The sequence below is a fragment of the Gorilla gorilla genome, chromosome 8, assembly GCF_029281585.2.
Source record: "Gorilla gorilla gorilla isolate KB3781 chromosome 8, NHGRI_mGorGor1-v2.1_pri, whole genome shotgun sequence".
In the NCBI taxonomy this organism is placed as follows: Eukaryota; Metazoa; Chordata; class Mammalia; order Primates; family Hominidae; genus Gorilla; species Gorilla gorilla.
The window spans coordinates 54,290,316-54,362,404 of record NC_073232.2 but is presented as its reverse complement, the minus strand read 5'-3'; the positions used below and the strand labels follow the sequence as shown (position 1 = coordinate 54,362,404).

Below are 72,089 nucleotides of genomic sequence, written 5' to 3'. Positions count from 1 at the left end.
GGTCCAGACTTTTACTCTTTGTTGACCCATGTCTTCTCTCAAACTCATCTCTAAACCATCAGCAAACCTTACAGCTTCTGCCTTAACATTACAGGAGAACCTGGCATTTCTATATCTTTCTTTAGCCATGATTCTTATCCAAGTCATGACCATCTCTCAGCTAAACCATCACAGGGGCTTCCTAACTGCCTTCCTTGCTTTGCCTTTCCCCTGTACTGTATTTTTTTTTCTTGAGACAAAGTCTCACTCTGTTACCCCGGCTGGAGTGCAGTTGCACCATCATGGTTCACTGTAATTTCAGACTCCTGGGCTCAAGTGATCCTGCTACTTCAGCCTCCCAAGTAACTGGGACTACAAGCATGTACACCTGGCTAATTTTTAAAATTTTTTGTAGAGACAGGGACTTGCTGTGTTGGCCATGTTGGTCTCAAACTCCTGGACTCAAACAATCCTTCCACCTCGACCTCCCAAAGTGCTAGAATTACAGGCATGAGCCACTGCACCCATTCCCCTCTAATGTATTCTTAATACAGCACCCCAATAGTATTTCTAAAATGGAAGTCAAATCATGTCACATCTCTGCTCAAAAGCCTCCAACAGCTTCCCATCTCATACAGAGTAAAAGTCTTTATGCCAGCCCCTTCTATAATTTATCTTCTAGTATGTCACTCTGGTCTTTCTGTTCCTCAAATATGCCGTGTCCACTCCTTCCTCAAGACTTTTGTACTTCCTTTCCCTGTTCATTGTTCTCCAAAGGGTCCCATCTCACTCCCTAATTTCCCTCAGGTCTCACATGCCATTGCGCTACTGAGACTTTCTCTACCCAATCTACCTAAAATAACAACCCCTCTCTTCCATCACTCCTTGTCGCCTTTATACTATTTTTTGCTTCCTTTTGCTACCTGTCATATGATATATTTACTTGTTTTTAAAATTTTTACTTTCTATTTCCCTCTCCCAGAACATGAATTCCATTTGGCAATGACTTTGTTTTGTTTAGTGCTCTATTCACACATCTAAGACAATGTCAGACAGATAGTTGATGCCCAGTAAACATTTGTTGACCACATGCATGAGCTTGTGAGTTATTAACAATAGCACATCATTGTCCATCAACTCCGTTTCCCCTCACTAGACACCATGACCAAAGAGTGGCTCAGAAATTGTTAGTCCATTGAAAACCAAGACTTCAAAGAGTGTCTTAGAACTCTTGTGATTGCAGGTAATAAAAACTCACAAAATTTAGAAAAGCAATAGAAAGAACTCCAGCAATACAACATTGACTATCCTATCTCCCAGAATCAGAGAGTAGGTGGATAGCCAAGTCGCAGGTAGGACTTAAATGGAGTGGTGAGGTAAGAAAGCTGCCAAGTTGATTCTCCCTCCTACCTCACGATAGCTTAGGAATGCATGGACTCATTTTCCCTTTCTCATATTTGCTCTTCTCTTCCTTTCTACCTCATTGTTTTCTCCCTGCAAATTAACTCTTTCTGTTCCTTTATGCATGTGGAAGAATACAGCTTTTCATAGCTTACTTTTTTTTTTTTTTTTTTTTTTTTTTTTGAGACGGAGTTTCGCTCTTCTTGCCCAGGCTGGAGTGCAATGGCGCAATCTTGGCTCATTGGCTCACCACAACCTCTGCCTCCTGAGTACAAGTGATTCCCCTGCCTCAGCCTCCCGAGTAGCTGGAATTACAGATGCCTGCCACCATGCCTGGCCAAATTTTTTGTATTTTTAGTAGAGATGGGGTTTCACCAGGTTGGCCAGGCCAGTCTCGAACTCCTGACCTCAGGTAATCCACCTGCCTGTGCCTCCCAAAGTGCTGGGATTACAAATGTGAGCCACCATGCCCGGCCCACAGCTTACCTTTTATTAACCTTGCCTGGGAGAGAAAATCTGATTGGTAAAGTCAAGTTTGCTATGGGTAAGTAGCAAATAAGACAGCTAGCTTCCCATAGAAGTGAAAATCATTTTGAGCTGGTTAGATGCCTACAAACTCTCTAAAACAAAAAAGGAAAGAAATTTGCCCTAAGAAGTTGAAGAAGTAGTATTTGAACTGGGGTCTTCTGTTATAAATCTTGGGCATTTTAAACTTCCCCATACATATTCTTTAGTGAGTTATCCATAAGTTTTTTCTGTCACTTTGATCACCATAAGCAAGAGTAGTTAGGTAAAAAAATATGAAATAGGACAAGAACTAGGCACAGTGTCTCATGCCTATAATCCCAGCCACTCTGGAGGCTGATCACTTGAGACCAAGAGTTCAAAACCAGCCTGAGCAATGTAGCAAGACACCATATTTAATCTTTTTTTTTTTTTTTTGGTAGCAGCCAGGCATGGTGGTGCACACTATGGTGCTTAGCACTATGGAAGGCTGAGGAGGGAGGATCGCTTGAATCCAGGAATTCAAGATTGCAGTGAGCTATGAGTCATGCACTCCAGCATGAGTGACAGAGTAAGACCCTGTCTCTGAGAAAAAGGATAAAATGAAATAGACTTTAGGGGAAGAAAAAAAAAAAGCAGAAAAAGCAGATTATGAGAATGAGGAAATCCGTATTCTGAGAATCTAACCCCAACCACCATGCTACCAGAAAGATGACTACAGTGTCCACTTAGCTCAGACAGCATATTCACGGGCCTGGTGCTGGAAAGCCTGGGGCATAGAAATGTTCGTGCTCCTTTTGTGGTTCCAGTGTGCCCAGTGGAGCATCAAGGGTATTGGTCTGGCATAATTCCACCACTGGTGGGCATAGGCCTGCACTGTAAAATATTTATTTTATCAATTTTATTTCAACTGTATTCCTTTCCAAAAAAGAAATGATGGTATCTCTATGCTATTGATTTATAACAAAATGTAATTTACTTTACTTTCTGCTCACAGTTAATTTAGCCCCATTGTGTCCTTGCCCCCAAGTTCATGGAAATGTGACTTCATGAGGGAAGAATCCATGTAGAGATTGTACATTATACTTTAATGTTGGAAAGGTGGATGAGTTAACATCATATAATGGAGAGTGTATCACCCTTTTACTAAGAGATGTAATAGCAGAAACAGTCTTGACTGTGGCAACTGCCACAATAACTGCTATGCTTATTTTTTATTGATGATGGATAAAAATTCTCATAATACTGTAGCACAGTAACTTGCTGGAATATAGCTTTGGGCTGCCCCTAAGGCAGACTTTATTTATGCATCCCTACTTTCACTGTTTGTAATGATAATGATGATAATAATAATAATAACAATAAATATCAGTACTTTCTAAATTACAACAGGAACTAGAAGTTTCAGTGGGACTGACTGCCGAATTTTCTTTTAAAAGGGTAATACAAAAAACAGCCATTATAATCCTCACCATTGTCCTGGTTGCTAATAGACCTGTGCTAGCAATTTGGAACAGGAAGTGAAATCTGCCCACTGCGGGTTTTGCTGGTTTTGCAACTATTATCACAGGCTTTTTAAAAGTTATTAATTTATAAACTGCCCTGAGCCTTACAGAATATAAGCAATCGAGTAAGCTGGGGAAATAAAGTTACATAAATCACTATTAAGTTAGTAGCAGAAACCACCGTGACCCTACGATGGTTCAACACTGTCATTTCAGGAAACCAAGCACAATCAGGAGTTTTTTAAAGCCTGAAAAAGAAAGTATAGTCAAAAATGAGTAAACTTGTCGTGAGATTTATAGAGTGTCAAATGGAGTTTAATGGAGATTCCAGAGAATCAGAAAAAAAAGATGTCAGGATATTGTGTAAAGTTCTTGTTAATTTGACATTTTGATGACTTTAGAAGTATTCGTGACAGAAGTAAATCAGCCCAAAAAAGGGCACCTCACCATTAATAAACATGCTTTCCACAAGTGACCCTACAACTTCCCATCATCTCATGAAACTCATCACTGCATTTATTGTATGAATGGTGTTAAGAGTGCTGTTCAATAAATGTCGCCAGGCCCAGTGAGAGGGATCCTGTCTGTCTTAGTACCAAGAACACTAGTACCTCTTCTGAGTAATGGGTTTTTAACATATATACACGCATATATATTATATATACACATATACTATATATTCATATGTAATATATACATACATAGCATATATATGTAGTGTATATATATACACTACATATATATATATATATATATACTACATAGTATAGTAGTTTTTTCTAATTCTGTGAAGAAAGTCAATGGTAGCTTGATGGGGATAGCACTGAATCTATAAATTACTTTGGGCAGTATGGCCATTTTCACAATATTGATTATATATAATATATTATATATAATATATATACATTATATATATATGATGGACCCTGGGAATTGTGTAATTGACCAGGTTTCCCTTTTCATGCTGGCAGTGAGAGAAAAGAATTCTAATATGCAGCCTTCTCCTAGCAGTGTATAGGTCTTTTTATTATTATTATTATTATTATTATTATTATACTTTAAGTTCTGGGATACATGTGCAGAACGTGCATGTTTGTTTCATAGATTTACACTTGCCATGGTGGTTTGCTGCACCCATCAACCCGTCATCTGCATTAGGTATTTCTCCTAATGCTGTCCCTCCCCTAGCCCCCCACCCCCTGACAGGCCCTGGAGTGTGATGTTCCTCTCCCTGTGTCCATGTGTTCTCATTGTTCAACTTCCACTTAGGAGTGAGAACATGTGGTGTTTGGTTTTCTGTTCCTGTGTTAGTTTGCTGAGAATGATAGTTTCCACCTTCATCGATGTCCCTGTAAAGGACATGAACTCATCCTTTTTTATGGCTACATAGTATTCCATGGTGTATATGTACCACATTTTCTTTATCCAGTCTTTCATCGATGGGCATTTGGGTTGATTCCAAGTCTTTGCTATTGCGAATAGTGCTGCAATAAACATACATGTGCATGTGTCTTTATAGTAGAATGATTTATAATCCTTTGGGTATATACCCAGTAATGGGATTGCTGGGTCAAATAGTATTTCTGGTTTTAGATTCTTGAGGAATCTCCACACTGTCTTCCACAATGGTTGAACTAATTTACACACCCATCAACAGTGTAGAAGCTTTCCTATTTCTCCACATCGTCTCCAGCATCTGTTGTTTCCCGACATTTTAATGATCACCATTCTGACTGGTGTGAGATGGTATCTCATTGTGGTTTTGATTTGCATTTCTCTAATGATCAGCCATGATGAGCTTTTTTTCATATGTTTGTTGGCCGCATAATTGTCTTCTTTTGAGAAGTGTCTGTTCATATCCTTCACCCACTTTTTGATGGGGTTGTTTGTTTTTTTCTTGTTAATTTGTTTAAGTTCCTTATAGATTCTGGATATTAGCCCTTTGTCAGATGGATAGATTGCAAAAATTTTCTCCCATTCTGTAGGTTGCCTGTTCACTCTGATGATAGTTTCTTTTGCTGTGCAGAAGCTCTTTAGTTTAATTAGATCCCATTTGTCAATTTTGGCTTTTGTTGCCAGTGCTTTTGGTGTTTTAGTCATGAAGTCTTTGCCCATGCCTATGTCCTGAATGGTATTGCCTAGGTTTTCCTCTGGGATTTTTATGGTTTTAGGTCTTATGTTTAAGTCTTTAATTCATCTTGAGTTGATTTTTGTATAAGGTGTAAGGAAGGGGTACAGTTTCAGTTTTCTGCATATGGCTAATCAGTTTTCCCAACAGCATTTATTAAATAGGAAATTCTTTCCCCATTGCTTGTTTTTGTGAGGTTTGTCAAAGATCAGATGGTTGTAGATGTGTGGCGTTATTTCTGAGGCCTCTGTTTTGTTCCATTGGTCTATATATCTGTTTTGGTACCAGTGCCATGCTGTTTTGGTTATTGTAGTATAGTCTGAAGTCGGGTAGCATGATGCCTCCAGCTTTGTTCTTTTTGCTTAGGATTGTATTGGCTATATGGGCTCTTTTTTGGTTTCATATGAAATTTAAAGTAGTTTTTTTTCTAATTCTGTGAAGAAAGTCAATGGTAGCTTGATGGGGAGAGCATTGAATCTATAAATTACTTTGGGCTGTATGGCCATTTTCACAATATTGATTCTTCCTATTCATGAGTATGGGATGTTCTTCCGTTTGTTTGTGTTGTCTCTTATTTCCTTGAGCAGTGGTCTGTAGTTCTCAGAGGTCCTTCACTTCCCTTGTAAATTGTATTCCTAGGTTTTTTTTTTTTTCTCTTTGTAGCAGTTGTGAATGGGAGTTCACTCATGATTTGACTTTCTGGTTGTCTATTATTGGTGTATAGAAATGCTTGTGATTTTTACACATTGATTTTGTATCTTGAGATGTTGCTGAAGTTCCTTATCAGCTTAAGGAGATTTTGTGCTTAGACGATGGGGTTTTCTAAATATACAATCATGTCATCTGCAAACAGAGACAATTTGACTTTCTCTCTTCCTAATTAAATACTCTTTATTTCTTTCTCTTGCCTGATTGCCCTGGCCAGAACTTCCAATAAATACTATGTTGAATAGGAGTGGTGAGAGAGGGCATCCCTGTCTTGTGCCAGTTTTCAAAGGGAATACTTCCAGCTTTTGCCTATTCTGTATGATATTGGCTGTGGGTTTATATGTGTATAAATAGCTCTTTTTATTTTGAGACATGTTCCATCAATACCTAGTTTTTTGAGAGTTTTTAGCATGAAGCGGTGTTGAATTTTATCGAAGCTCTTTTCTGCATCTACTGACATAATCAAGTGGTTTTTGTCGTTGGTTCTGTTTATGTGATTTGCGTATGTTGAATCAGCCTTGCATCCCAGGGATGAAGCCAACTTGATCATAGTGGATAAGCTTTTTGATGTGCTGCTGGATTCGGTTTGCCAGTATTTTTATAGATCCTTATAGTCAGAGTTTTTCCTTATCATTTCTGAGTCCACTTTATGTTCCTACACCATGTTTTACTATATTTTGTTAGCTTTACACATCTGTTTAGCTGCCTTATTTAAATACTTACTTGAAAGATTGTGGGGGTTGGGGAGGAGAAAGAGTAAGAAAGTTGAAATTTGTAAACTTGGACATAAGCATAATGTTCTATGACAAATTATAAGATCTTGTTCTTCTATACTTACAAAAAGGTAATTAAATTCCTCTTAAGGGATCCGTATCTCCAAGGCAAAATAACATTGATAAGTGGGTACCAGTTTTAATTTGTATCATTTTCATGAATGTATCCATATTAATGCACATTGAATACAGACTCACAGTTTAACACTGTGGGATATTTGTTAGGTTTCTTAATCTCTCTTTCAGTTTATTCATCTATGAAATGATGGTAATAGCATACACCTTAAAGACTTGCCATGAAAATTAAAGAGAATTTCTATGAAGAGCAAGCCTTAACCTTCTTGTAGCTCGATTTTCTCATCTATAAAGTGGATATAAAATAATACCTATGTCATAAGTAAGTTGTGAAGATTAAAGAGGTAGACATATGTATCATACTAAGAAAAATTCCCATGTAGACTAAATGCAATTATTATTATTTTTATATTTTTATTTTATAAAGGTTTTATAACTATCCTAAATTAATTCCCTCACCTTAAAGATTGGAAATATAGATTTCCTCAAACCAAGTACTATAGTAGCATTCTTTAATAGCCTTAAAATGACCATTTTTAAAAATTGCAAGATCTCTCATTGCCTTCATGGGATTCTCTATTTATTTTGGCCCCAAATACCACAAGATTAGCTACTGTAGAGCAACAGTTCTTATCCATGGGTGATTTTGTGCCCCCCTCTCCTTCTGCCTCAAAGGTATTTGGCAGTGCCTGGAGTCATTGTTAAATGTCAAAACTGAGGAGAGATGTAAAACTAGTATTTAATGAGTGGAGGTCAGAGAGGCTGTAAAACATTTTAGAGTGCACAGAGCAGCCCCCAAAACAAAGAATAATCTGGCCCAAAATGTTAATAGTGTCAAGGTTGAGAAGCCCTGGAAGGTTGGGAAGTCTTAGTGTAGAGTTTCACTTCCAGAAGGGGACTAACAGAAGAAACTGCCATAAAGCTGGTGGAAATAGATGTTTCTTACTCAGGTACTGCTGTTTCTGGATTTTGTTTTTTCTGATTTTTGTTTCTAGTTTTGCCAGAGGCTTAACAAATAGTGTAAGAAAATAAGAAAATGTGAATAGAATAGTTTAGAGTCCTGGAGATTACTATTACCCATCTGCCTCTAAATTCATAAATGATTCTATTTCTAAAACTGCTTGGACCCAAATTAAGAATCTTAAAGAGATTCATCCGAGTCCGCATCCAGCATACACCCTAAAGAAACCCTTGTGCATGTGAGTGTGCAGGGCGACACAGAGCAATAGCATTGGTAATGGTAAAAACTTAGATGCAATCTAAATATCTCTTAAGAAGAAATGAATAGAATAAGTGAATTTTAAATGAACTAGATACATATCAAGGTAGATAAAGGTCAAACATAATATTGAGTGGAAAAAGTAAGTTGCAGAACAACTTGTTAAGGCAACCTCATTTTTACACAAATCATTACAGCAAGATAATACAATACCAGTTAGGATTGTATTTGGCTACATTTAAAGGAATTTAACAACAGTGGCTCAACCAAACAGGCTGTTGTAATTTTCTCCTGTAAGATTTCAGCTAAAGATGATCCAGCTGAAGTTGACTCCCAGCTGCCATCAATCGTGTCCCCACAAAGCGAGGGAGGGAATAAAATTTACCCGGTCTGGTGGTCCAAAAGATGAACAAAGGATGATAATGTGTAAGTATGTTTAATTAGTCCACTTTTGCTAAAGGACTCAAAAATTTATTTTTGTATAGGCTCAAACCTGCCACCAGGGTCCCTTTTGTAAGGATCATGGCTTATTTTATCTTCTTCTATGCTTTCATCCTCAGGATCACAAGATGATAATTCTTGTGACAGATATTGCATCCATGCTCAGATCCAAAGAGGGAGAGGAGACACAAGATGTAACTGAATCTAAATCTGCCCCATCTTACCAAGAAAATTATGGTTTTACTAGAAGTCTTACCTTTTAAATTACTTATAGTTCCTTGACCAAAACTTGGCCATGTCCTTCTCTACCCACCATTTGGCTTTTTAGCTAATGACAGAAGAGCCTGGGAGAGGGGATGACTAGAACTCACTAGGCCACAGAGCAAAGTTTTGATAGGACAGAAGAGAAGAGGGGATTAGTGACAACTAGTGGCTCATTAGAATTTATTGTCTCAAATATTACATATTGTTTAAATATAAATAATAAACATATAAAAATGTAGACTGGGAGAATACATACCAAATTTGTGAAAATGTGCATCTCCAGGCAGGGAGAAAGAGGAATACAACTGAATAGAAGTACAAAGAGGATTTTCAGTTGATCTCCATTATCTTTAAGTATTCATATTTTAAAACATCTGAAGCAAATGTGACAAAATACTAGAGTTCTTAAACCTGGATGTTAGATACATGAATCTTATACTGTGTAATTTACTGTAATCGTTCAAAATTAAGAAAAAAATCTTCGAAGGTATTTTGTTAACCTTCAAAATGCTGGGGCTAGTGGTAAGTGTTCTTTTACCTTGAGAGAGAAAGAGACATGAAAGTATCTGCCCAAATAATGAAAGAAAGGAGGACTAAGATAAAAAGTCCAGGGAGCTGCATTCCCACTAGCCCCTAACCTAGACAATTATTGGAAGTTCTAACACCCAAATCCATATTACATACAGAGTCTCCCAAGTGCATACTCTGAAACAATTGAACTAGGATTTAAGCATAACCATGGGGAAAAAAAAATTAAATATTCATGATTCATCTTGTTCTCGCTGAAAGTCAGCATAAAAGCTTACACGTACAATGTTTCCAAATAGCTGACTGTCCTAACATTTTCTTTCATAAGAGATAGGTCACGCAGGATACTCATACAAGAGATGCTTTTATGTAAGACATTTTTATCCCCCCTCTTCACCATAAAAAATGTGTAATGAATTATTTTCTAAAGTTGATGGTTTTGGAGCATTCATTTTCATGAAAGTCAAAGTCACCCCCACGCAGTCATGAATTCTTTGGATGCAATTCAGACTTTCCAAGGTTACCATTTCAGGTTTTACAGAAAGAATTATACCACTCTGACAAGAGGTATCTAGGAGAAGTTGAGGAACAGAAAGTTAAGGAAGCAAAAGACAGGATGAGGCGACATCACCAGCACTGGGCATTTAATGAGTACTTAAGAACTTATTTTCATGAAATATAGACAAAGCCAGTTTAGAATAGGTTTTAATTTATTCAGATGAAGAAGTCAGAGAAAGAAAAGAAAGGAAGACGCCATTTTAGTTTCACTTTTACTTGCTGCAGATTAATATCCCATGACCTAAAGTGCTCGCATGCAAAGAGGAAGAGCTAGGGAGAGAAAGGAAGGGAGAAACCTGTATCATGGAAACTTGAAGGGTCTTCTGTCATAGAAACCCGGAGATTCCCTGCCATGGTGCCTTTCTTGTATTCTTTTAATTGCTTTTGAAAAGTAGTAAGGGTTTCAGTGTAGGAAGGAGGAAAAATTAGTTTTCTTTTTTCCAGCTCTACTAAATATGAAAGAGAAGACAATCAAAAGAAAACACTCTGACATGAATAATTGTAGTACCACAGAAAGAAGGTCAATCGTTTTTCTTTGAATGAATGTGCACAATGTAAACTTCTGTTTGGGAAGAAGTAGTCAAATGACTTTTCTCATTTTTGATGAGTGTTAGAATATTTCTGGAAATGGACACTGCTGGCAACAAACTAGCTCAGGGCCCAAAGAGTGGTAATTCAATCCCATTCTGATTATGCTGAGAAATGGAGTTGTCATTTTATGGAAGTGGGTTTGCACCCACTTCCAGGGACAGCGAGACTATTTTACTGGTCAAAGCTAAGTGTAGAAAATTTCAGACCAATGGGAAAAGAAAATCTACTTAGATTTTTAAGTTGATTTGTTATCACTACTGCCCCGTGTTGGAATAAAGTCATTTCATAATGCATTCCTACCTTGGGAGCTGAATCTTTGGACTTGAGTCCCTTGGACCCAAAGACTTGACCTTTTGTAAGTCTGTTGACCTCTCTGAGTGCTCATTTCCTCATTTGTTTTTTTAAAACTTGCCTCCAGATTGACTATCAAGACTGAGATAAAGATGTGAAAATGTATAAACTTTAAAACGGTGGGCAAGTAAATTTGTTTCAAGGATATTATAAATATTATGTGCTATTAGCAGAAAACTAAAGATGCTTAGTTTTTTGTTTTGTTGTAGATTTTGTTTGTATTTTGCTTTTATGTACAGGTAATTCTGATCTTGAGTATGCCATCCCTAGAATACAACTAAGCTGACCCTTTTCTCAGCTTTCATTTCTTTGCTTTCAAGGAGATAAGGAGATCCCAAAGGCTCCAGGAGTATGTGACTCAAAGTACAAATAAAGAGCAGAGTCTATGAGTAAAATCCTTGTAAAGGCAACCTCTGAAAGGAAGTCCACAGCATGACACTAAGTGAAACAGCATTTTTGAGGGACTTGAAGCTGAAGAAATAGAAGTTATGATAGTCAATGTTTGCTTTAGCTTATCCAAGAAGTTGGAGAAACAAGGTCTATTTTTTTTTTGGAATATTCTAATTGAAAATAGGATTTTTATTAAGTTTTAGAAAAGCCGTAAGACGAAGGTGAATTATCTGATAGCTGCTCAAGTATTTCCTGAGCGTTATCCTTTCGAGGGACTGGAGCTTTGATGAATGTGTCTGTCACCCCAGAGATGCCATGGTATAATAAATGGATCAGTGCCTGGATGTTTAGTCTTCTATGGAAGAACATAGAATGCAGAAATTCAAGGGTGAGCTTATTTTGGTCGGTGCTGATTTTACATCTGTGCAGGTAGGTGTGCAATTTTAAAACACAAATTTTCAAGATGCTATATAGATCACCAGCACTCAGGCTATGAAGCAGCATGTGTGTGCAGCAGAACCAGAGATGTCTGCAAGTTCAATCAAGTCTGATTCAACAGTCTCTAAAGTAGAAGCAACAGCAGATCCAGAAATATCAGCCATTGCCTCTCATGATGTTGACTCCCAAGCCAAAATAAACCAGACTGAATGAACTTTTTTGTCATGTCTGATTCAGCAGCACACAGCTTAATGGGTTGCTTCCCAAAAGAGAGAAGTGGTGGTGGACATCTGTTCTTAAAAATGACTGACATGTTCCCCAAACTAGCATTTTCTCTAAGGCTTTTATGCCATTTATCACTATCACTAAATACAATTTTAAACCTTTCAAAAAGGATTTGAAAGAGTTAAGAGATTATAATCCTCAAGTATGGGCCAAGTATATCTTCTTTCTAACATTGTGTTGCTGTAATTAAAGTTGCTAGAGAGTAATGGCCCCAAGTATTCTTCCTGTTAGCCAGTGATTCTGTAAAAATAAACCTCAGTGCTTTTTGACATATGACAAATGAGCATCTTCTGCCCTGGATATCTACCAGGGATATACTTTAAATTATTCTGAAGGCCTGTAAAGTGCTTTTAAGTCTTCCGTGGGGCTTTCACATGAATGGTACTTTACCACTTTGAGCATAGAAATGTGGCTGAGTTCAGACAGAAGCCTCTCCAGAAGAGCTGCATCCTTTGAAAAGAAGACAGCAGATCATAGCCAAAACCGCTGTTAAGTCTAACATGAGTTCTTGCCATGTTTCGGGGATCCTATGGTGCCCATCCCACAGTGATCAAGGGCCATCAAGCTGCAAAGGTGTGTTTTCAGAAAACAAACAATTCTCATTTCTTTTAAATCAGCCCCTAAGATCTACTTTCTTTTTTGCATTTCTTCTTATATTTCAAAGTGCTTGTTGGAGCAAGGCTAGGGACTGCAGCTTCCACACAAAACTCAAAGAGAACCAAAATGAGCCCTTCACAGGCATGAAGACAGGTGGCAGGGAGTGAAGTTTATGGAGGCTATAGCAACATTTTTTAAAGGCCACTGTTACAAAAATTTTCTCTAAAGCAAGTAAAATGTCTTATTCATTTGTGTATCCCTCACATAGCTAGCAGTAGTTTGTATATGATAGATATTAAAAGATATTTGTTGACATCATTGATCATTCATAGAGCAAAAATATTATTCCTCATGTACCCTGAGAGTCTCCATGGATTACAGAAAAAATAATAAAATGAGGTTTCAATTCCAGAGTTTACCACAGGGGCACCATTTGGTCTAGGCTTCAAATTCACAAAAGGCCTGAAAAATCTCTCATTTCTCCAAGTGACGTTATATATGCCTTCACAGAGGTGATGCTGACAAGATTGAGAGCTGAAGTTGTTCAAAATACATATGTAAATTAAGCCAAAGTTTTGGGAACTCTTTCCATTTTTTTTGATTTTTAAAGAATGAACCAGTGTATTATTCCATTTTTATCTATCTATCTATCTATCTATCTATCTATCTATCTATCTATCTATGTTAAAGGGTTCACAAAAGAATAACTTTTAAAGTGTTAATAATGAATTGTAATAAGGTGGGAGTTCGTGTGATTTTTACCCTCTGTATGTTTTACCCTCTGTATGTATTTTATCCTTTTGTATGTTTGAAATTACTACATTGATCACATATGATTTATATAACCAGAGAAAGCAATAAAACTGTATTCATTACATGAAACAGAGTATAGGATGCAGCAAATGACTTTGAGAGTCAGTCAAAGATAACTCCTTAGTCTGAGCCCAAATGACTGGATGGGTGATGGTTCCATTAAGAGAAATTGAGCGATCAAGAAGAGAAACAGATGTGGGGGAGGAGAAGTTTTGAATCCAAATGTGAGCATGTTAAGTTGGAAGTGCCAGAAGTGCTTCTGCATGGAAATGTTAAAGAGAAGCTTAGAACAAGGCTGGAAATGCAGATTTAATAGGGCATTGATGAAAGTGGAGTCACAGAGAGACAGATGAGCCCAAATGAACAAGACAGGGCTTGTAAATTTAGAGAGTAAAGGAGTAAACAGACCCATGAGCATAAAAGGAGCCAATAATGAGGAACCAGGAGATGATGGTTCTCATATAACCATAGGAGTGGAGGCGACCACTATGTGTGTCAGCCCCTAGGACTTCGCATTCCATCTGGAATCAAAATGAGAAGGATCTTCTCTAGGGTGGGGTTGGGGTGGGATAGGGACATCTCAGGAAGCAGCACCCGCAAATACAAAGTCCCACAGACAGAAAGAAGGTTGGTGAATTCTGGGAATAGACAAAATTTCAATGCATCTGGAGTTCTGTGGTTATTATAGCAGAGTATAAAATATGACTTGCGCCCTCAGACAGCTCATAGTCTGATGGGAGAGACGGATATAGCAACGAATACTTCCAATACATTATGGTAAGCACAGGGATAGAGACGAGACAAGTATGAGTGCTATAAATGCACAGTAATAGAGGGGAGACATTCAGTTCTGGAAGCAGAAGCGTGTAATATTTTTCATAAACCCTCTGAACCTTTTATGAGGGATTTTGCCAAAAAGATGGTAAGTAGTGAGTGGGAGATATTGCTAGAAAGGAGAATCTCTGGAAGGGGAAGGGATAAGACAATATATTTATAATATACTTATAAGCTGTTGGATTAGTAAACACAGATTAAATTGCATAGTTCAGCCATATTCAATAATAGGATAAAACTTCTGGAGACCGTTGGCCAGTTGCTTCTCTTGCTGACTCTCGTCAAGGTCCATGGTAAGTGATGAATCCCATAACTCTATATCCACATTGCCTTACCTGGCATCCTCAGGATTGCTGCTTCAAAGGAAACCTACAAATTAGAGACCCAGGACTGAAGGATGTCTCTGCTCTCAGGACAAGGGATGTCTACACTCACTCACCTGGAGTTCCCAGAGGGCGCAGAACAATTTTTCTTTCTGGGATTGTTCTTTCTTCCCTAGCTATCAACTCTGGATGGAGAAATTAGGCCATCAGTAATGGAGAGGTGGCATCATTGAAAAAAGAATTTTGCTTGGAAACACAGCAATGTAAAGGATAATGGCATGTTTAGGGGAACACATGTAGTTTAGTATGGTCTTATGGTGGCAGTTATGTGTGTTGGGGGGCAGACCGCAGTAATGGGAAACAAAGTTGAAGAATTAGGTTAGGGGCAAATTGTGAAAGTTCTTGAATGATTTTTGAGGGACTTTAGGTTTAATCTTGTGGGCAGTGAGGCATCATGAAAGTGCTTTGAATAGAAGAGATGTGATCAAATGTGCGTTTTAGAACAGCCAGCACTGAATGCAGTTTGGAATGCACTATGGAGGATTAAACCAGGAGGTTGGAAGACCAGTTGGGAAATAATTGCAATCACTGAGGAAAGAAATGACGTGACACCAAATTAAGATAGTAGCACTTGGAATAGAGAATGTAGGATAAAGATTGAGAGGAAGTATAAGCAGCATAACTGACAGAATTTAGGGATTACTTAGGAAGAAGGTATAAGAAAAAAGAAACAAGGACCTAGGAAACATCTGGTTTTGGCATGGGTGCCTAAGTGGCTGGAGATGCTACTAGTTATTGTTTGGAACACAGGAAAGGAGTAGATTGGGGGTTGAGTGTGGTAAGACATATACAATTATATATATATATACACACACATATATAACTATATATAATTATACATTATATATAATTATATATCATATATAAAAACATATAATTATATATAAATATAATTATAGATGTCTTACCACACTCAACCCCAATCTACTCCAATCTAATTACACATATAATTATATATATATGTGTGTGTGTGTGTATATATATATATATACACACACACACACATATATATATATATATAAAATTGAGTCTGTAATACTTGCAGAATATCCAGAGGAGATGCAAATCCAGGCATAGAGTCCAGGAAGTAAAAGAGTTTGGGGTTAGAGATACCAATAAAAATCACTAGTTAAGGAATTAGTTGAAACCAAAAGATCCAATGAAATAATTATAGCATTTGACCCAGCTGTTCGCTGCCACGTAGGTCATATGGGGACTCTTGCATAATAGAGAGAAATATTCTTTGCCAGAAGGTAGAAGCAACCCCCAAGATCCCAGAGCCACAACCATCTGAATTCTTCAGCTATGCATTTGGCAGAAGCTGAACACCAGCATCCATAGAGAAAACATATTTTGTCTTGTAGATCCAATTTTCCTTGCCCAAAATTCTTAGTTTGGATACAAAGACTATATGATATTTGACATATGGCTGGTTTAGAAATGTTTGTTTTCCTCAATAAGTCGATCAGATTTGCATATGATCCATTTGATCACTTACCACAATCAGTTATAAATTTAGTAAATACTTGGCAAAATCATAAAAGCTTACATACACAAATTAGATGGGCTGTGAATACAGACATGGAAACAGATGCCTAGATTCTTTCTGAAGTTTTCTCTGTCAGGGTTCCTTCAGTTCTCAATCTCTTCTGGGGAAATCAGCATGACTGTGTCATTCAAAGTGAAATTTCTTGATGGTTTGTTTTGGTGACTCCATAAATGTCAGGAGTGTGGAAGTGTTTGACTGGCAGCTTCAAAGTAGTCTCCATGGTACTCATCAAGAAAGACCCAGTGAATCTTTTTGGTCAGCTGGATTTTTCTGTGCTCTTCTGTATCTATTCATTATTTCATTTCCCTAGTATTAGACACTTTATAAGGCAAGCAGAATTTGACATGGTTTAAGGCCTTGATTTATCTAAAACTTCTGAAGATCATCCTTAGTTATAATGAGAAGGTCTTTATTTTCTTGGGTGGAAATAAATGATGTGCTTTTATTTTATTTGCAAAGTGATATCAAAGCATCTGTACATGACAGTAGGCTGAAGTAAAACTCATAAATTGGTGAGGTTTCCTTTGTCATAATTACTTTTAACATTACAAAAATGACGCGTTTAATTTTAAAAATTCAAGCTATCAAATAGATAAAAGTAGTTTTACAAAGGAGGGAATATCCATGATCATTAGAAACTTGAGCACCATTTCATGTTTATTAGCCACTTGTGAAGGTATGGATAACACTTACAAAAAGAGTAACATACTAACTTGTTTTGTATCCTTATTTTTACTTAACAGAATATTTAAGCTATTGTTTCCTATCAACAGTATGGCTCTACTTCATTCTTTTAAAAAATGACATGGTATTATGTAGTATAGAGGTTACATTATTTAACCATGACTCTATTGATGGACATTATGCTGCAACTATGGAAAATACTGAACAGTCTTATATGCACATTTTTGCACACACATATCTGCAGGGTACATTCTTAGAAGTGGAGTTGCTAGGTCAGATGATAAATGCGTTTTGTTCTGACTGATGTTGCCAAATTGTCTTACAAAGGAGTTGTACCAATTTACACCCTCACTAACTATGAATAAGAATGCCTACTTCCCTTGTTTCCTTCTAATACAGCATTCTAAAGAACTTTTTGGGTCTTTGCCAACCGAGTAACTGAAAAATAGTTACCCTGTAGTTGAGTCTGCATTTGAAAAATGGTATTTCATTGTGGTTTGATGTGCATTTCTTCAACTATTCCTTTTGCAGTGAATCATATACTTACGTCATTTGCTCATTTTTTCAGTGATTTTTTTTCTTATTTGTAAGAACTGTTTGTTCATTAAGAAAACTAATGTTTTGTTATATTTGTTGCAAACAAATTAACTCAGTTCATTGTTCAACTTTTGAATTTGCTTATGGTATTTTTACAATGCTAAAATTTTTAATTTTATGAGCTAAAATTTATGAATCTTCTATGGTGTCTCATATCTTGCTCAAAAAGCATTCTCACCATCACAATTATAAAAACAAAGTTTTCTGTGTTTATTTTATTTTAAACGTTTAATTATTTGCTCTACTGGAAATGTTTTGGACATAAGGATTTAGGTAAGGATCCAATTTAATATTTTCCAAAACCTAAACCATTTATAATATTTTACCCCACCCCATGATTTATCACATATCAGAATCCCTTGTGTAACTCGGTCTATTTATTAAATTTATTCTGTTCAGCTTTTCGGCCTGCTTATTCATATTCCACAACCAAATCCTTTTGGTTATTATAGTTGTATAATATATTTAAATATATTAAAATATCTCTCTCATTTTTCAACTTTCTGTTGGTATTTTCTAACTATTCTTTCATGCTTATTTTATCATGAAATCTTTAGAATCAACTTGTACAGTCACAAAAAAATTAATATCTTGTTGGTAGCATGATGAAGATTGTGCTACTTGATCTATTTATAGATCAGTTTAGGGAAAATTGAAACTTTTAAAAAAATATCAAGGCTTCTTACCAATCCCCATAAAATAATGTCTTTCTTTTTGTTAAATTATTCATGTATGGCCCTCACAATCATTTTTAAGTTCTCTTCACATAGATCTTAAACATTTCCCAAGTTTATTCCTATGTATTTTATAGATTTAGTTTATATTGTAAAGGAAATCTCTTCTTCAAGTATATATTCTATGTGATTTTGTATGTAGAAAAGCTATCGATTTTTGTGTGTGATTTCAGATTATTTTTAAAAGTTTCTTAGGTTTAATATGTTTTCCTTGGATGTTCAAGACTCAGTCTTCTATGAATAAATGATAAATTTGGCTCCTTCTTTCCAATTTCTATACCTCTCATTTCTCTTGTCTGATTTCTCTGACTCCTTTCTCCAGAAAAGAAAATAAGAGTGATGTATTTATGATAGCTTTCGCCATTGAGAAACGTTAAGCTTCTATGTAGGAAAAATCTGTCAATTCTTCCGTAGCTTCTGGGTTTCATGTCTTGTTTCAGAAGATCTTTCCCATCCCCCACAGGCTAAAGACAGACTGCATATTTTCTTCTAATATTTATAGTTTTCATTTTACATTTACGTCTTTAATCCATCTGGAATTTATTTCTATATATTGCAGGAGATAAAAATCTAACTTTATTTTTTCCAGATGGATTGCAAAATTTCCCAACATCATTTGTAAAATTGGTCAGCTTTTCCTCACTGGTTTGAAATGCCACTTTAATCATATTCTAAATAGATCAGTTTTATTTTTTAAACCAAAGCTTAAAAACCATAAAGGAAATGAATTGCAGTAGAGAACAAAGACATGAAAAGCCAGCAAAAATCCACATTAAGATAAAGTTGTGCACACACTATTTAATGAATATAATAAAATACAAAGGCCACTCATAGCAAAATAGTATAAATATAAATACTGCAGAGAAAATATTCTTACATGGTATTCTAGTAAGAAAGAGTCAGAGGATGAAATAGATACACATAAAATATAAGACTTAGCAGTTAATTATTCAAACATTGTTTAAAGTTACTCCCTGCATATGGAAACTTATTTGAAGCCTCAAAGCTGTAAACATCCTCCAGCTGCCTAGTTTAACCCCAAATCAGATGTTTCTGAGAGCAAATCAGAATGTCCACTAAGTAAAAAGCCAAGTCTGAAATTAGAAAAAAAAAAAAAACCAAAAACAAAACAATCCCTTTTTTTCTTGTAATTCAAGACTGTTTGGTATTTCATTTGCGTCTCTGTAGTATACGTCACCATCCCTCTTTCCTAGCATTGGAGGGGGGCTAAAGTGGACAGATGCCTGGCATTTGCAATTCTTTCTCTCTTGTAACAGGAAAAGTTGGTTAAGAATTATCAAGAATTAAATGCCAAACATTATTACATTCAACTCTGAAAGATGGATAGAAATCTTAAAGCATGTGCACCTACAAATGCATGCCTTTCCAGAGCTTTGAAAATGTTCAATTAAATAATGAGTTAACAATTAGTATTATAATAGTGAATCCTGCTATTCCTTGGCCATATCTATATGGTTCTATAAGGTCTGAAGTGGTATTTGTTAGTGGAACTACAACAGTGCCAAGAGTAAATTTGTATCAGACTCTTCACTGGAAGATTATAAAGCATGTTATTGGCCAATTCAAAATTTTATTTCATTATGCTATTGAAACAGCTCAAATAAAAATTAAAAGAATAATCAAAGATAAAGACAGTTTACTAATGTTACTATGTCAAGTCATGTCCTCTGAGAGTCATCCAGTAAGGGCAAAAGAAACCCACAAGATGATCATGAGGTGTGTTTCTGCACAGTATCATTGAAACATGCACATTGTGTTTTCTTTCACAAGTGGAATGACATGTTTTTAGGAAGGATATTTGACTGAGTTTAATCAAGCAATTAAATAACAACTATGGCAATAATACCAACAGCACCAACAACCTCAAATAAGCCACTTTCTTCAGGGGTTGGGGATTGACCTGCTGTGTGTTGCGGGGAGGGGTTATGATAGAGAGGATGACTTGCATCACATTATACAGGTGTTGTGAGTCAGTTATCTTATTACAGATAAAATGTAAACAAGTCCCAGGATGTCCACACATGGGAGGTAATTGATGTTCTAGCCACTTTATAACAAACACTTCGATGTTTTGAAACATTACAGTATTTAGCAGTCTACACTAAAAACAACTATGAACTGAACAAATTTGTAATATTTAATCAGGAGTCTCAGGAATGGCTAATATATAACCTAGGTTTAGAGCTTTTTTTCAAATAAACTAAGCAAATGCATATATTTTTTTTCCTATTATAAAAGCAGCCAGTATAAGCCAGTGGGAGTACTGGCAGCTAGGTTAACAAATGCTGCCCCAAGCAGATTTTCCTGGAAAACCTTGCAGAAGCTGGGTCTATTTTTGCCGTTATTAATTGCCAAGATGGTCCTGGGTGCTCTTTGACTTCCTGACCTTCTAAATAAAGCTGGACTTTGGACAGGCTTTTTATTTCTCAAGCCCACGAGGAGTCTAATTACAAAATACTTTAATTTAAACACTAGAAACTCATTCACGAAGCCAAGCCAAGTCTCAGATTTGAAAGCATTTAAAAATATCCTTGCAACAGCCGTACTACTTTATACTTTATCTATTTTTAGGGCCTCAGTGTTTGTTTTGCTGGAAGAAAAAAATTAAAACATGAAAAGTATGCCATGAGCAAATCTGCAATAATAAGCAGCACATACATGTTGTGGAAGAAAATATTCAACATAAAGCAGTCAACATAAAAACAGATTCTGCTGAGGCATTTTTATAAATAGCAGTTATTATTTTGCTTTCAACTGCTGAGCACTTTAAATAACATGCCCTTAAAAGTTGTCAAGTGATTTACTTCATATAAATATAGTTTCTTGATCTTAACTTTCATAAAATTATTATGGAAAATCATAAATGTATTCCATTAGTTCCATGTGTCATTTTATAGTCATTATATTGTTAAAATTAGAAGCACAAGGAAGAAAGAAATAAAAACATATAACAATGGCGCTGAAGAAGCCATTTATGAGAAAATATGCATGACTGTATAAAAACACAATTTGTCTATAAAAGTTTGTATAAAATGTTTCGAATAGGTATCATGTCACCCAGAGAGTTACAGATAAAATTGTCCCAACTGGTTGTCAATAAGTCATACCAAATTAAGGGCATACCCCACCTTAAATGTCCCTTTGAATTCTCGAGTATACTAATCTGGGGGAATTAGGTTTTGAACCTAAAAGAACAGTTTTGGAACTGTTTGCCTCGTGTAATTACTGCTACACACCCGAGCAAATTTTCACGCTGTATCTTTAAAGGCAAAAATCACTTTAAAAGGTTCTGAATCACCTCCATCTGGAAAGTATAGAGGTATGTAAGGGAAAAGTATGGCTATTTCAATACTGGGAAAATGAAGTCTTAATGCAAGAAAATAAAGCGAATTGCCTGATTCCCACAACGGGGTAGCACATTCCGACTCCCGTCACTCAACAAGGGCTGTTGGCCATGGGTGGAGCTGATGCAACCCTCCATCACCATGTTCCCTGAGAGCAAAGGCCACCTCCAGTAGTGGCGGTTCAAAGAAGCTGCAGCTTTGTTCACTACTGCTGGCAGACACCAGAAACCACGGAAACACTTACAGGGCCCGAAACACCTTTATTCACTGCTTCAGAGCTTCCCTGCATCAGCCCACATGATTCAACTTGGCAATACAGAAAATGGTAAAGTAGGGTTCAGAAAAATACTGATGAACACTGCAAATCATGTTCAGAGTAGAAATTGTGACTTTGCTAGCATTTCACCAATATTTCCTGCCTTGCAACCAGTAGATACGTAACCAAAATGGTTTGCTGTGAATTTTGTAGCACCCAAGCCAAAAGCAATAAAATTTCTGTAAGAACATATGCGCCATGGCAGAATACAACATCAGCCCAGAAAAATGATTTTCCTGGGAAGGCCTGGGCAGCGATGAATAGGGCTCTCTATGATACGGAAGCTGGGCAGAGATTTTCGCTTCTTCCAGCCCACAGTGAGGTAATTTTAAAGGCACTTTTCCCTTCATTTGTTCTGCATTCACTGAATGTACATTTTTTGATGTCAGAGGAACATTGCAGAAAAGATCAGACGAAATAGTCTGACAATGGAGGCAAAGTTCAAAGCTTCTCTATTTCCAGGTAACAGCCGCGACAGTTGGTCTGCACCAGATCTTTCGAGGGCATGTCACTGTAACCTCTTCCATAGCTTTTCAAACAGTTCAAGACAAACAAATCACTTAGTCGTTGAACAACTATAACATCTGATACCATCACACAGAAGTTGTAGCAATAGTCACTAATCAAAGTTCCTTCTATTCAGTTGAAAAAAGAAAATTCCTCAGCTTTGGTTTAAGATCACCTTTTTATGTTGTTCTTTTGAAAATTATTATACGCCAAGGTTGGGGGAGAAAAAGGATCCTCCCTGTAAGAAGAACCAGGGAGTCAGGTTCTAGCCGCAGACCACTGTCAATCAATAACTAAGGGGTGTGGTGGGAGTCGTCGGAGGTGACTGGGGAGCCCCGCAAAGGAATAGCCAGGCCCTCCTTAGACTCGTTCTGCCAGTTCCGCTGAGAGGGCCCACTCTCAGAGTTCTGTGCCCGGCAACCATGTTCTCCTTTCAGGCCTTCTGACTGACTTCTCAACGAAGCACGGACTGCCAATGCCAGCACCACCAAGCGGTAGAGTTGCAACACCACCACGAGGAAGTTCTTCGCGGCAAAGAACACCAGCATCTGATTGATCACTTTGAAATAGGTCATCAGTATGAGACGCACGACAAGGAAGGGGCCATCTTGTATGAAGACGCTGATTCCGATGTTCCACAGATCGGCACTGTACTGGCAAAAGAACAGGCTGGGGAATCCCCTCTCTGTCACAGACACAGGGCACACAACGTTCTGTACTGAAAACACAAGACAGACTAGTTACTATCTCTCTTGGAAGTGTAGACATATAAGACAATGCCATGGGGACGAGTCATTAACAATGGGGACTGTGCTAGTAATAATTCTGTGATTTAATTACAGGATAGAAATCAAATGGAATGATCCAGTAATTTAATTCTGGGTGGAACAAGTGAAAGCACCCTGCCCTGTGACTCGCATCCACATAGAAAATGTTAAGATCATCTAGTTCTCACCCTGGGCAAAGCACAATTAAATAGATTCTAGGAGCCAGTCATGGTCACAAGTGCTTATAGACCAAGCTCCTTGTGAGGCTGAGGCTGCACCATGGGGGGAATAAAAAATAAAGGAAGCCACCATTGTGATTCTGGGGTCCACAGTGTAAGGAAGCCTCACAGTTGCATGCTCAAGGCCTCAAGTCAGGAAGCATGACTGCCGCATTTTCCAGCAGTGAGTTGCTGGCGGGGTCACTAAGCCTTCCTGGGCCACAGTTTCTTCCTTTGAAAACTGGGATAACAATCATATCAGTGAGGAGAGGGGTCCCTATTCATTGGCTCATTTTGTTTCCATTAGAATAACAGCCCTGCCTTCTGTCCACTTTTTCCCTCAATCTTCACCTTAGGATCACGAATGATTTGCTTGATTGATAAGCTTAAGAAACGGAGTGGGAGCGAAGTGTACGTGGCTCTGATCACTCTATATACTCTTTTTAGGATCTGTCTGTTTGTTGGTTTACACACTCAAGCATGTGCGCAAATTGTGCTGTGAAAATTCAAGTGCTTATATTCAAATTCAAACTTAATTCATATTAAACACATTTTTTCAAATGATGGAGGGAAAAAGCCTGAATAAATGCCATTGTTATTTTATTTTGTCCTAATTCCTTGTGCTTTGTTTCACAGTTTACAATAATGACTGGATATAATTACTGATTTTCCAGTTAAACAAAAGGAGGTCCAATCAACAGAAGAACGTTTTGTCTTAATTTCTCAAATGTAAATTTAATTCAGGGTCAAGGGCAGAAAATAATCCTTTTATAATAATGAAGCCTTCCATTTGGAGTTTTCAAACAAAGAATGCCTTCGTCTACTGGAGCCTGCAAATATTATGAAGCTGCTTTGATATGGATAAACATAATGTACTATTTGTTGGAAAATACAATAATGATTTAGTCAGAAGTAACATTTGGTCTTTGTTTTTCAAACAGCTGCATAACATTATCACCCCTGAAAGTTTACAAAATGTCTTTCTTAAATACAAATTTTCTTAGCAAGGCAATAAACCACAAGATATGGGAGGGTGAGAATCGGCAGAGTGAAAGACAAAAGAGAAACCAAGGTTATATCAATGGTAGCCTTTCCTAAGAAATGAGGGCCAGGAAATGGCTCCCAAAGGACCTTCTAAAGGTGTTAATTCAGTATCTAATGTGATGGTACCTAATATTCCGTAAGTGGACACCAGCTTGACCAATGAGTATAGCATACCTTCCAGGGCACATTATGACAAAATCTCTGTGTGTGTGTGTGTGTGTGTGTGTTAGCATACATTTGTTTGTAATTACTAATCAGTGATTCCGTTTTTGGTATTTCTTAAAAGCCACAGCAAGTTTTTCCATCTATTCCAAATTGTTAATAATTCCAAAAAGTGGATGATATGTTTAAAATGGCCTCAGACCTCTGAGCCTACAAAAGTGAACCAAAAAAGATGGAGAAAAAGTTAAATATCTCTGTCCTAAGGATTAATTCTAATCCTGAGGCCGGCAATTAAGGTGTAATAAATAAACAAGCCAGGCTAAGGAAAGCATAATTATTAATTTCTAGAATTTCTTTGGAGTAAAATGACATCCAGGAGAATTCTCAAATCAAAATTCTAGGGTTCCAAGAAGTTTTCAGATGACTCCAGATGAACACTGCTCAATTGAACTTTCTGTGATGGTAAAAGTGTTCCACATTACTGCTGTCCAATATGGTAGCCATTTGTGGCAACTGAGCACTTGAAAGGTGGCTAGTATGACTGAGGAATTGGACTTTTAATGTTTTAAATTTTTAATTAATTTCAATTTAAAGAGCGATGTGTGGTTGGTGGGTCCCCTGTTGAACAATGCAGCCCTAGATTATTGCTAGTATAAAATGCCTGGGAAACACATTACTTCTTGCAAAATCTTAGGGGTTTATGTTTTTATTAAAGTAAGACCAATAGGATTCCAAGGACCTCCAATGAGGACAATTTTAACTGCTCCTATGCCTTCTGAAGTTCTAATACATGGGTCTGAAAAAAGAATGAAAATTACTTCTTACAAATAATAAGAGATAAAACTTTTATGGCAGCAACTTGCTAAGCAAAGTGTATATTACTGAGTCATGACAAGAATCTTCAACCCTAGTGACTATAATTATCATCCCTATTTCATGGATGAAAGAAAGCTGAGACACAGATGTATTACCTGGTTTACAGGAGGTCTTATAAATCATAACTGATGGAACTGCTATTTGAAGTAAATATAACGCTATGCAATTATCTGCTCTACTATCTTAAGCTCACCATGTACCACAGTGGATCCACTCTTCTTGGCTTACTAAGTTTCAGTCTACTTTCCTTCTAAGCTGAACTAGAACTAACATTGGGATACAGACATGATAATCCTTTCACTTGCCTTCTTAGTTTTAGCATAGTTTATAATCAAGAGGTGTAATTTTCTGTTTCTTTGCACAAACATCAGGATACTTACCTGCCAGGTCAAGTGGAAACTGCAGCATGCTCCAAGTCCATATAACAAGGATGGCATAGACTAGTGCAGGACTATTCCTAGAATACAGACAAAATGTTAAATTTGTAATAAAAAGTATGATCACATGCAGAAGAGAAAAGTCTTCTCAGTTCATTTTTTTAGTATATTCCTAATAAACCTCTTGTGGCCAAAATATCTTGGTGATTTAATAAATCAATGAAAAAAATCCTTACATGATAATAATGGAATAATGAAGAAGTGAAAAATAAATAATCTGAGACTTAAAGCCCGACATATGCATGAATTATGACAAAGCCTCTTGGTCCCATATTGCTGTCTTTAGTTTTATAAAATTATGGAAACATTATGGGAGAAAAATGATAGGGGAGAAAATATAGATATTAACATGGATATTCAAATGGCTGATTTCAAGGAATGTCAGTGGGAGGATTAATAATTATTCTAAGAAACCAGGGATCTAATTGAAAAGACATTTCAAAAGAGCTAAATGATGATCAAAGATTAAAAACTCAACACTGAAATAAAATTGTCATTAGATAGGAAAAAGGTAAGGAGATAAATCCAATAAACAAAGATTTATACCAGATAGTAGGACGTAAGGCAAGGAATAAGCCTATTTCATTCACCACTGTATCCTTAGTGCCTAGAACAGTGCTTGATGGATACAACATATATTTATGGAAGGAATGGTTAAAAGCACAAAAGAAGGGTCCATACTCAGACAAATATACAAATGTCCTAGACCTAGGAAAATGGTCATGAAGGCTAAAATCAGAAAGAACAGAGGTTACAGAAATGCAAAGGATATCAAACAGGGTCACATTTATTTTTAGCAAAGATAGAAAGGAAGTCATCAATTTGAGCTTGGTGGCATAATAATAGATTTTCTTTCCATCTTCCATCAAAAGAGATTTTCAGATTGAAGAGGTCTGAAAAGCATCAAGGAGGAGTAATTGAAACCAAAAGAAATGAGGTGATTGTAAGGGATATCTTTAAATGCTTCAAGTGTAGAGGCATTAAATACAAAATTAAATCTCAAAACTCTGAGAGAATTTGTAAATGAGATTTCTAAGCCATCATTATCTGTCTTGGCAGTTAATGGTGGAGACAAGGTTGGTGATAAAAAAATAAAGTCTCAACTTTCAAAATGAAGCAGAAATATGTCTTAAAGTACAAAAGGCACATTTACTATTAATCTCTAGTTAGATTATATAAATGATCCTTTAAAAGATTATTGAGAGCCCTTTTAGAAGAACACAGTTATTACAAAGCATCAGCACAGGTCCTCTGAGAAAAATTGCACTCAACTAAACTTAGTTCCTCCTCTTAAAAAATATAGTTAGGATTACCAAGCAGGTAATGTTATATAAATTGATGACAGACATTCAGATTTAAACAAGGCTTCTGAAAAAGTCTCCCATAGTGTCCTCATTAACAAAATTAAGAAATATTCCAGGTGTGAATACTGTTAGGTGGATTCCTGTGTAAATGGCTCCCCACAGGGGGACTCTCCAATGGGTTGTTGAAGGCTGTGCTTTTGATTCTTTTCTACTTCACATTTTATCATGACTTGGTGGACATTGATGGAAGGCTTCTCATATGCATATATGGCATAGAGCGTGGATAGAAAACCAGTACCCTGGAAGACACAATCAGGATTCCAAAAGAAGTAACTGGATGACCTAGATTAGAATAGAATTGGATAGAAGAGAGAGCATTTCACAGCAGCAGCCATAAAAAAGGGCTCAAAGATTTTCCCTAATTGTTATCTAATTATGAGTCCACAGTATGACATGATTTATGATTTACCAAAATCAAATAAAATCATAGGTTGCTTCACAAGAAATATAAGGTCTAAAATTTTAAGTGGAAATGCCTTGGGAATGCAGAATGTAACTTTTCCCTCTTTACACAGTCAATGTCTATACACAACAGATCTTCAATAAGTGCCTGAATTTTTAAATAATGTTATGGACAGTTTCTGATTTCAGACATTCATGCCAGGCAGTTTTCTAAGTGCTTAACTCTATGATCACACTTAATCCTCATACCAGCTCAACAAAGTAGACACAATTGTTATCTCTATTTTATCAAGGAGGGAAAAGACTGTTGAGGAAATTTGTCCAAAATAATGTAGTTACGAGTGTTGAGAGCAGAAATCAAAACTAGACAGCTGATTTCAGCATTTACTCCTTTGGCCATTACATTATATTATTTCCATGAATGAAATGGAAACTTTTAGGTCTGCTCTATTCTACAATGTTCAGAACATACCTGAAATATTATGTGTGGTGCTTCATATATTAGGAGAAACATTTATAAAGTTTCTTGTACCAAAGTGGGAGAACTAGAGTGGTAAAGCATTCAGCGTCATGATCTATGTGAGACAGTTCAAGAAACTAAAAACTAGAGATAATTCCTTAGAAGTTTTATTTCATATGTTTAAGGACTGCAATGTGGAAAAGGAATGAAACATTTCTTTTGACTTGAGATGGCCAATTCAGGCTCAAAGGATTTCAGTTGCACCTGTGAGAATTCAAATTTCATCACAATAGAGGAAAGTAGTTTCTAATAATATTACCTCAAAATAGAACAAGTTGCCACTTGGGGTTAGTATGTCTTCTATTAGTGGAATTTTTCCAACAGAGCCTGCAGAAAAAGTTGTTGAGGATATTTTCACAAGGTTTTTTCAATAGATGCAAAAGAAATTTTTCACAAGATCTTTTGAAGTTTCATCTAATCCCAAACTTCAATAATTCTACCAAAAACTATGTGCAATTTGCCTGCAAGGCAGTAGAAAGCAGTGGCAAAGCAGGGGGCTTTGGTACCAAGTGACCGGAATTCTAACACCAGCTCCAACTCTCACTAAAGAAATAGGATGTGAGACTCTAATTCCAGATTGATCAGTTATTAGTTATATGAATATGCATAAGTAGTTTAACATCTGCATGCTTTAGTTTACTCATTTACATTATGAGGAAGACAATAATAATAATTATTGGATTATATAATAATTTTATTAAGTATATTATTTAAACATGTTAAACACATAAAGCTCTTAGAACAGCATGTGACACAAGCTATTATGGTAGATCACTACAAATTAGTTATTTTTGGTTTCATGTCACCTTGAGACTTTCTTTATTTTCCTTGCCTGACATGTCTTTGCTTATAAAATTGAGATAATAAAAAAAATTACCTCATAGTGTGAATGTAAATGCAAAATAACTTACTAAATTCAAGCATTTAAGACTTCTTAGCACACAAAAAGTCATAAATAAACATTACATAATTGTAGCAGTAGTAATTTTACTAGTATGTCAACATGCTTCTTAAAATCTTTGTATATTATTCATCATCCTACAGAATAGCGATAAATGATATACTAACCCTAGCCCTACATAAATCCAACTTTGACCATACAATAATAAATGCACATTTTTTGCATATGCATATATTATCTATGCACACACAAAATACGGAAGAATGTGGGTGTTGAAAAACATACCAGTGAAATTATCAAACACAATTTTGGAAAAGTAGGTCAGAAAATTTTTAAAGCAGGCAAATATGAATTATTAGATCAGACAGTAAAAATTCTCAGGAAGGTTAAATGTTAGAATGTAAATAAATCATGGAGATTAATGGCAAACACTCAAGATCTGCAAAGGAATTTTGGGTGGATTTATTCACCACTGTCCCACGTGTGTAATCTGCCTTCACAAATGTCAACTGAGAAGCATGTAAGCAGACAATGAACTTGATTCAGAGAGAAACAAAAAAATCTTGGGAAGTTTAATTATTGACATTAGTATCACTTTTCTATTTGAAAAAAATTGTAAGATAAAAGACTGGCATTTGATATATCAGCACACTCAATCTGGTGGTTAAAAGTAAAAATAAAAAGTCATATTTTGCCAATTCGCTTAGCTATTTGTTTTTGGAAGTGTAAATATTCCTGTAGAAAAGACAGAATCAGTGGATTGGATAGAATTCATCTAGTTTTTTTTTTTTAATGACAAATACCACCAGAAAAGGAAAAAATAATGGAAAGGAAGAAAAAAATGAAGTATTAACCTATGCTGGAAGAAATATTTCACCATTTCGTCCAGGTGAAAAAGAGATTAGCCTCAACTCTGCAAAATAAAAATAAAACACAATGTAAACATAAGAAGAGTCTCCTTTGTATGGTCAAGTATTCACAGGGAAATGTTAGCAATGTTGTGAGAATACAATTCTTTTTAGTACATGATCTATTAATATGTTGGGGGGAAAAAAGACTGCACAAAGTGATCTCCAAAGGTGTGAATGGCCAGGGAACTCTCCGTGACAATGATGTTGAAATTCTGACTTGTGAAAATGTTGGAAGGTGGCTGTAGTGAAATGAAAAGGTCAGCAAATCCTTTCCCCAACAAACATGTATAATACTTAAAAAATTGTCAAAAATTGTCAAAAACAACGATCAGGGCTCTGAAAATCAACCAAAGTTAAACAACAAATTGGGTAACATTTATTCATGAAAAGCTAGCCAAGCTTCAGGTAAGAACAGTGGGAATCTGAAGCATTCTTACCCACAGATATTCATTCTCCTATCCCCAGCTTGGCTATTTTTTTTTAATTGTACTGAATGAAGTTAAATAGATGAGGAAAAATTTATTCAAGACTATTGCAATACAGGAGAAAGATTAAACTCAACTCTGCTAAAACAAAAAGTAGCAGAGTTTTCAAGAACTAGGGTGACCTACTGGAAAAGTACTGGAGACTGTTAGGATGGAGGTTGGTCAATTTGATTAGGCCGCTTGTGTTTAGTAATTGGCACTTTTCAAAGTTAGGATCCTACCCTCTCACAGAGGCTGGGAGATAGGGGCTCCATCTTTCTTTAAGACTGCATTTTAAATAGATGGCTCCCAGGTCCTCGAGAAAGATATTGTTGGTTTGCAAACTGGCAAGAGGCTGGGAAATTTACATTTCAAAGGGGCAGAAACAGAATTTATGATATCAAGTTTCTTAACGTAAATGCTGTATGAAAAGATAAATTAGGGACCTATAGTCAGCAAAAAAAAAACAAAAAAACAAAAAAACCCTGTCTAAGTTGATTCAAGTTGTGGGAATGGTAAGACCATATTGATCAAAGTGATACTTTTACCAGTGACACCTTTGGAGTGGAATATGAAATCTCACACTCAGCGGTGTGGTCAATAGAAGTAACAAACTTGATTAGAAATATTTAAAAAATCTGTAGCTTGCTACTTTGAGACTGCAGTCCCAGTTGGAGTGAGTAATGAACTAACTTTAAATTTAATAGAGAGATTCTTAAAATGAGAGCTATAGAAGGGCTAGATGAATACTCCTGTAGGCTTGGCTGACTGAGAAACTGCAGGCATGTTCAGGGAAGGCCAAAGAGGTCCCAGTGGGAATCAAAAGCTAAGGCAGACATGAAAACATCTTGAACTCTAAATGTGCTATCCACTCTATGCACAGATCATCAAAGAGCAGAAGTCATAAGGGCTCACGGTATTTGATTCCAATCTGCCCAAGTTATTGACTGACCAAAAACTACGTAGCCATAGGTGTGACCACTAAGACATCGAACTAAAAATAAAACTAGGAATTTTTTAAAAATCTGAGACTTCAGTGACTACAACCCAAGGAGAGATACATTCCTCCAATTAAGAAAACAGATGCAATAAAATAAGAAGCCTCAGTTGGTGGCAGTGGTGGGGGAGGCTGAAGATAACATGGTTATAATACATTATCCAAAATGTCCAGTTCTCAACAAAGGAAGTATGTGATATATACAAGAAAAAATCCAGAAATATCTAACTTACAATCAAGAGGGAAAACTGGTCAGTAGAAACTGTCTCTACTGAGGTCCAGATATTGGATTTAGCAGAAAAATATTTCAAAGCAACTATTATAAATACGTTCAAAGAATGAAAGAAAACTAAGTTTGATTGGTTAAAGAAAAGTCTCATGGCAATAACTCAATAAGTGAGTAAATAAAGATACAGAAACTATGAAAATGATTAAATAGAAACTCTAGAATTGAAAATATGCAAACTGAAGTGAAAAATTAAATAGATGAACTCTACAGTTGGACTCTACATCTGGATTTGAGATGGCAGAAAAAATAATCAGCGACCTAGAAGATAGATCAATAAAAATCTAATCTGAAAGACATAGAGTAAAAAAAGATTGAAGGAAAAACAGCAGAGCTTCAGAGACCTGTGGAACACAGTTAGTCATATAGATTTTTAACAGGAGACCCAGAAGAAGAAAGATAGAAAAGAGAGGAGAAAATACTTAGAAAAATAATGGATGAAAATTTTGAGGAAAAAAACATAATTTACAGGTGTAAGAAGATCAACAAAGCCCTAGAATAAGTAAAAGCAAAGATCCACACTTAGACACATCTCAAGCTACTAAAAGCCAAAGAGGAAAAGAAAATCTTTAAAACATCAAGAGAAAATTGAGTCATCATGTACAGAGTAACAACAAATAAGCACAGTTGACCTTCCAGCAAAGTGGGGGTTAGTTAAGGGAACTGACCTCCCCACACACAGTTGAAAATCTGTGTGTAATTTTGACTTTTCCAAAACTTAACTACTAATAGTGTACTGCTGACTGGAAGTCGTATCAATAACATAAAGTCAATTAACACATATTTTGTATGTTATATGTATTACACACTATATTTTTATAATAAAGTAAGCTAGAGAAAAGAAAATGTTATTTAGAAAAATCATAAGGAAGAAAAAATGTATTTACTCTTCATTAGTGGAAGTGAATCATCATAAAGGTCTGCATCCTCATTATCTTCACATTGAGTTGGCTGAGAAGGAGAAAGAACAGGAGAGGCTGGTTGGTCTTGCTATCTCTGGGGTGGAAGAGGTGGAGGAGATGAAAGGAGAGGCCAGAGAGGCAGGCACACCCAATGTAAGTTTTATTTTTTAAAAATCTGCATATACATCGACCCACACAGTTCAAACTCATGTTATTCAAAGGTCAACTATAATGGCTAACTCTGGTCAGAAACAATGAAGGCCAGTAGACAGTGAAATTATATATTTGTATATATATGTAAAATGGTGGATCTTTGTTTTTACTTATTATATGGCTTTTTTGATCTTCTTACACCAGTAAACTATGTTTTTCCTCAAATTATATATATATGAAAAACCTGTCAACCAATAATTCTTTATATAGCAAAACTAGCCTTTAAACATGAAGGCAAAATAAGAACATTTCCAGATTAAAAAAAAAAAAACTTGGAGTATTTTTTACTACATATTTGCCTTAGGAGAAACACTAAATAAAGTCTTTCAGGTCGAAAGGAAATTACACCACATAGTAACTGAAATCCACATGGAGAAATGAAGTGCATGAAAATGATAAATGTATGGGAAATTAAAAGAACATATAAATATACAGTCATATAGATATTTTCTAATATCTTTTTAAAACCTTAAAAGATTATATAGAACAATAATTATAACACTGGATTATTTGATTTATAACACACAAAGATATAATATATGTATAAAAATAACAGCAAAAAGGAAGAGGAGGAAACAGAGTTATCAGTAATGGAGCAAGTGGGGCAACAGTGCTATGACCAAATGGAGCCATATTGTTAGGCTGTATCAGAATTAAGTTAGTTTTACCCTATAATAGAGTGTGAAATTTTAAAATGTATATTGTAACCCCTAGAGCATCCACTAATAAAATAATTCAAAAAATGCATGGAGAAATTAACATCATTGACTTAAAAATGCTCATATAACCACCCCCACCAAAAAAACAAAAGAGTAAAGGAGTAACACAGAAATAAAAAGGACGTGAGACATAGAGAAAAACAAATAGCAAAATGGCAGCTATAAATCTAACCATATCAATAATTACATTAAATATTAATGGTCTAAACACAGTGTACCAGCTTGAATAGTGTCCCTTAAAATTCCATGTCTACCCAAGTCTCAGATTGTGACCTTATTTAGAAATAGGGTCTTGGTAGATATAATCAAGTTAAGATGAGGTCATATGGATTAGGGTGGGCCCTAATCCAATGACTAGTGTCCTTATAAGAAAAGGAAAATTTGGAGACACAGACAGACCCACTGGGGTGAATGCCATGTGAAGAAAGAGGGAGAAACTGGAGTGATATATCAACAAACAAAGGGACACCAAGAGTTGCTAGCCGCCACCAGAAACTAGGAGAGAAGCATGAAGCAGATTCTTCTTCAGAGCCTCCAATAGGAACCAGCATCTTGGTTTTGGATTCCTAACGTCTGGAACTGTGAGAGAAGAAATTTCTGTTGTTTTAAGCCACCATGTTTGTGGTATTTTGCTATAATAGCCCTAGTAAACTAATATACACTTAAATCAAAAGACAAAAACTGTACTTAACTGGGGAGGAAAATGCAAGATCCAACTATAAGCTGTTTGTAAGGGACAGAATGTAGATACATATATACATATAATTTGAAAGTAAAAGAATAAAAAAAGATATCTCTATGCCAACATAAGAAAGCTGGAGTGCCTATATTTGTAGGAGACAAAATTGACTTTAAGAAAAGAAATATTACTAAAGAAAAAGTGATCATTCATGATAAAATGTTACTACGTTGGAAAGATGTTAACAATTCAATTTTGCACACCTACATACAGAGGCCCAAAATATATGAAGCAAAAACTGAAAGTATTTAAAAGAGAAACAGACATTCCAACAATTAGAATGAAAGATTTCAGTGTTCTACTTTCAGGAATCAATAGAACAACTAGACACAAAATCAGTAAGGATACAGAAGACTTGAACAACACTATCAACCAAGGTGATGTAACTAACATTTTATAGAACACCCCACCTGACACCAAGTAAAGACACATTCATCTCGAGTACACATGGATCTCCAGATAGGCGATATAATAGACCACAAAGTAAGTCTCTATAAATTTAAAAAAACTTAAACAATTTAAAGTAGATCATCAGAAGAAAATAGAATTAAAGCAGAAAACAACAACAGAAAAAAGTCTAAGAGATCCCTATATATTCAGAAGTTAAACAGCCAATTTCTAAACAACCCATGTCAAAAAAAAAATGACAGAAGAAATTGGAAAATATTTTGAACTGCATTAAGTAACAAAAAAAGACATATCAAATTCCTGGGTGCAGGCAAAGCAGTGCTTACAGGAAAATTAATACTTCAGATGTCTGTAATAGAGGAGACGAAAGGTCTCAAATATAATAGAAAATATGAAAGGTCAGTAATGAAAGTTTCCATCTGAAGAAATTAGAAAAAAAAAAAGAAGAGCAAATTAAATCCAAAGCAAGCATAAAGGAAAAATTAAACATCAGAACAGAAACCAATGAGGTGGAAAACAGAATAACAATAGAGAAAATCAATAAAACCAAAGGCTGGCTATGTTTAAATATCAACAAAACCAATAAACCTGATCAAACCAAAAAAGTAAACATCAGCCTCTCCCCTCACCACCTAAAAATACAAGAGAAAAGGCAGAAATTGCTAAACTCAAGAATGAAAAAGGAGGGTACCACAACTCACTCCACAGAAATTAACACATGTATAGTGAATATTATGGACAACTTTATGACAAAAATCTACAACTTAGATAAAATAGAAAAATTCCTAGAAAGGAAAATGTAATAAAAACTGATTTAAGAAGAAATAGAATATCTAAATAGACCTATAAAAAGTAATGATATTAAATTGATAATTTAAAAAATCTTCCCACAAAATAAACTTGGTCCAGATGGCTCCCTAGGTGAATTCTATAAAATATTTAAAGAAGAAATAAGACCATACCTATGTAAAATCTTTCAGAAAATAAAGAAGGAATACTCCTTGAGGTATTTGATGAAGTCAGCATTACCAAAGACAGAAAAAGATATCATTAGAAAATAATACTACAGATCAATATGCCTCATAAGCAAATGTTAGCAAACTGAATCCAATAACACGTAAAAAATATTACAGACTGAACACAGTGGCTCACATCTATAATCCTAGCACTTTGAGAGGCTTAGGCGGGGGGACTGAAACCAGGAGTTCAAGAGCAGACTGGGAAACATAGGGAGATCCTATCTCTACAAAAAATAAAATAAATTAGCCAGTGAGGGCCTTTGCCTCTGGTCCCAGCTGCTTGGGAGGCTGAGGTGGGAAGATCACTTGAGTCCAGGAGGTCAATGCAATGGTGATCACACTGGGTGGTGCCTAGACCTGGGCTAAAGGGCAAGACCCTGTCTCAAAAGATAAAAAAAGATTATATGTTATAATAAAGTAGAATTTATCTCAGGAAGTCAAGGTTGGTTTAATATCTGAAAATTAATTAGTGTAATATATTGTTTTAACAGAATAAAAGACAACCAACACATAATTATGTCAATAAAAGCAGGAAAAGGATTTAACAAAATTTAACACCCACCAAAAAATAATTCCCAATAATCTAGAAATAAAAGAGAAATTCTTCAAACTGGTAAAGGGCATCTATACAAAACCCATGAGTAACATCATCTTTAATACAGCAAGACAGAATGCTTATCTTTTGAGATTGAAATGTCTACTCTTACTACTTCTATTTGACATTGAAAGAAGTTCTTGCCAGTGCAATAAGGCAAGAAAAATAAAGGCATACAGAGTAGAAATAATCAAAACAGTCTGTTCACAAGCAGCATGATACTGTAAGGAGAAAACTTAAGGGATCAAACTAATTAGCAAGTTGAGCATGGCTGTGATAGTAGATCATCATACAGAAGTAAACTGTGTTTCTATTACAGCAATGAAAAATATGAAAATAAAACTAAAAAAATAATTCCACTACTAAGAGCATCAAAAAGAATAAAATACTTGGGAAATAATTAAGAAAAGCAGTATAAGCCTTGCACTCTGAGAATTACAAAACATTGCTGAGAGAAATTAAGGAACATCTAAACAAAGGATGAGATATTTTGTGTTCACAGATTGGAAAATTTAATATTGTTAAGATGACAATTCTTCCCAAATTGATCTTTAGATTCAATTTATTCTCTACCAAGAGCATAGTAAGATTTTTTTAAAATTTTTTACCCTTTTTTACAACTTGAAAAGAGAATTATAACAATTATATAAAAATGCAAAGCACCTACAACAGCTAAAACAAATTTTAAAAGAACAATTTTGGAAGACTTACAATATCCAATTTCAAAACACACTATAGCTACATAATCCTGACAGTGTGGTATTGGTATAATGACAAACAAATAAAACAATGGAACACAACAGAAAGTCCGAAGAAAAAGCTTTATATCTGTGATCCATTGATTTTTTGACAAAGATGCTAAGGCAATATAATAAAGAAAGACTCCTTTCAACAAATGGTATTGGGAAAATTAGTTCCAGCTGGAATGGGGCAGTGCCAAAAATAAAAAATAAATTTGGAACCTTACCTCCCACTGTACACAAAAATTATGTAAAAACAGATAATAGAAATGAATGTAAGAACTAAAACATTCTATAAGTGTACTAGTCCATTTTCATGCTGCTAATAAAGACATACCCAACACTGGGTAATTTATACAGGAAAAAGAGTTTAATGGACTTACAGTTCCACATGGCTGGGTAACCCTCACAATCATGGGGGAAGGCAAGGAGAAGCAAATCACATCTTACATGGCTGACAGCAGGCAAAGAGAGCTTGTGCAGGGAAACCTCCATTTTTAAAACCATCAGATTTTGTGAGACTCGTTCACTATCACAAGAGCAGTGCAGGAAAGACCTGCTCCCATAACTCAGTTACCTCCCACCAGCTTCCTCCCATGACACCTGGGAATTGTGGGAGTTACAATTCAAGATGAGATTTGGGCAAGGACACAGCCAAACCATATCAATAAGAAAACAAAAGAAATTACATTTCTCATTTAGGGTTAGGAAAATAGTTCCTAGATATGACACCAAAAATGTGAAAGAAGATATTGATAGATTTGAACTTCTTCAAAATTTTAAAAACACGTTTTTCAAAAGATAAACATTAAAAAATTAAAAAACAAGCTGAACACAGGGAGGAAATATTTATATTTAGATATTTGATAAAGGACTTGTATCAAGGATATATAAAGAATTCTTACAACTCAAGAATAAAAAGACAATCCAATAAAACATGAAGAAAAATTTAAACAGACACATCACCAAAGAAGATATATGAATAGCTAATATTTCCATGAAAAGATGCTCAGCAACATTAGTCATTAAAGAACTGCAAATTAATGTCCTGGTGAGATACCACTCTACATCCATCAGAAGGGTATAACAAAAAGGACTACAGGGAAAAGGAAGGTTGATAACGATGCAGAGAAAACGGAATCCTCATACATTGCTGGTGGGAATATAAATTAATACAGCTACTTTAGAAATATCTCAGCAGATTTTTTAAAAATTAAAGCTATACTTAACATATAACCAGCTATTCCACTCTTAGGTGTCTACCAAAGAGAAATGAAAACATAGCCAGGCAAAAGTCTGTCAGTGAATCCTCTTAGCAACATCATTCTTAATATGAAAAAGCTGGAAGTTATCCACATGTACATCTACTACTGAATGGATAAACAAAATGTGGTATATGTGTTTAATGGAACACTAGCAACTAAAGAGGAGCTAAACATGAAACAACATGGATGAATCCCAGAAACATTATGTTACATAAAAAAGCCACACATAAAAGAGTACACATTTTATAATTCAAATTCCATGAAATTTCTAGGAAAGAAAAATCCACAGAGACATAAAGGATATCAGTGGTTGCCTGTTAAGAGTGAAGACTGACTGCAAACTGCCACAGGAATCTTTTTGGAGTGATGGGAATGTTCTAAACCTGGATTGTGGTTATGGATAAACAAATCTATAATTACTAAATATCATTAAACTATAGAATTACAGTTGAACTTCATGTTATTTAAACCATAACTTCATAAATCTGTTAAGAAAAAGTTGCAGAATCAGAAGCTTTACAAACCTGTGTAAATCCATAAAATTTAGGTAGATGAACTTCAATGTGAGCCAAAGGAAGGAAGTTTATTTAATAAAAAATGGAATTTGACATATTAGCTAGAAAATAGGGAAGAGATTAAGACATTTTTGTGATGTAGATATCACTGTAGGCTTTCTCCTAAATCTATCAGCCTAAACTATGGAATAAAACATTAGAAAAAGTAAAATGTCATAATAATAGGCAATGCTGAGTAGACTACAATGAAGCGATCCCTTCTCCTATTAGATATAAATATCTTTTACTTATGTATTAAGATTATTCTCCATGATTATCCTCTTGAGCCTAAAAGGGAAGGCTTATGTCCCAGTTGGAAAGGATTAAGGGTCTCCTTCTTTGAAAAAATAGATATTTGCAGTGTCTATTCTTGCAGTATAGGTGAGAACCAAAACAGGAAATCAGAACATGGAAGCTAATTTTTAGGAGAGAGAAAAATTGTATATTCTTCCTGGGCTTTGACTTTGGGAGGGTTTTTGGGACAGTGGATATTTGAGTAATAGAGGCACATAGAACTTGAATGGGAATTACAGAAGGCTACTGTCACAATGTGGTAATATTAAAAATGAAAATGACTTCAACCTGAGACAGTGAAAATTGAAAACAAATTTTAAAAACATTAACCAATAAAAACTATGACATAATTTATTGGGCTCCATTAAACATCAGCTTTCCTGGGATATGACACAAGTTTAAAATTATAAAAATACATATTTATAAAGCATTCAGATAAATTTGTAGGTGATAGAAGAAATTGGGAGTATTTATGGTGTCTTGAAACATTAAGTGCTCCCTAAATTCTTGCTGAATTGAAACAGTCTTGACTGAGATAGGACTGTGTGTCCTTTTACTAATACTTGCTCACAATTTGTTCCCCATTCTCTGCCTAGCTCAGTGCTTGACACATATTAGATAACCATTCAGCAGTGGGTGAGTGAAAAAATGCCTTATGGTTTTCAAGATTTGGGTTTTTTTGTTCATTTGGGTTGTTGGTTTTGCTGGGCAATTCTACTTTTATTCACGAAATTATTTAATACTCAACCTTTATTGGAAAACACAAATCTATAAATTGCTCCATGGTGTCACTTCTGGATGGGACTAACAGTCCATTAAGATAAATGAGTTAGGCATTTCTTACAATTTTATGACTGGCCCCACAAAACATATCCCTCCTTACTACCTCTTCTACTATTCTATGTTCCCTCCCAACTCCCTAAATGTTTTGCATGTACATGTTTATTTCTATATAGGTGGAGTTAATTATCTTTCTACTGTGATGTCCCTGTCACTTTTATGTGCTCTGTCATGATTTCTTTATGTTTTTCTTGTAACAACATTGTATTCTATTTGAAAATACATTTTACAATGTAAAGCACTGATCATACTTAAGACATTAAAACTACAGAACTAAAATCAACACTTTGAAGATAATGAATCAATTTAGATTGGATTTTTAAAAGAATATGTCAACTTAATAAGCTATAAGAAAAATTAGTATAGATGAAACAGGAAATTATCTTGTAAAAGTAGCTCATGGTTATAAATATAATTTGTGCTATAATTGGGATATTAAATTTACTTGGTAAGTTAGTGTATTTTGTTGAGCTTTATGTTTTGTTGTTTGAGAAGCACAGCATAAAGTAAACTGTAGCATTAAAAGCCAGCCTCATTCCAATTTATTTTTATGGCATAGTGCAAAACCCAAGCTTAAAGTATATTCAGGCACTGAGACTTAAATCCCTAATGGTAAGAAAGTCGTTCCGTAAACAGATGTGATCATGGATTCTGAGTTTATTTGCTTGTGGCAAAAATAAAAGTACCAACTCAATAAGTTTTAATTTATAGGCCTCTACACCAGAAAGCCTGTGGGCACTTCGAACAAAACTGACTAAAAATAAAATTTAGTAAAATAAAACCTCATCTGCCCCATTCTCCATATACACCAGGGAATACAAATCCCCAAATGGATAGGGAGAGACTTCTCCATGTCTTCTCTCAGTGCTCTCTTAAACTGTAGCTATGCTGTGCTCTAGGAGAGGATTTTATGATTGGCTATGCTTCTGACACTTGGGAATGGAAAAGAGGAGCTGGGGATGGTCATTCCACTTCAGAAGGTTTTCAGAGAACCATGACTCTATCTAACCTGTGGTCATGAAAACATGCAGAGCTTTTCTGTTCTCTCCCACAGAGAATATTATGTGTCTCTTTCTCTAGCAGAAATCTCCTTTGTGTATTTCTTAAAAAACATAAAGACTGTGCTGGTTTCTAATACGTAAACAGCAGCAAATTCTCTGATCCTAACGTTGCATATAAAATATACTAAAAATTCTTATTCATGTGAAATACAAGTCACAGAACAAAGAGACAGGTGCATGGTCTTGACCCTGAAAACAAGGTGTTTTTGCTGCAAGGAATGCTCACCTCACATTTTGTTCTTCTAGGGTCTCACTTGTGAATTCCAGTATGTCAGCCGCTGTCCCCACAAACATAAGAAGAAGTTGAGAGAGTTGATCTCGAGTGATCCCGCCTCCAATGGGTAGAAGCCATCTTCCAATTATTAGCATTAACAGGAATGTCTGATGGAGTCCCAATGTCCAAACTTTCTCACATACTGTAGATAAGTTATTCACAAAAACTTTGGCCTGTTTAACAGAAATGTCATATAGACAGAAGGATTATGAGCCACCACCTGAGAGAGAAATATTTTCTTCACTGTGCTTTCAATCAAGAGTTTGCTTTTGTAGACAGTAATTTTCAGGAGTTATTCTTTACTTACTAAAGAAAGTAAAATGCCTTTCAGCTGAACACTGAAAAAAATAAAAAGCTAATATGGTCCTTAAGATGGGGGTGCCTATAACTAGCAAGTAATTTGAGCCTTAAACTTACGAGTGGGATTGTACCATATGGTATTTAAAGAACCAATTTTACAATGTTTTAAAGATCATGTCTCATTTTATTATACTGTGTAATGAAAAATAACACATAGCAAAGTTTTATAAAATCCATATTAATATCACAAAAACTTCCTATATTTTTCTTTAATAGATTTTTAAATCTGAATGTACTAATCTTGAAATATTTTTAGCATTGTACAAATCTTCGCTTTGTTTTTTTTGCTTTAAAACTCTATTATAGCTAAACATAAAAATGTAATAATGTTTATCGATTACCTAAATGTAAAGAAAGAGAATAACTGTAAAATTATTATTTTTATTCTGAGTACTTAACATACTATTCAATAATCCATAAGCCAGCAAGCAAATTTTACACTGCCATTATTCTTAGACTAAGAAAAACTTACATCCCACCAATGTATTCTGGATGACAACTTGCCCAATTACGTTCTAAATAAGTCTCAAAGTATACTATTGCCCCTACAAGGACTTAGGTCTCAAGTGGATAATGATTCCAACTTATTTACGCAAGTGACTTAACTATGTTTGTGCAAAATTCATTTACCCCTCTCCATCACTTGCTGATATCAAATGCACAAGGATGGATAAAAGACAAGGCATGATGCTATCCTGATTGAATCCATACATGAAAATCAAGCATATTCCATCTGTACGCTTTCTTATATTAGTACTATGAAACTTTACGTACATCATATTTAATTTATACAGGAAGCACATTAGTAAAGATTAATATTTTTGATTGTCAGATGAAAAACTGAGAGAGAAACTAAGCGATTTGTCCAGACTGATATAAATAAATTGTGATTGGAACTTGAATTAGAACCCAAGGTTCATTCCATTAAACCTCACAGAACCAATAGTACATCTTATTATTGAAAATATGTTTTGGTGATAGGGGCCTTTTCCTTTTTAAATAGGTCATGGTCAGTTTGCCAAATAACAGCCTTATGAAGAAAAAGGAAGGGATTCTGTTTTGGCCAGAAATCTTCTCTATGTTATTAATAAACATCTACAAAATACATATGGTGGAGTTCCTAGATAATTCAATAAGACGAGAAAATAAAATAAAAGGTATAGGGATTGGGACGGAAGAAATAAAACTGCCTCTGTTCACAGTTGACATAATTGTCTAGGTAGAAAATCCCGAAGAACTGACAAAAAAAAAAAAAAAAAAAAAAAACCTCCTGAAACTAGTAAACGTTTATAGCAAGGTTGTAGGATAAAAGGTTGATATACAAAAGTTAATCTCTTTCCTGTATACTAGCAAAGAATAAGTGAAATTTGAAATTAAAAACAAAATGCCACTTTTATTGGCATCCCCAAAAATGCCACGTAGGTTTATCAGTGTTAACAAACGCACCACTGTGGTGCAGGGTATTGATGGATGGGGAGGCTGTACATGAGTACAGAGTATATGGGAAATCTCTGTACTTTCCTCTCAATTTTTGCTGTAAATCTAAAATTCCTCTAAAAAATAAATCTTAAAATTATCATATCCCAATTTTTTAATTATATCATTGTTTCATAAATGTATATGTCTCTCAATGTGCACATATTATCTTCTTTATGTGTTCCTTAATGATGTGGGTTAAATATATCTATTTATATAAAAAATGTATCAATGTATATACCTATGCATATTAAATGTTTAATAATTTAAAAATATAATTATTTTGTGAATTCCTAAGCCAAACAATGGATAACTTTCTTCAGGAAAGAATTAGCTGGGAAGCATGTATAGCAGGTAATTGAGGATTATACCAAGTCCACCATTTTCTAGATCCTTTAATATTCAGTGGAAAAGCTCTCACCGTCTCAATGAGATCATCAGCTCTACTGGTTTGTTCATTGGATGTCAATGTTTGATTGAAGTCTTCTTTTCTGCTGGTATTCTGTGATGTTCCTTCAGCCTGGATACTGCAATACTAAGAATGGGGTCAGAGAAGGCAATTATGGCAAAAAATTAGCACAATATGGTAGAGATCAAAATGACTTAAATCTGTTCAAGAGATTACGAGCAGATGTGCAGAGTTTATACAGCATATATATAAACATTTCCAAAAATCGGAATATAGGCCTGAGATTGAAAACCACTTTTTAATCAATATGAAAAGAATGTCAAGTATACAAATCTTATTTTTCCATAAGTCGCTGAGGATGCAAATGCTCTGAGTCATTGCAGAGAGCTGTAGAATTTATAGATTGGTAACTGAGATTCCTTTCTTAAACCTTGCAAGAATTTAAAACCAAACAAATAACCAGTGACAACAATAAAACATATATGATCCTGGTCAAGGAAATTACGATGTTTTTTTTTTTCTTCTTATACTTTTATTTTAGGTTTTGGGGGTTCACGTGCAGGTTTGTTACATGGGTAAATGGCATGTTGTTGAGGCTTGATGTATGAAGAATTCCATCACCCAGGTAGTGAGCATAGTACCTGATAAGCAGCCTTCCAATTCACACTTCCCTCCGTCCCTCCCCTCTCAAGTAGTCTCTGGTGTCTGTTGTTCCTATCTTTGTGTCCATGTGTATTCAGTTTTTAGCTCCCACTTATAAGTGAGAACATGTGGTGTCTGATTTTCTGTTCCTGTGTTAGTTTGCTTAGAATACTGGCCTCCAGCTTCATTCATGTTACTTCAAAGGACATGATTTTGCTATTTTTATGGCTGTGTAGTACTCCACAGTGTGTGTCTGTGTGTGTGTATGTGTGTGTATATAGTATTTTAAGAGTTTGTTTCTTATCCAGAAGCCTCTTTATCTAAAATATCGTATTGCTTAAGTAAATAATCCAATCATTTTTAATCCTGACTGTCAAGTACTGTAACAACCTAAAAAATTATCATGTTCACCCACCAAAACATACATTTTAGTGACAGTGTAAAAGCCAATTTAGGCCTATGGAAAATTAAACAACAGACATGAAAAATGACATTTTTCCTTTTTTGTTTCTTCATTTTGTATGAGAATTTCTCCAAGTGAATTGTGCATGATATTTATCCACCAGATGCTGGGAATCTGAGGTAAAGTAAGAAAAGGAAAAATTATGTAAGAGAAGAAAGGGGTGGCACTTGAAAATGTAGCTGTACCCAATGAAAATTTTACAAACTGGTTTAAAAAAAGTTGAAGGTTTTTCAAACATCTGCAGTGCTAACATATTTTGAAACACATACACATGCTCCACCACCGCCACTACAACCACCACACATCCACCATCACACATTTGTATTTAGAGAGGACTTATTTTTTTAAAAAAATTAAAGCTGTAAGAAGTGTATTTTTCTTAATTATTCTGGATACATCGTCGACTATTCTATAAGCTACTTGAAAAAAGCAGAAAAGAAAGTCTGCAAGAAGCTGTTTTTTCTACTCTCTTTCCAAATGACTAGTATTATGGTTGAAACGACAAGAATAATTAAGAAAAATGGCCATATTCCATATCTGTAGGAGCAAAAATACAGTTGTTTGCACACTTTGTGTGTGTGTATATGTGTGCAGCTAAGCCTCCAAGAAAAGATAATGAAGATAAAAATTAAATCTTTAACCAAGCAACAAATTTTCATTGCAAAGCATGTTGGTGATTTTATTTAAGATTTATTTCAATAGGAAATACATTTTGACCACTTTGTAGGCATGAAAACAGACTATGTATTAAAAATGGCGACCTTAATATGTTTTTGACATTCTTACCACTAAAATACATAAACATCTTGTTATTTAAGAAAAAAGGTCATGCTTTAGTGCAGTAGAAGATAACTTGGAAGCAAATAGCTTCATAGTCCATATTATGGTATTAAGACTTATCTGAGTTGCTCTCCACTCTTGTTATTCTATTTGTTATAGATTTATGAGATTTTCCTCCAAGTGGCCTCTACATTGGGACTGCAGTGAACAAGTGACTTCACTCTTAAAACCTAGCTTGACTTGTATTATTTTGGGGATTATATTGTTTACGTTCTGCCTTGTATAGGTGAGTTCACATAGATTATCTGGATACCAACATGCCTTTTTTTAAAAATAGGCTGTGTTTTTTAAACTCTTATTAGCTTCAAAAATATTCCTTTGGGTCCAACAAGACTGTGACAACAAGATGACCAGAATATTTCCACTACTTTGATCTTGCCACTTCATAAATGGACCTAAGAACTAAGGTCACAATCATTGTCATAAACGTTCTGTTCCCATACATGTAGACCCAACCAGATTCAGGAATGAAGGTAAGAAATTAGTCATCTAGGAGAAATGTCTCATGAAATAGGTCAGGATGTTTTCCTAATGCCAAGTCATAGGTTAGAACATATAGTATATAGAGCAAATGGAAAATGTGAAAGAAAATTAAATTACTCTTTTCTACAATGAACAACTCAGATAATTCTGATGCAAACTCCTCTAAAACACAGAACACATAGCTGAGAAGCACAATATGGTTTAATGGACTAGATATCCATTGGGTTCTAAGCCCCAGCATTACTGTGTATTCACTGTATCAACTTAGGAAAATTACTGAACCTTTCTGAGTCTCAGGATCCTCGTCTTTAAAATAGAAATGTATGTATCATGCCTAACCTATGGAGTTGTTGGGTCCATATACGTGAAAACATTTGTGAAAGTACAGGAGACTACCTGAAGAAAAGTGATTATTATCACTCCCAAAATGTTCTAAATGAGTAGACTAGAAGAATTGCTGTAACTCCCTTTATTCTGCCATTTCTTCTTTATTTAACTGCAATTCCAATACTTTTTTTCTCTCTTACTATTTTTCTACTTTCATTTCTGCTCATTCTGCCCAATTCAATCTCTGGGCATTCATTTTAATTCTCTGTGTCAAAATGAGTCAAATCCATTACTACTAAAGGTTCAGTTTCTTTTGTAGTTTGAAAATTAGAGAGCTACTGCTTGGGGCTCAAAAATCTTTTTTTATTAAAAAGGGAACTTTTGGTTGCACGTTATTTGTTGTAACGGGATTTGACCTGTATATCAATTAATTGTGCAACAAATTTATATTATAAAAGCATTTAGGGAAATGAATGGTTATTGTGTATGATAGCCATGTCATAGAATTGGATATGAAAGAAACATGAAAGAATTGATTCAAATCACTAGAGCTTATTTTCATACCCTTGAAAGTAGTAAATAGTAAAGAGATTGAAACAGTCCCCTAACTCCTTCCAGTATAGTTTTAAAAAGCCATGATAACTTGAACCAAAAATATACAGTTACAAAAACACTTTTGCTACAGACATAGGGATAGCCTATATGACTTTGGTGATTTTTAGCAGATTGAAGGGAGAAAAATGTTTTATTCATCCCTACATTCTTGGTACTTGCTTGTAGAATTCTTCAAAAGTAGTCCATAGAACTAAATTCCCCTTTGTGTGCCTATAATTTGGAGCAAGCCTTTTACAGATAAGGTTATACATTGGAGGCAGATAGGGTTACATATTGGGGTCTTAACCTTGCTATAAAATGACCAACTATAACAAAGAAATCTATGTAAGTCCAAATTCTCGAAGATCTTTTCTAAAGTATTTTATCAGTGAAGTTACCAAAATATTATTAGGTCATAACTACATTTCTCTGTAACATAGTCCTGTAACCTGAACTATGAAGTCAAAGCTGGAATCATATGGACTTTAGAAACCTGGCCTCCCCAGAGTTGTACAGGAACATCAACAGCAGTATATGACTGCACCCAACCTAGAGACTGCTGATTAGAGTTGTCTGTGTAGAAAATAGCTGTATTAAAAATTTCTGTAATAAATTAGGGACTCTTATTGGAAGCTACTTTTTCTTTGGGAGGGAGTTTCTCTCTGTTGCCAGGCTGGAGTGCAGTGGTACAATCTCGGCTCACTAAAACCTCCACCTCCAGGTTCAAGTGATTCTCCTGCCTTGGCCTCCACAGTAGCTGAAGCTACACAAGCACGCCACCACGCCCAGATAATTCTTGTATTTTCGGTAGATACGGGGTTTCACCACGTTGGCCAGGATGGTTTCCATCTCTTGACCTCGTGATCCACCCGCCTCGGCCTCCCAAAGTGCCGTGATTATAGGCATGAGCCACCACGCCCAGATAATTCTTGTATTTTCGGTAGATACGGGGTTTCACCACGTTGGCCAGGATGGTCTCCATCTCTTGACCTCGTGATCCACCTGCCTCGGCCTCCCAAAGTGCTGTGATTATAGGCATGAGCCACCACGCCCGGCCGGGAGCTACTATTTTATTTCTAGGACAATGTGATCTTCTAATACATATAAGCTCACCTTCCACATGGTGGGTCCCACGACTCCTCCCCTTTAATCTTAGTTTCAGGGCTCTAGAAAAGAATTTCTATTTCACTAAGGCAGCCCGTGGGACTCCCAAAAATTAGTCTCCTGTAATCTGCATAACCTGCATTTTAAAAGAGACTATTTTAAATGGCTCCTATAAGTTTAATTGCATTTATATAGCTGACTACAGATAAGGGTTTTGTTTTTGTTTTTGAAATTCCTAAAAGTGTCACTTTACAGGATGCCAGATCATTGAGGCGTGCCCATTTTTAGCACAACATAGAAATTCACTGAAGCTGGAAGGGTTAAAATCAAATTTCCACACCCCCATGTAAACTCTACCATCCTGTAGGGTGGGGGACAGGGGAAGTCTTAGTAGTAAGATCTCTATCACAAAATGTTAATTCACTATATAATCCTAAATCTTACATAAATGTAATTTTTTTATTGGAGTTTTTTTTTGGGGGGGCAAATCATGGATTCACTTCCTTTTGCTGATAGCCTCTTATTTATTCAATTCTTGCTAACTCCAGTACCTTAGAAAAGTGCATTCCGAAAATAAACTGGATCATACTGTGAAAGTAGCTTATTGCTGAATAGGTCAATTCCTACTTTCCAAAAAGAAGTACCTGGGTCTCATGGTGCAATTCAAGGAGCCATAATGATGGAACGATGCTAATCAGATATAAAAATATGGCTGGTGAAAACCTGTGAAAAGAGAGAAGAAAAAATAGTTTAGCCAATTTAAGCTAATTTTCCAAAAAAAAAATTTAAGAGGAAGAATGTAAAAAAAAATGCACATACTCCGACCACATTGAGTCAAACCTTTTTGTGTACCCTCAAAGTGTTTATTTCAATGAAGAAAAAAGCATTATGTGATTTCTGCCATATGGATTATAAAGAAACAAAGTAACTGTAAAAGGCACTAGCAGCTGTCATTCTCACTGAATTTCTAATCCAATTAATAGACATTAATTTTGATATGGTTTAATGGGACACTGCCAATTAGTTTCAGGCACAACACTGGATATTTTGTATTTAATAGGTTTTACGAAAAGCAAATACAGCAGGAGTAAATCTTGGATTTATTAGACATTACAATTTCACGATATGGCTACATTTTTCAACATTAACCTGGAACTCTGAGAGCTCAAACAATAATATGATGCTAGAACACAAAAATCAGATGATAAGGACTAGGAATGAAAGTAACCCATTGGCTTTGTGTGTGGTTTGCTAAACCTATAAAATAAAAACACCAACAACCAACGGTGTAAGCCTTTGGTATTTTTTTTTAAGTTGTCTATATTCACTCTTTTCTCATTCAAAATTCAGAGAGGAATCCGAAGAATGGACTTCTGTGATCCAACACACTCAGGTTCAAATGCCAGTTTTGCCACTGACCTCTCAGTTTGTTTCCTAATCCACAAAAATGTCACTGCATCAGCCAACTCAGGCTGCTGTACAAAATACCATAGACTATGTGACTTAAACTACAGACATTAATTTTCTCATAGCTCTGGAGGCTGGGGGTCTGAGATTAAGGAGCCAGAAGAGTGGGATTCTGGTGAGGACTCCCTTCCTGACACGTAGACGGTGCCTTCTCCATGTGTCCTCAGATATCCGTCTCTTCTTCTTCTTATAAAGCCTCCAGTTTTATTGGATTGGGACCCTACCTTTAAGACCTTATTTAACCTTAATGACCAAATTAATCTCCAAATATTGTCACATTTGGGGTTAGGACTTCAGTCTAGAACCTGGAAGGGGAGACAATTCAGCAGTTACATTTATCTCACAGGGTTTTTAATTTTACTTCCCGTAAAGCAGTGCCTGGCAGTGGTGAGCATTCAATAATAGGTAGATATTACTAGTATTATTATCGGACATGGTACAACATAAATGTGTCCTTAAAATGCTGAAATAAGAAAAATAACATACTTTCCACATTTATTTCTTCAAATTGGTCTGTGCACGGTGGCTCAGGCCTGTAATCCCAGCACTTTGGGAGGCCAAGGCGGGTGGATCACTTGAGGTTAGGAGTTTGAGACCAGCCTGACCAACATGGTGAAAACCCATCGCTACTAAAAATACAAAAAATTAACCAGGCAGGGTGGTCTGGGCCTGTAATCCCACCTATTCAGGTGGCTGAGGCAGGAGAATTGCTTGAACCCGGGAGGCAGAGGTCGCAGTGGGCTGAGATCAGCTACTACACTCCAGCCTGGGCAACAGAGCAAGACTCCGTCTCAAGAAAAAACAAACAAATAAAAAAACAAATTGAACTTTATTTTAGAGGACTCTTGCTTTGCAGAACATCTCAAAGTCAAAATTATGTCACTATAATTTTATTAAAATGCTTTTAATACACAGCAATAGTTTGAAATGACCTAGAAAATAGACATGTTAATTGCTCAACAAATAGAATTGTTCGAGATGAAATGTTACCCAAAGTATGTTATTATAATTCAGGAGAGAAAAGTGAAATGAAAAGAGAAAATTTAGAATGATTTTTTTAAAGGCTATTAACCCTTTCACTAATATATTTTTTCAATTCCTAGAGAGAGGAAGGGAGAAAGGGCAAGAGAAAGAGAGGTCTCTTAAAAAATCAATATTTAATATAGATACTCCCCCACCTTTGATTTCCTGCAAAAGCCAATTTTGAAACAAAAGGTTATGGGTCATGATATTATTAAAATCTGACTTGGAGGATGGTGAAGCTGTAGAGAGATATCAAAAGCCCATGTTTAGCATGCTCTTAGAAAAAAAAGAACAATTAACTTTTTGACCTCACGTATCAAAGGAAACATCAGGAGATAATATTTCCCTTGTGAAACTGGGAAAGAAAGTGAATTCTAGGTCAGAGGGACAGTAGGAATATGCATATTTTGGTTTGGAGACATGAAGTGTTGGCTGGATTGCAATTTCATTGAGTCTCTTGGGATTAATTTTGAGACTAACCCCTCCCTAACAATAATGTAACAATAATAATCTAGGGAAACCATAGCCTGAACATACAATAGCTCTTGAAAGAGGTTAAAAATAAAACAAACAATACCCTTAACATCTTCTATGCATAAGATTTATTTCTATAATTGGAAAAAAGTACTATCCTGTTTCAACGTATTTCCTCTAATTGGGAAACTGGTTATATAAACAAACAAACTTCAAGATTCAAGATGTTTTGTGTTGCCTAATAGAAAATCTAAACTCCATAATCTGATATTCGAAGACTTCATTATCTGATCTTATCTCCACTTTTCCTTCCTCTTCCCTTACCACATCCTGTCAAGCTGAGCAACTCAGTAGTTACAACCGACTGTGTATTTTAAATAAAACAAACAAAAAGCTTTGGAAAGTTCCTCTCACTTCAATCCTCTTCATTAGATTATTTGACCTAATGAAGAAAGGGGTAAGGAAAAAGGAATCATATTGAGGGCCCAAGAATTAATTATATTCAACTCAATCCTCAGCCTTGTTTAACTAACCACGTGTCTCTGGTAAGAACAAAGTGCTCTCTGCTCTTTTAGTTTGGTTAATCTAAGGAGCGAGGTTCTGCAATGGTTTTACAGCAAATATCTCCCAAAATTATGAAAGCTTATTTTGGAATGTCCTTCTCTTGCACGTCTCTCCACCAACATTCTACTTGTATTTTAAAGGCACAGCAGGAATTAATCTTAACCTGTACTTCTCTTGTGGCCCAACACATGCTGTACTGTTTTATAGTTATGTGTGTACAAGACTTCGCTTTCCTAATGCAAGTTCCATGAAGAAAGGTCCTGGGTCTTATATATTCCTTATATCTCTTTCCTCTTCCCACTCCTTCATTTTCTTTTCTCCCCAGTGGAATCACAGTGTGTTACTAAGTCTCAAATTAATGCTTACTAAGCAAATGCTTAAATATTTGAATGCCCGAATTTATGAAGGAAGGAAGGACTGAGCAAATAAAGTCAATAGAGACTATTGATATCTACAAGGAGCTTTCATTTCAAGAGGTCTGGTATCAAGTAACCTCTTCCAGCTATGAACCTTGAATTATTATATGTTAGTAAGACCCTGTATAAATTTCAGAAACTTAGAAGACCCAAATTTGAATCCTGCCTTTTCCATGCACTGATCTTTGGAAATTCACAACCTTCCCTGAAACTGAATGTCCTCATCTGTAAAATGGGGAAAATAATACCCATCTCATAGTGTAGTTATGAGGATTAAATAAGACAATGTATGCAATGAGACTGACACTTTAGGTGCTCAATAAATGTACTTGCTGCTTTCCCTAGACTCAGCTCTGAAAATGTACTCACAGCTACATACTTGTTATTTATGCTTATGAAGGACTCTTAGAGGACACCCAATTAGGAGACTGTTTCTTTATATGATTTATAATGACTTATATTTTTAAACCATGATTCTCAAAACTAAACGTGTATAAGGCCGTGCACAGTGCCTCATGCCTGTAATCCCAGCACTTTGGGAGGCCAAGGCGGGCAGATCACTTGAGGTCAGGAGTTCGGGACCAGCCTGGCCAACATGGTGAACCCCCATCTCTACTAAAAATACAAAAATTAGTCGGGCATGGTGGCTTGCACCTGTAATCCCAGGTACTCCGTAGGCTGAGGCAGGAGAATTGCTTGAACCCGGGAGGTGGAGGTTGCAGTGAGCTAAGATCATACCACCGCACTCTAACCTGGGCAATTTAGTGAGACTGTGACTCAAAAAAAGCAAAAAAAAATGACAACAAAAACTAAACCTATATAAAACTCCTTGAATCAAGGGCCCTTCTTGTACTGTTGAATACAAACATCATTATGCTTAACTTCACAATCAATGTTGAGGCAATTACTGTCACACTGCCATGGTTTGCATGGAGCATTTGCCCATCACTACCTACAAGATGCTGCCCACTCAGGGCCCTGCCCACCTCTTGCGCTCTCTTGCTTGCCATTCTTCCAGCTGTGTTCATATAACAGAGTTCTTCTTCCAGTACTCAAAAAAAAAAAAATGCAAGTGCTGTCCCAACTGAAGCCCTCACGTATGTATTTCTCTCTTTAGAAATACCCCCTCTCTCTTACTTTTAACCTGATTATTTCGTATCAGTTATATGGGACTTCAGAAAACTTTCCTTGTTCCTCAAGTCTAAATTAGCCCTCTCTGGCCACTTTTATGCCATAGATTTTCAATATTTATAATTACATATGTGCATATGTATATGTGTGTATTTGATATCGTTTAAGTGTTGACTCCAAGCAATTCTAAATAATGCAAGCACCAGAACTGTGCCTGTCTGCTCAAAATTGCAGTCATCCCTTAGTATCTGGGGGGGATTGGTTCTAGAAACCCTGCAGGTAGCAAACACTACAAATGCCTAACTTCTTTATATTAGATAGTGTAGTATTTGCATATAACCTATGCATATCCTCCCTATGCTTTAAATCATCTCTACATTACTTATAATACCTGATATAGCTGTAAATGTTATGTAGATAGTTGCTGTACGGTATTGTTTTTTATTTGTATTATGTTTTAGTGTCACATTGTTGTATTTTATTGTGGTTTTTTTCCCAAATATTTTTGATCTGCAGTTGGTTGAATCCGCAGATGTGGAGCCTGCATATATGAAGGGCTGACCGTATACTCTCTGCTCCTTCCAGAGTATCTGGCATGTGATGAGCTCACCACAAACATTTAGTGATTTGATAAGGCTCTGGTTGATTTACAGTTTCTACTTTCCTGACACTCTGTTGCTGGTTTGAATAAAAATTTCTTCTTGAAATGTCATCATAAATTGATTTTTATTGGAAGTTTTACAGAAGAAAACTAATTTTATATGTTCTGCTCCTATGAAAGATTTAATATGTTAGTGTGATATCTTTGCCATTAATTACTATTTGAGGGTTTGCAGTATTCTTGATCATGTGTTGTCTGTGCAATTCATTTTTAGAACAAAGAAGAGTGTGAAGTTTAAAAATTAATAAACCGGGTTTTATTTTAGTCTTTGTCTTGATGGCATTAGGGGTAAGGAGATGTGGAGTACCTTGTATGACGACTAGTGCCATGGAAAGGTCTGGCCAACTCACAGATCATTTATATCAGGTTTCTGGATAACTGTTTATACACATACAATATATTGGACTGATAAAAAGCTGATAAGTATATGATTCAATGACTAATACATGTCCAAGTGAAAAATTTTTACAAATGGACAATACCCTATTACCAGTGAGCTATCTGCCCTTAGAAACTCAGATTTATTAGAATCCCAATTACCTGTCAGAATACCAAAGTTGTCCATATGAATTATTCAATGCCAAATTACTTTGCCCAACTATATTTTCATATAAAGCCCTCTTAAAATCTTTCTTTTCCATGAAGTTGTGTTTTTTTGTTTTAATTCCATAGCTCTTAGCCTACCTACCAATTCTCTCCCAAGTACACAAGCAGGAGCACCATCTCAAAGGAGTTTTTTTCTTTATATATTTACTTGTTTACTTAAAAATTCATTTGTTTTGTTTTGTTTATGAAATATGTATATATATAGGTCTTGCTACACATTAGACACTGCTCCAAGCTTTTTAAAAGCTTTACTCATTGCTTTTGTCAGTTCATTTCATCCAAAAGTAAAATATTGTTTACCATACAAAGTTGTCATTTCAACAAATTATAATGTTTTCTACAAAATGATATGTCATGACATTTAGCAATTTAGCCCTGCAGTAGATTTTATTTGCTTTGACTCACCATTAGTCTAGAATTAGGATTCCATTTTTCTCTTTCTAAAAATGACAATTATTAATGTTTTCTTATTGAAAAAAATAACATCCATTCGTTTTTATAAACAAACAACAGTATAAGTAAGCCTCTGGAAGAAAAATTAGCCATATCACTACCCTGTTTAGTTTTTCTCTGTCTGTCTTCTGATCATATGTATATATCTGAAAATGGATAATATTTAAGTGAAGCAAAAATAATATTCAAAATGTACTTCAATTGAATCCAGATTTTATTTGTATTTCATTTCTCAATATTTTCTCCTCTACAAAAACAGAGTGAAGTTGTAAGAATACTAGACCCAAGTTTCAAAATCTCATGTTAAGTGAGATTTTGCATGTCCTCAGTAAAATTTCTGGAGCACTTTATAAAAGTTTGTTTTCGTGGAAATCAAAAAACCAGGTCATGATATTCTTTTCTAAGTCCCTAAACCTGTCTAACAATGCAAAGGTTGTCTGTCCTTCTTACATGTAGACTCATTTGTCTAAGTGGGCCTTAACATGTATGATTTCCATCAAGGCTGCTTGGCAAAGGCTTTCTGTTAGTGTGTAAGGGGAATATGATGACCAATACAACAACCCCAGTATTTCCTCTACCTCTCTTCAACTCCTCAGAGTGAACCCATTGTTTTTGTGGAACACAAAGCCTCTGAATGCCTGGGAAGTCACCAGTGTGATCCCAGCCACCACCCATTAATCTTCTTAACTAGCATGTCCCTCATCACTACCTCCCTTCCCAAAGCCCTTTGCATGTGCCTGTCCCTGGCAAGAAAGCCTCAACTAAATGGCCAAGAGCTAATGAGAATTCCCCCCAAAATGGAAAATTGAATATAAATGAGAATGTTTTAAAAGGTGCCAAGATCAGGCCCGGTGTGGTGTGTCACTCCTGTAATCCCAGCCCTTTGAGAGGTCGAGGCGGGCGGATCACAAAGTCAGGAGATCGAGACTATCCTGGCTAACACGGTGAAACCCTGTCTCTACTAAAAATACCAAAAAAAAAAAAAAAAAAAAAAATTAGCTGAGCGTGGCGGCGTGCGCCTGTAGTCCCAGCCACTCGGGAGGCTGAGGCAGGAGAATGGTGTGAACCTGGGAGGCAGAGCTAGCAGTGAGCGGAGATTGGGTCACTGCACTCCAGCCTGGGCAACTGAGGGAGACTCCATCTCAAAAAAAAAAAAAAGTGCCAAGATCAGTGGATAGGTTTGTTTATTCAGTGATCTTAAGGATAGACCAGACAAATAATGACAGAAGAGACAAGGAGGAACTTCAAATGGGTTGAGAAAATCCATTGCAATGAAATCTTTCTTTGTATTTCCAAAGCCCTTGAAGATTGTCTATATTCAGATTTTGTAAAGAGAAGATACTACTGAATGTGACTCTTAATTGTAATTTTCATTGTTTGTTGTTGCAATTTAAAAAAAGTCATATTCCCAAATAATGATATAAACTAATAGCAAAATTAGTACCCCATATACCTCACTCAATCTAAAATTTTCCAAGAGTAGGCCTAAAGCAAGCACAAGCTTTATTACAATTGAAGTTGTTCACAAACTCCAGAAATATGTTTCACTATTACTAAACTAGTTATAGCAACAAAATATGAATCCATTTGAGGATCTACATACTATCTTTCTATAAAATATTTCAGAAGAAAAGAAAATCATGGCATCCTCCTAAATGAATTGTTCCAATTGAAATCCTAACTGTCACCATCATGATATTCTTTCAACCTGAAAAGCACATCTTTCTTTTCTGCACTCATAACCACTACTACCTCAGAAATCATTTACCTCTGAAATGTTCCTTGTCAACAAGCCCACCTTACTGATTGTATCTTGATTCTGCAGGCTTTCCACACTCTTGGACTTAATTTGTGAAAATTTATTTGGTTCTCTAAATGTCATTTTATACTGTTCTCATATAACTATATATATTTTCTATTTTTTATAAAACCACCATGACAGCATCTGGTACAATAAATGCTTATTTAATGAACAAATGAATTTATATTGCTGCTGACTACAGGAACTTTAATGCTCTCTGAGAAAATAAAATGCATTATAATTGTTATTTGTGTTAGGCTTTAGTTTATTTCATTCTAAATAAAGACGATAGTACTTATTTCTGTTCTGTAGAGGAGATTGGTTCTTTAGGATGAAAGTTAAAATAGTCTAGAATTTTCCCCCTTTTCTCCCTTTTATGTCCTGTTTTGGTTTTACAAGAATGTTTGCTTGTGCAAGAGTGTATCTGAGCCAGACACTCTTGTATGTAGTGTGGACTTCCCTACATTGTGTTCTAAGCAAAATCATCGCAGTCTTCCTTTAGCTGTTCACTTGAGTTTTACCCACATAATTTAAAAAAAAAAAAAAAAAACACCAACAGAACTTTGACCCTTTCTCTACTACAGAAAATCCTTGACCCTAAAAATTATGTAGTAATGTAGTTACTGTATACAAAAAATAACAAATAAGTTGATGGAGTAAGGGGAGGATTCAACACAGGATTACCAAGCTTTCCATCCTGGGAAGAAGAATCCTTCTCCAGATCTCTAAGCTGCAGCTTCCCCATCTGCAAGCAGAGGCAGAAAGGCACTACCAGGGCTATTGTGAGGATTGAATGAGCTGATGTGTGCAATGCCAATGCCTGGCTCAATAAATGTGAGTGCTCACCCGATGCTAGGAATTGTTTTCATTATCTATTATTATCAGTTGTGACCTTGGATAAATGATTTAGTGTTGGTGTGCATTAGCGTACTCACCCTAAAATGGTAAGTAAGATGGCAACTAATGTATAGGGTCATTGTAAGGATTACATGAGATAAGGGAAAGAAAGCAGGCTGTAGCATTGTCAGTACTCAATAATTGATAAGTGGTGCCACCTCCATTATCATCATCACCATCATCATTTTCATCACCATCGTCATCACTAGTATTAAGAGACTGTCTGAGAATGGCACTAGCCAATTTATTTTGAGGCTATTTCAGGTAGATTAAAATGTGTATGGGACAGGAAGCTCAATCTGGGAAATAAGAAAGCAAAGGAACACTACAGGAACAACCCCACCCCCTCATCCAGGGCTACAGCAGCACTGATGTTAGAGAACCTCTTTATGTGCTTAAGGATGACCGATTTTTATTCTACTAAGTGGATAACATTAAGTCAGTTGTACATTATCTACCTCTTTGAGGTCAGTCAGACAAAACAAAGATAAAATATAACCCATCTCCTTAAATAACTATAGGTAATAGGTTTATATCCAGAGAAAAGTAACAAAATTGGCGTTCACCCTGGCATGTTACATTAACAAGCCTTATATTCTTAATATATTTTCAATATGACTTTCCAAAAAAGTACATTTCATAAAGTGCCTACATTAAAATTTTTTTTTAAAAAAAGGTAAGAAACTTATTTTTAACAAAACATTTTATATACCAAAGACCTTTTTGTCCTAGTACCAAGACTTTACAGGAACTTCCAGAGTAGTGGGGAATATACACATGCGGAGAATAAACCTTGATGTAAATGTGAATTTTTCCACCGTTGGAAAAAATGTTAAGGTATTCAGATTTGTCCTGATGCTGTATGCATAATGTCACTGCCATGAGAAGAAATGCATGAAATTTAAAAGTAGGAATATATTTATACTGACTTATAGGAGCTGCCCATGCTAATTTGTACTGTTTTTCTCCAGTCAAGTACAAGAAGTGAAAAAAATACATCAGTAAACTTAATTTTCAGTTCTAAATGTCTCAGTTGAACATGATCATAAAGAAAGCATAGCCATCATTCAGAGGTTCCATTTCTTGGAGCTCCCATTCTACTTGCAGACATAATTATTACATTGATCTGAAGTCTTATGTGAGGCAAAAGAAGGAAATATGACTTCTTCTTGGGAGTAAAGCATGGTACTAATTTTTGAAGAAGACTCTTGTCCTAAACCATGACTTGGATTACTAAGAACAAAGTCATTTGCTAATAACATTCAGTGTGTGCTTCCCAAAATGATGCACATTTAAGTCACCCTTCTGCAGTGAGTTCAAGACTCAGGATATAAAACACACATTCCCACAAACATACAGGAAGATAACAAATACAAGCATACCTTGGTTTCAGATATCTCAATAAAGCAGATCACACAAAACTTTTGGTTTCCTAGTCCATATAAAAGTTATATTTACACTATACCGTAGTCTATTAAGTGTGCAATAGTGTTATGTCTTAAAAAATGTATATACTGGGCCAGGCGCGGTGGCTCACGCCTGTAATCCCAGCACTTTGGGAGGCCGAGGTGGGCTGATCACGAGGTCAGGAGATTGAGACCATCCTGGCCAACATGGTGAAATCCCGTCTCTACTAAAATATAAAAAATTAACCAGGCGTGGTGGCACGCACCTGTAGTCCCAGCTACTCAGCAGGCTAAGGCAGGGGAATCGCTTGAACCCAGGAGGCGGAGGTTACAGTGAGCCGAGATCGAGCCACGGCACTCCAGCCTGGCGACAGAGCGAGACTCCATCTCAAAAAAAAAAAAAAAAAAAAAAAAAAAAAAAAAATTAAAAATGTTTTATTGCTAAAAAGATGCTGAAACAGAAACACAGAGTGAACATACATGTTGGAAAAACAGCGTCAAGACTTGCTCCCATCAGGGCTACAACAAACTTTAAAAAAAAAATGCACTATGTGCAAACACAATAAAATGAGGTACACCTGTAGAATAAAACCTCAGATACACTAAAAAGCTAAAGAGAGATTTCAGGAAACTTGGACACGAAGTGTGAAAAGGGAGAGAAATTGTTTATTTTCTGGGAGAATTTCCAGTGCCCAAGTTGGCCATATGGAAGTCACAGGGTCTCCTTTCAAATCCCTCTATCTCATCCTCTCTGGGGTCCAAAAACATTGGGGTGGGGAGTGGAGGAGGAAGAGTTTTATTTCCAAACCTTCTCTCTGGCATTTTCATAAACATTTTTGATGGAGGAAAGCACATGTTATCACGTACTACAGAATTACATCATACAAAGTTCTCCCGCATTGCTTAAAACTTATACATCAAGATCAAATTTCACACAGTATGCATCTGTCAGGTCTAGGTTTTCAATTTCACTGCTGAACTTTTCAAATGCAATTGAGTGATCTAAACAGATTTCAGTGAATTTTTTACAAAATTGGTTTGAATTTGAGATCAATTTAGGATAGAATCCTTTCTGTTTCCTAACTTGTCTTTTCTGTTTTCAGCTGTGAGCCATCCAGATAATTTCTAATACACAGTGTTTAAAATGAGGTATCGTAAAGTTAAAGAAATTCGGAAGAGTTTTTAACGTGGAGTCTAGGGATACTGGAATAATAAGAAAAAGGGAAGAGTAGAAAAACAGTATTAATCGGTCATTTGAGGGTATGTCAGAAATATTTCAAGGTTCATGACGATTGCCCCTTTTGCTTATCCTCCCCATGCCTGGCTGGCGCCCTCTCTTCTCTAAGGCCTCAGCTCAAAGGTCACATCCCCAGCCAGGCCTCTCTGACCATCCAGTGGCACCTTCCCCTGCACACCCCCCTCACTCTGTCACCCAAACCACTGGGGCCTTCAGAGTTCTGATCACTCATTTGTTCACTTGTTTTCTGTTACCTATTAATTCATCTGTTTATTAATTACTCACATCTTTATTTTCTAAGCCCCTTGACTAAAATGTGAGGTTTGCGAGGGCAGAATTTTGCCTGTTTATTCACTTCCATATTCTCAGTACTTGAATAATGCCTGACACAATACAGTAGATGTTCCGTACACTGTTGTTGAAAGAAGAGTGAAAAGACTCTGTGCCTTCTCCAGAGAAAACTACTCAAGGTTGTCTAATTCACCTGCCCACCCAGGAGGTTCCCTCCCTACATGGCCTTCACACACCTCTCTCCGGATGCAGCTCTCACCCATTCTTCCTGCGACAGCTCAAATGCTGTCAAGTTCCCTGTTCCGGACCCAATATTCTGCAGCATATCCTTTCTCCTCTGAACTGCTGGAGTGAGTAAGATTGGGAGCCTGGAGTCTTCACTCTTCTCTCTCAACTGACAACTAACTGGTCCCAAAAGGGATGACTTAATAACTCTGTGCCTCAGTTTTCTCATCTAAAAATGGGAGAAAACAGAGAAACAAAATAAACTACAGTTTTTGAAAGGATCAAATGGGACCATCTGTGTGGAACACTTGGAAGATTCTGGAAGATAGGAAATGCTACATATTCATAATTATTCTGATTCCAGCACATTTGAGCACTGTATCAAAATGCTACCTTTTAAAATGTCGACCGTGTTTGTTTTCTGTTTTTTTGTTTTTTTTTTTTTTTTTGGTCTGGTCACACAGTGTTTAGCATAGTATCATATCATGCTTGCTCATTAAGCAATTCAAAAATACTTGTCTGATTGAACTTAATAAAGTAAAAGGAAATGAGAGATAACAAAGCAAGGTGACCAAATAGGTGAGTTATTATTTATTAACTCACAAATGATATTTTCCTTGGATTTATCTGGGGAAGAAAACTCAGTGCTTAAAATTGTATACTTTTGCCAGTAAGTTCAACTTAGCTTTCTACTTATTCTCAGATAATGCCTGCTTTCGAGTGAACAGGCTTCAAACTTGTCACAGTCTTAGTAATTTTTTTCTATCCCTGAGGAATATTTTATTGGCTGGAAAGCAGCTGAAATGTTGCCTTTTATTTGACTTTACCTAAATGGTAATTCACAGATCCATTGGATTGTTGCCCAGACAATACAAAATAAAATCAAGAAAAGCTTAAGCCAAGTGATATTCATTTTCATCTTACAGAAATGTAATTAAATATGCAGGTGAAATAGATAAATATTAGGTGGAAAAAAAAGCAAACTCCAGGAGTACATTTTTTTTTAGCTTAACGGGGGACATGTTGTTGGCTCACCCTCTCTGTTCTATAGGATTCCAACAAATTAAATATTAGGTGAAAAAAAAGCAAACTCCAGGAGTACATTTTTTTTTAGCTTAACGGGGGACATGTTGTTGGCTCACCCTCTCTATTCTATAGGATTCCAACAAATTAAACCTTTCCAACTGGCGAGTTACTAGTGTTGATGTAATGTTGCTTGTCCCTGGACAGCTGAGCTCAGCAATTCCAGTTCCACGTTTCCTTTCGAAAGGATAGCTAAAGAAACATTCACTGGATAAGTGTCATATGTTTGCTATGTTTCAAAATATTTAGTTCACATTTTCCTCTATAGCTCTATTTATTGTTCCACAATTTCTGTAGATTGGACTCGTTTGGGTCCAAGTGTAAATTTAAATTAAAAGAACAATACTCAAAGTAGCCCAGAGTAGTCCAAAGGAGGTTCATGGATCTGATTTTCAAAGAAAAGAACTTTTCCACCTTATATATGTATATATTTTAGTCCATCATTCGTGTTTAGTCAATCATTCAGTCTATTCTAATCTATTCCTTTTTATTTATTTTCAGTATGGAAGGTTTTTTTTTCCTTTTCACCTTCCCTTTCTCCTCCTCCTTTGCTCCTCATTTCAACTTGTAGAAAGAATGCTTTCAATTGATACAAAGGACAATTCTTTTACATTTTTAAAAAATGTAACCATAATATACACAACTCTATAACTTTAGTGTCCTGATAATATATCATGGGCATTCCTTGAGTTTAGTGGTTAAAATCTAGCTCATTATTTTTAATGTCAGCAAAATAGCCTATAGTATGAATATTTCACAATTCTTAACTATTCCTCTGATGGGCAATCAGTATGCTTTCAGCTTTACTTTCCACAAACAAGATGAATATTAATATTTTTGCTCATGTCTTCACATATGGGTACCTTTAGTTCTATAGGGTTGATTCCAAACTATAAGACTATAAGAGCAATGGAAAAAAGGCTTATCTATATATAGATTAATGCATATTAATATTTTTCTATATAGAGGTATAGATATTGCCATAATGTTTACTTCATCTCTATTTAATTCCATCAGCCTAGATTTTCGAATGGAAATTTTTTCTTAACACTCAAAAACAAAAATTACACCTTACTTTACTCAGAATACTTCACCTAGAAAGGGAATGTTCCCCAAATTGAACGCTTTTCATTGTTAACATATTATTTCAAGGATAATTTCCTACATGTTTTAGCAGCCCATGTTCTGATTTTTTATTCTCACATTTATGACAGAATAGAGTGTGGGCTTTTTCCACCACAAAAATGAACATATGTCTATACTCAGTTGTATTTGGTAACATCAATAGAATAAAGCATTATTAATCATATTCCTATTTAGACCATTTACTAAGACTCATTTGTTGCTGAAATTTTATACTAAGTCAAATCAATCAACTTTTTTCTTTGCTTATTTTCAAATATGAGTGTAGATACTATGCCAGCAAGATTTTCCTTGAATTCATGTTATAATGCACAATATATATAATGGGTCTGTTCTTCCAAAATAAAGGTGAGAATTTTTTTTTGACGTTTTTGCCTGGAACCAATGGTTTATTGGCTAGTCACTCAAGTAAATTTGTCTGACTTGTGCAGACATAAAGTGTGCCTAGTTGATACAATAATATTTTTAATAAGAAGAAAATAAAGAAAAATCTTTGGATATAGAAAAGATCATTGCTTTTTTATTCATCACCAATCAACATATATTATTTTATATAATTCTCTAATCGCCTATGAGGTAAGTATTCACAGGTAAGAAATTGAGGCTGAGACATTAAGTAGCCTGCTCAAGGTCTGATAGTAAGTAGGAAAACCCAGATTTTACCCCATTATCTGTCTGATTTTGAGGTGCATACTCTAAACACTAGTATATCCCCAGTTCCCTGTATAACTTGACTTATTGACCATCACTCATTTTTATCCCAACCATTTTTCCTCTCTCGGTTCTAAGTCACATGTCAGTCCCAATCAGCAGTAAACAAAGATGTAGACATGAAGGTAAAGTTCCATTGGCTATAGTATTTACACACAACAGGAAGGTTTGACTTAATGTGAGTTAAGGCCTCTGGTCTACTCTTGGAGGGGGAGAGCAGGCCCCTCTTCTGAGGCTGAAGGTCTCCTAGAATCTCTGGCGGTTGGTGGCAGGACTATTTTCCAATGAACAGTTTTCAGCCTCAGACTTCATCTTGCTGTGACCAAAGATATTTCCACTCTGGCTTATTAAACCTACTCAGTCAAAGTTAAATCAATGTTATATGACCTGCTGAGTGAACAAACACTTTTCTCCCCCTTTGTTTCTTTATCCCTGAGGCTTACTTGGGAAACTAACACCATTTTTCTTTGAGATTTCCAAAAGGCACACTGGAAAGTACCTCAAATGTCTCACGCTTAATACATTCTTCATGGGGGTGGGGAGGTGGAGCCAGGGGTAGTCACATTCCCATCCTGGTCGTATTAAATTAGGATTGTTCTTGAATAATTTCAGCATTGATAATTCTAGAAATTTTTCAACAGTAGAAAATGTAAGTAAGATTCACATCATCTTCAGAGGCAACATGTTTTCTTCCGTGAACTGTCAGGAAATACAAAGCCTTTTGTAGTTTAGTATGTAAAACTGTAGAGGGGTTGTTTCATTTTTTTTGAACACAATGACTATAATGCCATTGTGTACGTAATTGTAAATTGCCTAATACCATTTTCTCCTTTCTCATAGCATGAGATATTTTTAATGTATTGATATATATATATATATATATATATATGAAAACACATCCTATTTGAAGAATTAAAACAGAAAGAGGCCTAACTTGGAGAAGTTCTGGATGAACTTCCAGATGGATTCCTCTAGGGGTTGGGGGAGGCTCTTCGTCAATGGCAAGAGAATCTTTTTCTCAATTATTTGATTGCCATTCAAGCCTTTCGGGGAGGAAATAAGCACCACACGTGGCGTGTAGTTATTGCACACAGACGTTAAGACTGAACCACTACCTGCTGGTCCCTTCACCAGCGTTACAACCCATTCCTTGCAAGATAAGCAGGCCGTCAGCCAAGCCCCAAAGCCAGCAAACCCAGACACCTGAAGCTGGCGCTGTGCCAGAGAACGCGCGACGCCCGCGGCTGGAGGGAAGGGAAGTGGATGAAACCACAGACGTGCAGCGAGGGTCTTCTCGTCTTAGGAGGGTGGCCAGTGTGCTCAGCTCTTGCGAAGGTCGCTGATGCCCAGCGAAGGACATTCCCACATGTGCACGCACGCAGAGTAACCCGCGCACACTCACACACCCCAGTTTCAGAAGGCACACTACATGGCAACCTCCTTGTCCCAAGACTCCCCTATTTGCGGGCACATTCAGCAAAACAGACCAGCGCTTCCTCTCTTTACTCATCTTCCAAGTTTCCAAACCTGAGACTGGGTGACTCTTGCCTAGGCTCACAGATCGAGCCTTCCCAGTGTTGCACTGGGACCCTAGGGTGGCCCTGGCGTGCCCAAGAGATGCGCAAGCATCTCGCGCCTTCCAAGCGATCAGCGAGAAAAAACGGGGTCCAAATTCGAGTAGAATCTGCGGGTTGCGGGAAGATGGCCTGCGAGTGCGGTGGGGGACCATACCCTAGGGCCCCGTGCGCCCTCGCTTTCCCGGGGCACTCTCACCATTTGTAGCCTCTGCCGCGCTTGAACTTGAGGGTGAGCGCAGTCTCCAGGAAGAGCAAGAGGTTGAGCAGCGCAAGCAGCCAGTACCGCGGCTCCTTCTTCACCTCGGTCACTCGCCAGACCCCGACCAGCGAGTGCAGCAGGAACAGCAGCCGAGTGGCCAGGGCGTTAAGGAAGACCAGTCCCTCCATGCTGGCCCGAGCACTCTGCCTACGTCCCCTTGCCTGCGCCCCCAGGACCCTGCCGGGCGTGCCCGGAGCCCACCGGTGAGCAGGAATATGACAAGCACTGAGACCTGCTGCTGCTTGTGGTCCCTTCTCACCCTCAGCGCCCGATGCCGGTAGAACTGGTGCGCGGCTCGCCCCTCCCCCAAACTTCCTGAGAACTCTTCAAAGAGGGGTGAGTCCAAACCCAGCTTTTCCAGACTGCTGGGTTTTCCAGGGAGTCTGGGGCTGCGCTGCCCTGTCTCCAGGGCGTTATTCTCCAGCGCTGCCCATCCCCCTCCCAATCTCAGGGCCAGTCTCCATCCCTGTCCGGTATCCCCGCCCCCGGGCCTCTGTGAGGTCCCCAAGAACTTCCCCATCACGAGGGGGCGGAAAGAGGAGGGAAGAGGACTGAAGGTCAAGGTGCAGCACAGCCAGAAAGGCGGAGGAGGAGCGCATCTCTGGCAGCTCCTCCTTACTTTTCCACCGAAGTACTTTAATTCACTCACACGTTTCACGCTGTCATGCGGACCCGAAGCCGGGACGCAGGAGGGCCAAAGAATCCAAGCAATTTTAGAAACCCCGTTACTGCCCAGCTTGAATTAAAACTTCCTAGGATCAGAGGCAGTCAGACCCTCTGGGCTCTCTGCGAGTTTAGCGCACCTCCCTGGGCCAGTGGGTAGCCCTGGTCACTTTTACTACTCGAAGATTCCTTATTGTGCCATCCCCCACCGCACCCCACCTCTGTTGGTTATTTTTTTTTTCCTGAAAAAAATATAGGGGTAGCAAGATAAGACGGCAGAGGGGAAAGTGGAGGAGGAGAGGGATGATAAAACCAGGAATGCCATTAGAAGGTAAAATGCATGCACTCTCAAATTCAAGGACCTGTGCTCTTGAGATCAATGACCATGAATTAAACTCTCCTCTTTCCAGCATCCAACACAAGAAATGAAGTCAAGGTTTCCCAAAACACCTTCATGATTTTTGTTTCCTTGTTTGGTGTCCTACCACCTGTACTACTATTGACTTAACATTTTTCTTTAAATGTCCTCAAATTTTTACTCAAATAAATTTATTTTAAAAAGAAACTTTGTATCACTTGTAAATGGAAAGCCTGTATAATTGGCTATAGTTGGAAGGTAATTACAAAAATAGCTAAAATATGATGAACTATGTTATTGAAATCTCTCTAGATATTAATCAGTGCCTTCCAAAGCTCTCTGCCTCAAACTCCCTCTTTCTTTGCTATAAAGGGAGATATAGAATTAATTAGTCATATTACTATAATACCAAGCAGGAATGCTCCCTTGACCACATTAGTAACATTGAAAGAAAAGTACAAAGGGAATATCTTTCCTGGTTAGGTTTAGTCAAGTTAAAATCATGTCATACTTTTCTTAAAATCAAGTTGAAAAATTGCAAATTATATGATTAATGTTTCCATTAGGTGAGAAATATCTAACTGCTCACAAGAAGCTTAGAAGTTATTTCCAATACTGAGAGCTGAGAGAATTTTTGTTTTCTCCTGTGGGTCAGCATTCTCCCACATCTTACAGGAAACCCAGCAATGATTTCCTGGTGCAGTTTATTCTAGTTTATAGTGTCCTTCAATGTTGGCTGATGACACAGTGACCACAAGCCATTCAGTGAAGCCGAAGAGCATAGTGTGGCAGATGAATGCCGTGGAAGGAAGCAGTGTGCTGTGGGGATTAGAGCCCTGCACCCACCAACCAGCTGACTTAGACGGCTCACTAAGTCACTTAGTAGTATTGTGCCTTTTGTCCTTCTGTAAATTTGGTACTAAACCTATCTACTCACGGGGTCATTGTGGGGATCAAATGAGTTAATCCATATGAAGGGCCTGGCAAGTGGTAAATGCTTGGTAGACATCAGTGATTATTGGGAGAGCCAAGAAAGTTACGCCAGGGGAACTGCTCTTCGATGATCTGAGACAAGTAATAACAGGATTGGAGTGGAGCAACATAACATTCCTGTCAAAAAACCCCAGATGAACACATCTGAAACTGAACAAGTTGAGTTTATTACTTTTTTAGGGAGGGGGCACACTCCATGGGCCACTGTGGGGCGTCTCAGTATGAAAGTGTTAGAAAGGTTAAGAAGCATTGGAGATAACTTATTAGATATGATTTGGGCTTGACTTAGGTGATTTTGGGGCTTACAGAAGTGGGGCTTTACTCTAGATGGAATGCTATTAGGAAGCGGGGTTAATTTTATGTTGGGTATGTTGATAAATCTAATATAGAAAGGGATGTTTGTGGTTTGTACAATATTCATGTTCAGACGTGATTTTGGAGCGGTCCTACTTGATCCACCATGATCTCAGAGTGGCCTTACCTGATGTTTTGTAAAACTTGTGTGTTCAAGAGGAGGATACCAATGCTTGGCTGATGGTGCCAGACCACTTGCTTGCGGTCAGGGATTGTTTTTCTCTTTCTCTCTCTTTTCTTTTTTTTGAGACGGAGTCCCGCTCTGTTACCCAGAATGGAGTGCAGTGGCGCGATCTCGGTCACTGCAGCCTCCGCCTCCCAAGTTCAAGCGATTTTGTGCCTCTGGCTCCCGAGATTACAGGAGGATGCCATTATGCCCGACTAATTTTTGTATTTTTAGTAGAGACGGGGTTTTACCGTATTGGCCAGGCTGGTCTCAAACTCCTGACCGCAAGTGATCTGTCCACCTCTGCCTCCCAAAGTGCTAGGATTACAAGCGTGAGCCACCGCATCCAGCAACTTCTCTCTTTCTCAAGCCTACTAGGAAGGGATCTCTAGGAGAGCTTTAAAAAAGGGAAGGCAGTCAGTCTGACTTCTTCCAATCATTTCTTGTTCCCTATTTTGAAGGTTCAGAAACAAATTAGGTTCTGTCGTCTCTGGATCTGAAAAACAAAATTGTCATTAAAGAGAATTAAGGTTGATTTCTTCTTAATTTTTTCCTAAGTCCATTTTAAAGACTGGAAGCTTTCAGAAATATCTTAAAACTGTCAGGCAAATAGCCCAATATTTAAACAAGAAGAAAAAAATAAGCAATTTTAAAAATTTCCTCTTCTTGAAAAAAAGCAATCTCAGTTGATGCACCCAGGTCTTGTGGTGCGGGCTGGGGTTGCACTCAAATGCAGCCAGCTTGTTCCACTATCCCAGGAGGCAGCTATCAACAGGTCTCCCTTCCCTTCTGAATGCAAACTGAACATAGTTGTCAGGATTTTCTTTCAATTTGGGTGATTTTGGCTACAAGGAAGAGACTTTCTCAATTCGCTCACGTAAAAGGAGTTGTTATTGGAAGGGAATGTGTGGTCTAAAAATGAAGATGGAATCTCTCGGATTGAAGAATAGGAGGTAGATGAAGACAGGGCCTTGGGAACTGGGAGCTGGGGACAGCTGTGGACTTGGGTGGCAGCAAGGATCTCAAGGTTGCAGTTTCCAGACCTTTGCACAGCAACTCTCTGACACTCTTGTCTTCCAGCCAGATTTCTCCACTCTGAATTCAAATTGCTGAGATAAGGAATTCAACTGACTTCCTTCAACTCTAAGCATCAGGGTCACACTACAGACCACAGAGCAGGCTACTGACTGAAATCCAGTCACCGGCTATCCCTATGCAAATACCAGTTTAGTGTTGTTTTGTTCATCCTTCAACATAAGATTCTGTGCAGCAGAGTTTAAGCAGGGGAGGAATGGGCATGGCAGGTACATTGATAGGTGGAGTACCATGCAGCTGTGGGATGACACGCACACATCCTACACCTATGATGCCAAAGATGCCCCTCCCTAATATTATTGAAACATTGTGTGTGCATGCAATTATGCACCCAGCTATGGTCTCCCAACAGGGATGTGATACAAAGTCACATCTGCATCCAGAGGCCACCAAAGCTGCAGACTGGTCACAGAAGCTGCAGTCTCCTGGCAATCTTCATTCCTCCCTTGGCTCCATTTAATCCTATTCAGGCATTACTTGTATACATAGATGTGTGTGTGTGTGTGTGTGTGTGTGTGTGTGTAATACAATGCATGAAAAAACATAATATACTACAGGATTGTATATCTATTCCCCAGAGGAATCATTCACAATTAACATTTTCATTTTTTTCTGATGATTAAAATTATACCTTTAAAATTACACTTTATATTCCTCTATGTTCTGATTTACCAATTTACAGAACTTGATTTTTCAGTTTGAAATTTGGGGAATCCATTATCCTGCAACACCTTCTTCCTTCCTCATTCCACCTGTACCACCCAAATTTGTTAAAATTGTTGTCTGTAACATTCTATTCTCCAGCTATAATTAAGCCTGCATACTGTGTCTTCTCAAATGGTTTATTCTAAAAATTGAAAATCAACAAACAATATTTAAAATATATAATTATTACTCAATGTATTTTCAGATATTTTCAGATTCCATTATTTTCTAGAATGCAATGTTACTGATAAGAAGTATGTTTTATGTCTCATTGTCTTCTTTGTGTAGATAAGTATTTTTTTTAATCTCCAGAAATTTTTAGAATTCTTTTACCTTGGAATGTTTATCATTTGACTGCATCTAGATAGTGGACATTTCTTTCATATACCCTACTCAACACAGTAGTCTTGCGTCTTTCGGTAGAGAGTCAAATCTCCTTTTATTATGTCTTTGATCTTTTTTTCTCCTTCATTGTTTCTGTTTTCTCCTTCCAGAATACCTTATATGTTTCATCTTTGTCTTTTTCATCTATGTTCTTGTAGTTTCTTACCTTTATCTTCCATATGTCTAAGTTAGTCTTCGGATTATTTCATTTTATTGTTGAGCTCTATAAGTGATTTTTTTTGTTGTTGGTCAACTTATTTTGTAATAAGCCTGACTTATTAATGGAGATTTTCTTTTACAGCAGTTTATTCTTGTCTGGTGGATGCAATACCTTTTTGTCTTCCTGAATTATTTCTGTTTTTACTTGGTTGGTTGCTCAGTTCCATCCTTTACATCTAGGGTTTTATAACATGACAATTCTCAAATACTCTGATGATCTTTTATTGTTCATTTATATTTGCAAACCAAGGACTGGGCTGGTTACAGGACATATTTGAAATAGGTGTATGAGTTGCTGTTTATCTATTAAATGGAAGAGCTGGCTGTGGTCCTGGATACTTGGGCAAGAAACACTTGTCAGGTCAGCTTCCATAATGGGTGCAATGAAGAGGAGCAGGCAGGGGTGTCAAGGCAAGGAAGGTTCCTCTGGGAGCTGGTTCTTAGTGCATCTCATTCAGTCATTGGTAGAGCTGCCTTGACTTCTCTCTTCTACTCCATGCCCTAGTTCTGGCTGCTGTGAAGATCCATATCTACCCATAACAATGCTCTGATTCTACCCACACCCTTATTAGAAGCCTCACAGCCCACCCAACAACTTTTCTTTAAAGAACACCTCTCAGGTTTTAGCTTGGGAGCAAATATCACTAGTGATAGCCTCTAAGTAAGGAAGCAGAAATGATCTCCAGACATTTCAATTGTTCTCAATATATGTGTTGAACAAACACCTCAAGCATTACTGCTCTTTGTACTTGCGGGTTGTGACTTCGGCTTCTTAAGGAGTGCCCATAGAAGGAACTGGGCCCACCTTGGGTATCTCAGTCTGTTTTCCTCTGCACTGGTTTTTCCATTGACCGAATCCTGTCTGTATTCTGTCTTCCTGGATTTCCTCAAAAAGGAGGTTCACCCCCTCATGCTTTCTAATACTGCTTTTATTGTATCTTTTTGGATTTTCAAAATCTTTTCTTCCATTTCAAAGGTGAAATCTTAATTCTCAGTTTCCAATTTGAAACAGAAAACTCACAGGTTGCTTTACTGTTCAAAATGTGTGTATTAAACAGGAAAAGGAATTGTAATTATTTCACATTATAATATAACAGGAAGGAAAATAGAACTTTATTACGCTAGTAATAACTATCATAATTATTCATCTTTAGAAACTAATAAAAGTCAGTGGTAGTGATCAGTTTTCAGACTTCAACAGCTAACAAGGAATAGGAATCTAAAGTGCAGGTGGAGGATCTTGATGAAGCCACCTTCTTCAAGAGTTGGCTCCACTTCTTATGTGACAGTTGGAAAGTTACTTAATTTCTTTGAATTTTGGTTCTCATTTATAAAAACAAATAATGATAGACCTTCATGTCTATTATTAGGATTAAATTAACTGATACTTCAAAAGTGCTCAGAAAAATGTCTGGAATAAAGCAGGTACTCAGTAAATATTTGTTGAATAAATAAATAAAGATATAAGTGAGGATTGTGTAAACAACACCCAAAACAGAAAGGTATAATTCCCCAGCTGGGACCATAGCTGAGTATTCTA

At 36.5% G+C, this 72,089-nt stretch overlaps 1 protein-coding gene across 1 annotated transcript; it reads right to left on the bottom strand.

The window, feature by feature from the left end:
- Positions 1 to 18,995: 18,995 nt before the first annotated feature.
- Positions 18,996 to 66,274, bottom strand: TMEM26 (transmembrane protein 26). The gene is made up of 6 exons (XM_004049455.5): positions 65,550 to 66,274; positions 48,832 to 48,910; positions 43,747 to 43,860; positions 41,442 to 41,662; positions 25,965 to 26,041; positions 18,996 to 23,235 (listed from the first exon to the last, which is right to left on the bottom strand). The coding sequence occupies exons 1-6, from the start codon at positions 65,738 to 65,740 to the stop codon at positions 22,811 to 22,813; spliced, it is 1,107 nt and encodes a 368-aa protein (XP_004049503.1). The 5' UTR covers positions 65,741 to 66,274; the 3' UTR covers positions 18,996 to 22,810.
- Positions 66,275 to 72,089: the final 5,815 nt, after the last annotated feature.

What these genes read in the sequence shown, in the direction of transcription:
- TMEM26 (XM_004049455.5), bottom strand. Translation starts at nt 65,740, where the DNA reads ATGGAGGGACTGGTCTTCCTTAACGCCCTGGCCACTCGGCTGCTGTTC. An exon ending in AATTGCACCATGAGACCCAG is followed by an intron (nt 43,861 to 48,831) that starts GTACTTCTTTTT and finishes CCCCATTCTTAG; the next exon opens with TATTGCAGTATCCAGGCTGA. An exon ending in CTGATGATCTCATTGAGACG is followed by an intron (nt 41,663 to 43,746) that starts GTGAGAGCTTTT and finishes TCTGTTAAACAG; the next exon opens with GCCAAAGTTTTTGTGAATAA.